At 37.4% G+C, this 72,089-nt stretch overlaps 1 non-coding gene and 1 pseudogene across 1 annotated transcript; one reads left to right on the forward strand and one right to left on the reverse strand.

The window, feature by feature from the left end:
* The first annotated feature begins 40,142 nt into the window (after positions 1-40,142).
* Positions 40,143-41,012, forward strand: LOC109678065 (centromere protein Q pseudogene; annotated as a pseudogene).
* Positions 41,013-58,944: 17,932 nt separating this feature from the next.
* Positions 58,945-59,049, reverse strand: LOC141411152 (U6 spliceosomal RNA). The gene has a single exon (XR_012435993.1). It is a non-coding gene; the product is annotated as a U6 spliceosomal RNA (small nuclear RNA).
* Positions 59,050-72,089: the final 13,040 nt, after the last annotated feature.

A 72,089-nucleotide genomic window follows, 5' to 3' on the forward strand; every position in this document is an offset into this window, starting at 1 on the left:
TGATGATAGCTATTTTAACAGGGGTGAGGTGGAATCTTAGTGTGGTTTTGATATGTATTTCCTTTATGGATAGAGATGATGAGCATTTTTTTCATGTGTTTTTTGGCCATTTGAATTTCTTCTTTTGAGAAAGTTCTGTTTAGTTCACTTGCCCATTTCTTTATTAGTTCATTGATTTTGGGACAGTTCAATTTTTTAAGTTCCCTGTATATTCTGGTTATCATTTCTTTTTCTGATGTATAGCTGTCAAATATTTTCTCCCACTCTGAGGGTGGACTCTTTAGTTTAGAGACCATTTCTTTTGCTGTGCAGAAGCTTTTTAATTTATGAAGTCCCATTTATCCATCCTTTCTCTTAGTTGCTGGCAAGAAAGTCCTTGCCTATACTTATTACTTCCAGGGTAATCCCTGCTCTTTCCTATACTAACTTCAGAGTTTTTAATCTAATATTAAGGTCCTTGATCCATTTTGAGTTGATACTAGTGCTGGGTGATAAACATGGATCTAGTTTTGGTTTTTTGCAGATGGATAACCACTTTTCCCAGTAACATTTGTTGAAGAAGCTGTCTTTTCTCCATTGTGTATTTTTGGCATCTTTGTCAAAAATAAAGTGGGTAGAGTTGTGTGGATTCATATCTGGCTCCTCTATTCTGTTCCACTGTGGTCTTCATGTCTGTTTTTGTGCCAGTACCATGCTGGTTTTATTGCTATTGCTTTGTAATATAGTTTGAAGTAGGGTATTGTGATACCTCCAGAGTTGCTCTTTTTGCTGAGTATTGCCTTGGCTATTTGTGGTCTCTTGTGTTTCCAAATGAACTTTAGGGCAGATTTTTTAATCTCTGTGATGAAAGTCATTGGGATTTTGATGGGAATTGCATTAAACATGTAGATTGCTTTTGGGAATAGAACCATTTTTACTGTGTTTATTCTACCAATCCATGAGCATGGGAATCTCTCCATCTTCTGTAGTCTTCCTCGATCTCTTTCTTCAGAGGTTTGTAGTTCTTCTTGCAGAGGTCATTCACATCCTTTGTTAAGTTTACTCCTAGGTATTTGATTTTTTTGAGGCTATTGTGAATGGAATTGTTTCTATATATTCTTTCTTATTGGTACATAAAAAAGCTAATGACTTTTGTAAGTTGATTTTGTATCCTGCCACCTTGCTGTAGCTATTTATGGTGTCTAAGAGTTTTGGGGTAGAGTTTTTTGGTCTTTACAGCATAGGATCATATCATCTTCAAATAGGGATATTTTGACGGTTTTCTTACCTATTTGCATTCCTTTTATTTGTTCTTCTTGCCTAATTGCTCTCTCTTACGGCCTTCAGTATTCTTTCTCTATTCTCTGTGCTTGTTGTTTTAATGATAATATGTCATGTGGTAGTTCTATTTTGGTCAAGTCTGTTTGGTATCCTGGAGGCTTCCTGTACCTAATGGGCATAGCTGTCTCTAGATTTGAGAAATTTTATGTTATTATTTTGTTGAATATATTATGAATCTCTTTTGCTTGCACCTCTTCTCTTTCTTCCATGCCCATGATTATCAGATTTGGTCTTTTGATGGAGTCAGTGAGTTCTTGCATATATTTATTTCACAGCTCTTGAGTTGTTTGACTAATAGCTCTTCAGTTTTTCCTTTAATTTCCATTTCATCTTCAAGTTCTGAGATTCTGTCTTCTGCTTGTTCCAGTCTGCTGGTGTGGCCTTCCATTGTGTTTTGTATTTCTATTTCATTGTTCTTTCTGAGGTTTTCCATATCATGGGTCTCTTCCTCTTTAATATTGTCAATTTTCATCCTTAATTCATTTATCTCTCTATTTATGGTGATCTCTGTTTCACTTTGGTATTTATTTAGGGATCCTATGAGTTCATTTATTTATTTTTGTGTCTTCTCATATTCTTTATTTTTGTTTTCTTGGTACTTCTTGAGTGCCTCCTGTACATTTTGGTTGACCATGTCTAGTAACATCTCCATGAAATTCTCAGTAATTACTTGCAGGATTTCTTCTTTCAGCATGTTCCTGTAGGCTTCATGGGTTTCCTTGGCATAATTTACCTTTGTTTTCTGGGAGTCTGGAACTTGTTGTCCATTTTTTTCATTTCCTTCTGAATCCTGTATTAAATTATTTTGTGGGGTACAGTGGTTTCCATCCATTTTTTGTCTTCCCATTGCTCTACTTGGTGATGTTTCTGTCCTTGGTTGTGTGTAATTTAGTATTAGCTAACTTACAGTAGTGAAACTGTTGGTTTGCATCTCCAAAGCAGGCTTGAGCCCTCCTGTTTCTCAGTGTAATGTGGTGTTGAGAAGCTTTTGTATGGGCTTGGGGTTCAGAGTATCAGAGTTTTGGTTCTTCTTGGTGGTTTTTTTCTGCCAAGTGTGGCTCCAGCATCTCAGCAAAATTTTTGATTTATGGAGTTCACACTGTCTGCTTCTGCCCTCTAGTCTCCATCTTGGATCCTGTCTGCAAGTGTTATATTTTAAAAAAGAAATCCACATGGCAGCATTGTAGTCCTTTCCAGAAACCATAATACCATCCAGCTATTTCTCCCTCAACAAGTGGTGGTACAGAATGCTCCAGGGGGCTGACTCCAATCTAAGTTGGCAGTCCATGTTACTGCTTTAATTTATTTTATATTGTCACAAGCACATTTTACATAAAACCGTTTTTCTGGATTTGCTGTTTTACTTTATACCATAGACTGGCTTCCTGCAAAACAAAAGATGAACCATTGCTATCAATATACTTGGATCTGCTTTCATTATCTTCTCTACTGGACATGATCTGAGTCTCTCTACTGATAGTTCCAGTTGAAACACTATATTTTGTCTAAATTGGTCCCAGTGACTATACCACATGATAAGTCAGCCATAGCAAGGGGTTAGAATCATAAAACAAAGAAGAGCCTGGGTTGGCCCAGGTGCCACTCACTTGGGACATACCTTTCTTAAATATGATTTAATCCATAGTTTTTTTAATGTAAGAAAAAAATGGAAAAAAATATTTCAAGAAGATTATCAAAGGAGGAGACCCAAGATGGTGGTTAGGGTTAGGAATCAGAAATCCTAAGTTCCATGACTTCAGATACCACCTTGATATATGGGAGCTACACTTAGGTAATTCTGATTGCTTCTAGCCAAAATAATAACTTGACAACACATTGGTGCACATAAAATCCAAAAACTGATTCTTAAAACAGCTTTTAATTGCACCTAACAGCCAACAAAAACCCATGAGGCACAGCCAACAAGGTATGTCCTGCCTTGGGAAAAAAGGCTCCCTCACTGTTTCTCTCTTTTTTTTCTCAACAAGCAGAAAATAGAGCATCAATCAGAATCAAACTCTGCAACATCCTGGACCCCTGACCCATGTAAAGCCTCCTTACACCATGCCATGCTGAGAAAAGTGGCATGCCATTTCTCCCCATCAAACAGTTCCAAAGCTGCTTGTATGAATCTGCAGAATGAACAGGTGAGCAACACGCACCACGCATGACTCTCCTACCCAGTCCCATGAACATAATCCAGTGCAGCCACTGGACAAATTGAACCCTTCACTTCCCCCCAAAATTGAAAAGCATGATCAAAGAATTATAATCTAACACCAACATTGAAGGTAATGGTAGAACCCTGAATCTGCCCGAGAGAATGGAGGTGGGGCAAGGACCTAAATTCTCAGTTCTGAACTCTCCGTGAACAAATGCAGGAAAAGCAACAAAGGCTGAAAGCCTGTGTGGGGTGGCAAGCCAACCTCCCAGAAGAGCCAGACTAGCACAGAGCAGAGGTTGAGAGAAACACAGAGACTGAGAGCAGGGATGGGGCAACAAGCCAACTTCCCAAAGCAGGACAAGTAGAGGATCTGGACCTGGTCTTGTGGGACAAAGGGCATACTCAGAACTGAATTGTCCCACCTTGCTGGGAGAAGAGACAGCCAGAGTTGCGGCTGTAGGGCAACACAGCTGCTGCCTAGTGAAAACAACAAATCTGATCACCTTGCATGAACTGACAGTGAGTTACCTCAGCTCCCAATTGACCAGTGGACAGAAGGAACCAAATACTATTCACAAGCAGGTCATCTGGTGAGACCACATCATAGCACCTGCTTGTGTGCCAATACCAGGATTAGACATCAAAGGAATAACTCTAGAACTTTTACCGAACAAAATGAACTTTTAGTTATTGTGGTACCTGTATTTTTTGTTTATTTGTTTTGTTTTTCTTCTGTATTATTAACATTACCATCCCTATTTTTATCCCTATTCTTACCCCTTTCATTTTCCCTCCTTTGCCTATGCTACAATCCATTGTTTTCCCTTCCAACTACACTTTCTGTCCATTCTCATTCACTCTTGCCCCCTGTCTTCACCTCCCCCTCCTATCCTTCCCCAACCTATCACTACAATACTCCTCCCTCCTACACACTCACCACCTGCTGACTAGCCTACTATACCAACTGTACACACCCCCAGCCCCTGAAATTCCTGACACAAACACCCTCCACTACAACAACAGAAATACACCCAAACACACACAAGGGCCACAAAGCCCAGCACCCGTCATAACTCTCCCCCCTCGTCCTTTCCCATCTCCTCTTTACAGTGCCACCTTTACCAATTACCTAAATTCCTATATTTAGCCTAATAACCATTATGTAACCAACTCCCACTGCTTATAGATATTATTGCCAAGGGGTTTTCTATATAACATGTAAATAACAGGTCTGGCAATGAACCTGTGAATTTGGGTTTTTTTTTGCAGTTCATCTTGTAATTTTTTCTTTATTCACTTATTAAGACGTGCATATATTGTTTGGGCCATTTCTCCCTGCTGTCTCCCACCTCTTCCCTCTGAACCCAAACCCCCTTACTTCCAGGCAGAACCTATTCTGCCCTCTTCTCCAATTTTGTTGAAAAGAAGACATAAGCATAATATGAAAGATATAACATTTTTGCTAGTCTGAGATAAGGATAGCTATACAGAGAGATTCCTAGCAATGCTTCCATGCACATGTGTATTACAACCCAAATCGATTCATTTCTATGAGATCTCTTCACTAATTCCCAGTCACCTTCCCATATTGATCTGTGTCCTTTTAAGGTTACTATATTAGCTTTCTTTGCAGTAGGCACATCAAACACTTTCAAGTTTTGGGTTTCTTACCTCTCCCTATTCCTCCCTTTAGCGTGTGACCCGTGTCTAATAATATTACTGCATTTGTTTCAGATCTAAGTCTGCATATGAGGAAGAACATACAATTTTTTACTTTCCAGCCTGGCTAACTTCACTTAAGATGAACCCATGAATTTATCATTCTAAATTATACCTCTAAGCCAGGGACAGAAAGAACACATCAACCTAGCTTATAACCAAGTCAGTCACACATAAAAAATTAAATCAAGGGAAAGAAAACAAGCAATTAAAACCACCAATTAGCCTATAGTTGCACAATACCAAGTGGAGTGACAGGAAAACTAAGAAGAGATGGAAACTACACTCCTGAAAAAAATAATAATTCAATAGAGGATTCAGTGGGAAATGAAGAAAATGGATACCCAGTTCCTGACCTCAAAAAAACAATGATAAATATATTAAGGAGCCCAGTGACAACCCTACCCCCACCACACCCACACATAAAAAAAACCCTCACAGAGGAAATCTTGGAAGAAATCACTGAGAAACTCATGGAGAAGATACTAGACATGGCTCAGCAAAATGTACAAGATCCACTGAAGATATTTCAAAACACCAAAAATAAACAACATGAGAAGACACAAGACAAATAAATGAACTAGAGAGGACTTCAACAAACACCAAAGTGAAACAAAGGGCACTATAGAAAAAGAGATATAGGAATTAAAGAAGACAACACAAAATATAAAAGAGGAGTTGAACAAAGATATGGAGAACCTTAAAAAACAAGAATCAAACAGAAATCCTGGAAATAAAAAGTCCCTTCAGTCAAAGAAAAAAACACAATAGAAGGCCAATCCAGCAGACAAGAACAAGAGAATGAGTCTCAGTGCTCGAAGATAAAATAGAACTTAAAGAAAAAAACAGAAGAAATCATAGTCAAACAACTTAAGATCTGTGAAAGGAATATACAAGAACTCAGAGACTCCATCAAAAGACCAAACCTGACAATCTTGGGCATTGAAAAAGGGTAAGAGGTACAAGCTAAAGGGACATGTAATATATTCAATAAAATAATAACAGAAAATTACCCAGATCTCAAGAATTTTTGCCCATTCAGGTACAGGAAGCCTCCAGGACACCAAACAGACCTCACAAAAATAGAACCTCCCTATGGCACATTATCATTAAAACAACAAGCAAAGAGAACAGAGAAAGAATATTGAAGGCAGTAAGAGAGAAAAGACAAATAATGTCTAAAGGTAGACAATCAAAATAACAGCAGCTTTCTCAACAGAAACCTTAAAAGCAAGAAGGGTAGCCCTGGGATACTCTACCCAGAAAATTATCATTCAAAATTGATGGATCAAAAAGTTTTCCATGATAAACAGAAACTAAAGCAATATATGACCACCAAACCACCGCTACAAAAGATTTTACAAAGAATTCTGTACACAGAAGATGAAAACAAGCAAAACCATGAGAGGACAGGAAGTATTAAACCACTGGAGAAGAAAAGACAAGTAACCAGAGAGTAGCATTGACTCAACTGTGCACAATCAACTCCTTAAACAACAAAAATAACTAAATGTCAGGAATCACCACATACCTATCAATATTAACACTGAATGTTAATGGATTCAATTCCCCATCAAAAGACACCCTTTGGTAAACTGGAATAAAAAGGAAGATCCCCAATCTGTTGTTTACAAGAGACCCATCTTATTGACAGAAATAAACACTGGCTTAGGGTGAAAGGCTGGAAGAAAAGTTACCAAGCCAGTGGCCCCCCAAAACAGGCAAGAATAGCAATACATATAACAAAGTAGATTTTAAACTTACATTGGTCAAATGAGACAAAGAAGGACACCTCATAGTAATAAAAGTTGGCAATACCTCCAAAGGAAATAACAATTATCAACCTATATGCACCCAATATTAGTGCACCCAATTTCATCAAACATACACTAAAGGACTTAAAAGTACATATAGACTCCAAGGCAGGGGTAGTGGGAAACTTTAATATCCCTCTCCCACCAATTGATAGGTCATCCAAATGAAAAATCAACAATGAAATCCTAGATATAAATGACAGCATAGATCAAAAGGACCTAGCTGATGTGTATAGAATATTTCATCTGACAACAGCACAATATATATTTGTCTCAGAAGCCCATGGAAATTTCTTCAAAAGAGATCATATCTTAGGGCACAAAGCAAGCCTCAGCAAATATAAGAAAACAGAAATAACTACCTGCATTCTATCTGATCACAAAGCAATAAAACTGGAACTCAAACATCAAAAGCAGCAGTGAAACTATGCAAATAATTGCAGGCTGGTTAACACATTGCTCAATGATCAATGTGTCATATAAGAAATAAGAGAGGAAATCAAAAGTTTTCTGGCAGTTAATGACAATGAAAACACCACTTGCCAGAGCCTATCAGACACAGCAAAGGTAGTCCTAAGAGGAAAGTTTATAGCCATGAGTGCATATATTAAAAGGGCAGAAAGATCTCAAATAAATGACCTAATGCTATATCTCAACATCCTAGAAAAACAAGACTAAGCAAAACCCAAAACAAGCAGAAGAGAGAAATAATCAAAATAAGGGCCAAATTTTATGAAGTAGAGACCAAAAAAACCATACCACACATCAGGGGGAAAAAAAGGCTGGTTCATTAAAAAAATAAACAAGATTGACAAGCCTCTGGCAAATCTGACTAAAATGGGGAGGGAAAAGACCTAAATTAGTAAATTCAGAAATGAAAAAGAAGAGATAACAACAAATACCATGGAAATCCAGGGAATCTTCAGAGACTAGTTTGAGAATCTATATTCCAATAAATTGGAAAATCTTGAAGAAATGGACAAATTTCTAGATACTTCTTACCATCCAAAACAGACTGAAGAGGATATTAACCACCTAAACAGAACTATATCACATAATGAAATTGAAATAGTAATAAAGACTCTCCCAAAAAATAAAGTACAGGACCTGACAAATTCTCTGCTGAATTCTACCAGACCTTTAGAGAAGAACTAATACCAAACTTCTTAAACTTTTCCACTAAATAGACAGAGAAGGAATACTGCCCAACTCATTCTATGAAGCCAGTATTACACTCATCCTAAAACTGGACAAGGACACATCCAAACAGAACTACAGTTCAATCTCCTTAATGAGTATGGATGCAAAAAATCCTCAATAAAATAATGGCAAACCGAATTCAACCTCATATCAGAAACATTACTCACCATGACCATAGGATTCAGCTCATCCCAGGGATTCAAGGATGGTTCAACATACATGAATCAATAAATGTAAAACAGTACATTAATAGAAGCAAAGACAAAAACCACTTGATCATCTCAATAGATGCAGAAAAAGACTTTGATAAGATTCAACATCATTTCTTGATAAAAGTTCTAAAAAAATCCAAGGAATATAAGGAATGTACCTCAACATTATATAGGATATATATGAGAAATCTTACTTAATGGAAAAAAACTGAAACCATTTCCCCTAAAATCAGGAATAAGACAATGATGCCCAGTCGCCCATTCCTATTCAATATAGTCCTTGGATTCCTATCCAGACTAATAAGGCAAGAAGAAGAATTAAAAAGAATACAAATAGGGAAACAGTCAAAGTATCCTTATTTGCAGATAACATGATCCTATACCTCAAAGACCCCAAACTTCCTAGACACCATAAATAGCTTCAGCAATGTAGCAGGATACAAAATCAACTCAAAAAATCAATAGCCTTCCTGTACACCAACAATGCACAAATTGGAAAAGAATGTAGGAAAACAATTTTATTTACAATATCCTCAAAAAATTCAAATACTTAGGAATAAACTTAACAAGATTTGTAAATGACCTCTACAAGGAGACCTACAAACCACTGAAGGAAGAAATTGAAAAAGACTACAGAAGGTAGAACGATCTCCCATGCTCATGGGTTGGAAGAATCAGCATAGTAAAAATGGCTATACTAGCAAGAGCAATCTACATGTTCAGTCCAATTTCCATCAAAATTCCAATGACATAAATCATAGAGATTGAAAAATTTATCCTAATGTTCATTTGGAAACACAAAAGAGTGTGAATAGCCAAGATAATACTGAGCAAAAAGAGTAACACTGGAGGTATCATAATACTTGACTTCAAAGTAAACTACAGAGCCATAGGAATAAAAACAGCATGGTACAGACACAAAACAGATATGAAAACCAGTGGAACAGAATAGAGGACTTGGATATGAATCCACACAGCTAGGCCCACCTTATTTTTGACAAAGGTGCCAAAACATATGATGGAGAAAAGATAACCTCTTCAATAAATGTTTTTTGGGAAAAGTTGTTATCTGCTTGCAGAAAACTGAAACTAGGTGCACACTGATCACCCTACACTAGTATCAACTCAAAGTGGATTAAGGACCTTAATGTCAGACCGAAAACCTTACAGTTAGTACAGAAAATAGTAAGGAATACTCTAGAAGCTATAGGTATAGGCAAGGACTTGCTCAGTTGAACTCAAGTGGCCCAAGAACAAAGAGAAAGGATGAACAAATGGGACTACATGAAATTAAAAGTCTTCTACACAGCAAAAGAAATGGTCTCTAAATTGAAGAAGCTGCCCACAGAATGGGAGAAAATCTTTGCTTGCTATACATCAGACAAAAGACTGATAACCAGAATATACAGGGAGCTCAAAAAACGAAACTCTCCAAAAATCAATGAACCAATAAAGAAGTGGGCAACTGAACTAAACAGAACTTTTTCAAAGGAAGAAGTCCAAAGGTCCAAAAAACACATAAAAAATTTTCACCATCCCCGGCCATCAAGGAAATGCAAATCAAAACCATGCTAAGATTCCACCTCACTCCTCTTAGAATAGCCATCATCAAGAACATCACCACCAACAAATGCTGGTGAGGATGTGGGAAAAGGAATTCTCATACACTGCTGGTGGAAATGTGAGCTAGTACTACCACTGGAAAACAATATGGAGGCTTCCTAAATAACTAAATATAGATCTGCCATATGATCCAGCAATACCACTCCTAGGGATACACCCAAAGAAATGCGACTCAGGTTATTACATAGGCACCTGCACACCCATGTTTATTGCAGAACTATGCATAATAGTTAAACTATGGAAACAGCCAAGATGCCCCACTATCAACAAATGAATTAAGAAAATGTAGTACTTATACACAAGAGAATTTTACTCAGCCACAGAGAAAAATGAAATTTTGTCTTTCGAAAGTAAATGGATGGAACTGGGCTCAAAAAAACACATGTTTTCCCTTGAATGCGAATTATAGACCTGCAACAAATGCAGTAATATTATTAGACATGGGTCACACTGAAGGGAGGACATGCACGGGAGGAATAGGGAAAAGAAAGTAAACCTAAAACTTGAATGTGGTTGATGTGCTTACTGTAGAGGAGTAAAGTAGTATTAAACTGGCAGAGGCCACTATGGAAAGGGGATCAGGAAGTAGTAAAGAGGTCTGGTAGAGATGAATGAATGTGGATTGTAACATACATGTGCATGGAAGCAAAGCTAGGAATCTCTGTATAGCTATCTTTATCTCAAACTAGGAAAAACATTATGTTTTTCTTATTATCCCTTATGTTTTCTCTTCAACGAGAAGGTGGAACAGGTTCTGCTTGGAAGTGGAAGGGTGAAGGGAGGAGATGTTCCAAATAGTGTATACACATCTAAGTAAATGTAAAAATGATAAAGTAAAAAAAGTTTTTCAAAGTTGTATTATTATATTCTGTAAATGATTGAAAATCTTTGGATGAACTCCAATTGGCACAGCATGAAAAGTATTGCTTGCTACCCTAGGAGATCTGGAAAGTTCATAATACTGCAAGTTGTGCTTGGCTTTTGGATAAGGTGGAGTTGATCCTTTCCTCAGTCCCACTCTATCTTTTCTTGAAGAATTAAAGTAGCTTGCTTGTTAATGAAACCCTTTTCCACTTTCACAGCCATGTAAAAATTTCTTTCAGGGGAAATTTTAAATTTCTTGGTTCATTTAAAAGAAATACACATCTTTGGTAAAGGGAGCATAAATATCAGTATTGTAATCATCTTAAACTTATAGCTTAGATGACTTTCACAAGAGTAGAATGCAGTAGTAGATTTTGGCATTTTTACCCAAACCAAGATTTTTTTTAGCTGGATAGTCTACTGATTCATATTTATATTAAAATATTTATGTTTAGTTTTAACATTGTCATCTTGATATTTCATTCCTGGTTTTTTATTCTTTCTCTGTATTATCTCATCTTTCAGATTTTACTACATAGATTTTGTTTAATCTGGTCATAGCAGGTATCTGGGAGTTATTTTTGTTTGTTTTGTTTTTATTTCTGCCTTTGGGATTTTACCAGTTAAAATTTGTGTATATGTGTTTTTTTCAATAATAATATTAAAGTTAAAATAATCAGAAGTCAGAAGTCATTTGTCTAAAACTTGACACAATTCTTTGGGTTGAAGTGACAGAAACATGATTCAAATAAATTCAACTTTTTTAAAAAGTGACTTAACTGGTTCACATTACTAAGCTTCATGAAGAGTAAAAGAAAAAATAGTTGTAGTGTTAGTGTAACTATAACCAGGGACCTATACGTGATCAGCACTCTCCCTTTCCTGTTTGCTTTTCTAAATACTGGCTATGCAGTTATCTTTATCTATTTATAATCAAGATTTTTAAGTGGCTATGACTCTAATCCTAATTGTGTCTAAATTTAAAAAAAAAAAGGAATACCAGCCATCAGTTTAGAAAAAATATTAGAGAAATATTCTGACCAGGTCATGTGTCCTTCCCCGCTGCTAGGAACATTCATTTAATAAGATTACAAAGCTATACTTAAATTCGTAGAAAGTGCTTTTGCACATCTAAACTCTAAAGTGCTTGTTAGGAAGCTACATACTTGATTTTTATTTAAAATTCTTCTGGCATTTAACAAAATGTCTTGAATAGTCAAGTGTACATATTTGGAAATGGCTAATAGACCAATGTCATTTTTTTTCTTCTCTGTATCCACTGATCTCCTTATATGAAAATGCAAACACATTGCTTAAAGGGAAGATTAAAAAATAGTGGAATAAATATGCAAAATGTCTAAGATTGGCCAGAGAGTTCTAGAAAACAGTTATGTTTGTGATGCGTATAGCACCATATTAAAATCACGGAGAGTCTTGGAAAATGGGCCTGAGAGACATGGTTATTGGTAAACACACTGTAGCAAGGAGCTTGTGAGGATCATCTTGGACAGGTGTTTTACTCCTGCCAGCAGAGTAACTCATCTTCCTAACCTCTACTTTAGATTTTAATCTTTGAGTTAAAATTATAACAATCTTATAATATTAAAATGATAATATCTTATAATTTTATAATTATATAAAGTTATATAATTTTATATACAAAAATAATTGGTGCTCAATTATTATAAATGAGTGATTCTTTTAACTAAGTGGTTTTGTGTGTTAGACAAATGATTATAAGCTCTGGCTGATTTTATTCAGGCTCTGGTTTGATATTGAGTAGTCATTTGGAGGTAATTCACATACAAAATAGAAATTTCTGAGTTTTTGAAAATGTTTTCTTACAAACATTTTCAAAATCTCTTAGTTTAATCTAAAAAATCTTAGTTTTCTTAGAGAAAATGTTTCTTTTCATACATTTCAAAATCTCTTAGTTTTCAAAAGATTTTGACATTTTTTATATATATACAGTAGGAGAAATTAATTTTCTTACTAATCTAGACATGAATTTAATTTATGGATGCTAGTAAATGAAAGGCATTTCAACTAATCTTGGAAGTGGAAAATTTCCTATTAATATATTTTGATATACAATATGTATACTTACCTAACTAATCCATTGCCTTACCAAATATAGTTATGAGTTACTCCAAATAATATTTGTAGGCATATCACCTCAGTTTGCACTTCTCTGCAATGAATAACACTATTTCTTTGGGATTGCTTTTATTTGAGATGTAGTCATACCTTCATCATGATTGATCAGATTCACAGTTGGCAAACCCCTTTGAAGATATGGCATTCCCTCCGAAGACTCATGTTTGTGGAAGGCTTTGAACTCTTAGCAGTGGTGCTAGAGTCCTTTATTCATATAGGATGTGTGTGTGTATGTGGGGGGAGGGGGTTGCTATGCCAAGCCAGTTGCCAGCTTTTGCACAGCTGTGACACAAAATTTGGAAGTTTGTGTTGGAAAGGTAGCATTAGGCACAGATGTTAGGAAATGATAGCAAGCATTTTCAGTCATCCTATGGAGACAACACACACGCACACACATACACACACACACACTCTTAAATGAGCTTACAGAAGAGGCTGAGATTCTTTTGATGATCCTTGTCCCATGGGGATTGGTTACTTAAGAATTAGAGGAGTCTTTGTTGTTACTGGACTCCTTCCTGCCTTTGCAGGGACTGATGATTTGGAAAATCCAAATTGCTTGCTTTGTATCATCCAAGTCTACAGCTGAGGTTGGGCAGGCTTTCAAGATGAGCTACTTGAACAAATAGAGCTGCAGGCACAGATCCAGCACTTCCCAGGGTGCACTGCAGTCTATTTAACACAGTGAGCTCCTTAGCATACAGAGAATGGCAGGGCATCTTATTTACCTTCACTTGGGTTTGTATGCTCTATGCGCCCAGAATAGACAAAAGGCAATACAATGATGAGTATCTGATTCACATTAATTTCTAGCAGATGGGAGAACCAGTGTTTTTCCAAGATGTTTGTGGTAAAGCAATGCTTACTGTAGGAGAAAAAGAAATATGGTATTCAGCTGTTCGTTAAACTGGTCATTTATATTAATGTATTTTAGAAGCAATTATTTTATTAAGTGATTTTAATATAGTGGACATATGGGATTAGCATGGTTTTATACTGGACCAGCTAAATGAATGCTATATAAAACTATCAAAAATTTGGTATAATTAACAAAACATCTTTTCTCTCCTTTGTATGAGGTTTTGAAAACTACCATGTTTTCAGAGAATTCATCTTGGTTCCAAATGGCCTGGGAAACATACATTTTAGAAGTGTTCATGTTGAAATGTTAGTGCTTATGAAATTGGAAATCTTTTCTCAAGGGTCTCTCTGGTGTCTTTCTACTTTTTCTTTCCTTAGCTATTTGTCATGATATTTGCTTGGCTCCAGAGTCTCAAGGGCATCTGCTTGGCATTGGGCTGCTTACAGATAAACCATGCATAGATAGACTAACAGCATTTTCTACTGAATCTGACTGTAGGGGCACATCATTAAGTCAGTGTGCAAAAACATATACTAATCTTGAACTGTGCTCACCAGACACATATGAGGCTGCTAATTGGTAAAAGCAATGCCTATTAAGTGTTTATTAGCCACAGAGACACTCAACATATTTAGCTATTCCTACTCAATATAGAGGTAATTTTGGTATAAATTATTACTAAAGAGTCATCACTTAGATGCATGTACTTACTCAATGGCATTCACGCATATTAAAGTTTCTTGGGACTGGGATGTAGCTCAATGGCAGAATGTGTGCTTGCATATGTGAGCTCCTGGGCTCAATACCCAGCCCATTCTCTTTTTGAGTAGTGCTACAAATTCTCATGTTTTCTTTTATACCAAACCCAAAGATATTATTTAAACATATAAGTTTGAAAAAAGTCTGTTTATGGAACTCCCAGGTTCTTCTCATTTTTTTTTCACTTTTTATCACATTATTGTTGTATTGGGAATAATTGTGACATTTACAAAAGTTCTTACAATATATCATAGTTGAATTCACCTCCTCCATCATTCTCCTCCCTGCCTCCCTATTTCTGGAATAGTTTCAACATGTGTCATTTTTCCATTTTCATACCTGAGTACATAATATTTCTACTACATTGAGTTTCTGTCACCCTTTCCTTCTATCCTCCCCACTCCCATTGGTACCATCTTACTTGAAGGGTTGTTTATTCCATTTTAAACTATAAAGAAGTAATTTAATAATACTGTTTTTACTATTATTTCTTTGGAAATTTAATACCCTCTCCACAAGTGAACTAATACCACCAATATACACTACTTTGTAATACCAAATGTGCAAAAAGATCTGTAGTAATAATAGTAAATTATTTCTATATCTAGTATCTCATTTATTGGTAAACCACTGTGATGTTGAATATCACATCTACTTTTTCTTCATAAGCCTTCACAGCTATACTCAATTTAGATGACATACACAATAACTTACAGTCCCTGAAAGGTGCTGATTCCTCCCCATTTCTGTGAACATTAAATGTCAGAGTGTTCCAAGACTTAGTACTTTGACCAATTCTCTTTAATGTGCAATCACTCCCTTTGAAGTCTTATGGATTTTCTCAAAATCGTGTGAAATTATTGATTAATCTCTTATTCTTAAAACATATTTTCTTGACTTTAGTAACACTTACTCCTAATGGAGGTTATCCTTTCTCTGTTTACCCCTTCTCAGATTTCTTTTCTTGTACCTCTCCCATCAGGAAAGGGCCTATATTTCTTGTCATTTTTGGGTAATCTACTTGGAATTTTTTTCATAGTTTCAGTTGCCCTTTATATGCTCACGATTCTCAGTTGCATATTGATGGGTTATTGTCTTTTGTCTGAACCATAGCAGTAGTCTACTAATTGATCTATCCAATTCATGAAAGCAATACAACTCCCGTGACAAAACTGACTTTCCAAAATTAAATTCTGATCATGTTAGCTCATGTCTGAAATCCTTAAATGGGTTCTTATTAATCTTAGATAAATACCTAAATTATCTAAGTAGTCTCTGTGAACCTCACAGTCTTAATCCCCAATTCAATCCCTTCTAAAACACATAGTATAGATCATGTTGCTTCTTTCATTTCCTCAAAAGGTGAATTTACCTCCTGGTCTCTGAACATTGTACTTATTCTGCCCTCCCCTGGGACCACCCAATTCTACTTCTTTGCTGAGTAACTCCTAGCTGTTCCTTCAATTTTAGTTTAAATGTCAACTTGAAAATCAGTTCCCTCATCCAAACCATTAAAAGAACTGCATCACACTTTATTTATTGTTTAAATATATATCTTTCCTGTCTCTACAGAGTCCTGGAAAGCAAGAATTATATTTTTAGAACCCACCAGAAGTCTACCATATAATTAATGAACCATTTATATTAGAAATGCAGAGACAAAATTGCCTCTACACAATATAAATTTATATTGGTAAGTCAAATAGAAATGAAAATAAAGAATTTAAAAGGAGTGTAAAGAAGAAATAAAGGGCTTGAAAGAAGCAGGACAGTGCAGTTTGGACTTAAATACAGAACTAGATTTTAATGTGTACCTTCCCAGACCTCTATAGTCTCCATGAAGTAAGAGGTAAATGAGAGAAATACACAAGGTGTAGAAAGGTAGAAGATTTAAAAAGTTATTGGATAGCTACCACTGCAAAAGGAAAAAATGACTTTCCTAGAGATGCATAATTGGACTTTTGGACTTCTGGTGAAGTTGAGAGCCCACCTGAGGTTGCTGGTGGTGTGATTAGTAGTCCGAGTACAGGTGATGAAGATGAAGATGACTTGGATAAGTTTTTGAATATACTGTTATGTTTAACCCTCTGCCTAGAGGCAAAAGAAGGCCAAGTAATCCAGATTCTAAGGATCAAAGAAGTATTCCCAAAACTCTTTTGGGAAGTTTTTCAGCAAAGGAAAGTTTGAAGAAGCAGTGGAATAAGGCATTTCAGCCAGAGAAATGCATCTGTGTTCAGATTCAGGTACATGAAACAGGCATGGCATGTTCAAGGATCTGTAAAGAAGAGATCAGGATGGCTGGAGCACAGGACATACACAGAAAGTAGCAGAAGGAGGTGATTGCAATGTCCAGATCCTAAATGACCTTCGAAAATGTGGGAAGGGGATTGGGGTGACTCTTAAGATACAAAGCAAAATTATAGGATTGTAAGCACAAGAATGACTAACAAAATTGCTCTGGTAGTAGGGTATAAAATTAATTTGAATGTAGGAAGTACGGCAATTGCAGTCATTCAGTTAGGAGGAAATGAGGGGGTGCTGATTTAAGGTGATGGTAGAACTACTATTATTCTTATGTATTGGTGTTGTATGGGAGTATTCCCAGAAAATTAAATGATTTATTTCAGATTCTATAAGATTTCAGAGGTGGAAGCAAATTTAACATCTGTAGCTGGCACCAGATTGAGTTCTCCTTCTGCTGTATTAATGGGAAGCTCTCCAAAGCTAGAGTCCATACCTCAATCTGTCTAAGCCAGATGTGGACACGGTAAGCACTGAAGGCTAGGGGCCTGAATCATCTCATGCTGCCTGGATAGAAGTTACAGAGATGATGCATATATTTCTTAGCAGCTACTTTTCATCCTGAAGGACAAAGGATAAAACTTAAATTTGAAGTCTTAATACAGAAATTTTGGGAAAGGATTTCAGAACTATTTGATTTGACTGAAGACACACACAGGCATTTCATTTTTCTTCCACTTTATGTTCACTTTTTTTTGAAGCTATCATATTTATTGTTTGTTTTGTTTTGCCATGCTGGGGACTGAACACATGGCCTTAACACATGATAGGCAAGCACTTCTACCACTGAGCTACATCCTCAGTCCTAAAGCTGTCATATTGTCACTCACCAGTACACACTTCAAATTTATTTAAAGCATTTGAACCACACATCTGTTTGTTAATATCCTTGTTAGGAACGGGAATCCTATTCCCCCGAGAGACAGAGAGCCAGGCGTGAATGCAATCAACAAAGCAGAGTTTATTGGGCTGGCTAGCCAGGGTCGAGCTCCCACACGGACACGCAGGACCGGTTAGGAAAACACGACCCTGAGCCTCTTTAGGGGAAATCTTATATAGACCACTACCTGCCGTTACAGCAAAAGCCCGCGCAGCACTTAACCAATGATTTTGTAACATCTTCTGCAATTTCAGCCTATTGAGTAAAAGGTCAGCGGTGACGTGCATATTTTCGTTATCAACATTGGGCAAGCAGGCAGAGCACATCTTGCACGTACCTCACATCTTGCACGTACCTCCCGCTCACATTCCTCACATTCTATATGCCCTAACCGAGCCCTGCCGCATTGCTTATCTTATCTACACAGGGTGTTTGGTACTGGTTTCTCCAACAAGGGGGTTGGGGCCTGCTGAGACCTCCTATTCCTTTCATTCCCCCCTTTTCTTATGGCCTAAATTGAGGAATCATTCTCAAGGGGATGAAGAGCCTGATATTGTTGGCGGAGGACCAGAAGTTGGATAGTATTAATTCGACTTTTGACAAAAGTCATAAGTCGGTTTAGAATCCAGGGTCCTATGGTAACAAGTAATAGGAGGATTATTATTGGCCCTGCCAGTGTAGATAGGAGGGTAGCTAACCATGGGGACTGGTTAAACCAAGACTCGAACCAGCTTTCCCCTGCCTCTTTTTCTCGTTTTCTTTGTTCCAGGCTCTTTCGGAGTTTAGACATGGAGTCACGAACAACTCCGGTATGGTCAGCGTAAAAACAACATTCTTCCCCTAGAGCAACGCATAGTCCCCCTTTTTGGAGGAACAACAAGTCCAGACCTCATCAGTTTTGAAGTACTACCTCAGACAGAGAAGTGAGGGATTTTTCTAGGTGGCTAATGGAGGTTTCTATTCTCTCTATATCTTCGTCTATGGCTGCGCGCAGCGAAGACATCCCTTTATGTTGAGTAGCCAGGGAGGCTATGCCGGTCCCTGCCCCAGCCACCCCTAGGCTAAGTAGGGTAGCAATGGTTAGTGTAGAAATAGGCTCTCTCTTCTTTCTCTCACCTGTTCCTATATTCCAGTATGAATATAGACTTTCCTCCGAATGATAGAGGATGCGGGGCAGCACAACCACTATAACACAGAATTCTTTAGAGCTGTTAAACACCTTAGTTGATAGGCATGGGGTGAGTCCGGACCTCGAGCATAGCCACCACCCATTGTCCCTTGGAATTACCCATTTAATTGTATTGTTACAGGCAGGACTGGTGTGAACAATAGTACATAAGTCTCGTCTTTTCCCCACTTTTCCTAAGCAGGTTCCTTGGCCACTTACCTGTTGTATGGTCAGACCTTTCTTACGGTCTCCCCAGGAACACTGAGTGGGGTTGTCACTAGTCGAGACATTGTAGGTGACATTTAGCCCTATTGCCTCATAGAATGGGGGCCTCACATCATAACATAACCAACAGGAGTTAGTCATGTTAGGGTTGGTGTGGTTTAACGTCAGGAATGCAGCGTCCACTAGGTCCCAGAGGGGGTCTTTAGATCTGGTCATGAGACTGGGTCTCACCAAGGGAGGGCTGGTTCCTGATGGTCTTGGAGTTGTCACATTAGCCCGAGCTATGGTTGAGGGAAGGTGGTGAGTTGTGGAAGGTTGGGGAGGTGGCTTTACATAGGGCGGCCTAAGTACCTTATTAGGGCCTACTGCTGTGGATGGTGGCCCTATGGGCTCAATCTTTAATCTGACCACTATGGCCGAGCCAGCATGTCCACCATATTTATAAAACACAAGTCCCCACACCTTACCTTGTATCCACCCAGGGGTGTCCTCCTTGCCAGTTTCAGTGAAAGTGACCTTGATTCTATCTAGATCTGTGGGCTGGCATTTATGGGTGGGTATCGGAATTCTGCACCCCCAGGATATCCCATTTACAAAGGCAAATTCGACTAGGTCCGATTTTGATATCCCCCATTTCCATTCACCATCGTTGGATGTGACACATGCCCATGACCTACAGAAGGAGTATTGTATCCCCCCACATTTCTGGTTCTTTTTGTGGCTGGGGCAAGCATAAAACCCATAACGTCGGGCTGACTCCGGGGAATTAGACTTGTAGGCAGGATTGATGTCTCTGAAGCAGAACTGAAGCTCCGGCCACCAAGTTCCTATGGGAGCAGTGCGAGTAGTCTCATTGAGGGTGGTATGAGTCTCCCCATCGGTGAGTATCCAGGTTTGCTTATAGGGCTGGTGAGGGTTGGTTTCTGCGAGGCTCCCGCTCTGGGCATTGAGCAAGATCAGAGCGATCAGCCACCCCATCCGTGGCTGCCCCTGAAGACTCTGCATGTTCCCGGGGCCACAAAAGCTTTAGCTTTAATGGGTTGTCTGGGTGCTGCCGTACAGTCCACTCCTTGACCCCTTCTTGTTTTTGATGATTGGCTTGACGCACGTGGGAGTAATGGATCCAAGGTCCGATGCCATCAACCTTGAGGGCGGTAGGGGTAGTAAACAATACAACATAAGGTCCTTTCCATCTAGGCTCTAGGGTTTTGGATTGATGCCTTTTAACCCATACCATGTCACCCGGGACTATGCCATGTTCCGGAGCTGGGACCCTCTCAACAGCATGGTATGCTTGAATTAAGGGCCAAATCCGTTGTTGCACCTTAGCTAAAGCCTGCAACATGGTCAGGTAATTTGGGGCCAGATCACCTAGTTCTGGGCTTAAGGTCCTCTGAATGATGGGGGGTGGAGCCCCATACAGGATCTCAAAGGGAGTTAGCCCATGGACATAGGGGGAGTTCCGGACTCGGAAGATGGCCAAGGGTAGGAGCGTCACCCAATCACCGCCAGTCTCCAGGGCCAATTTGGCTAAGGTCTCCTTTAGTGTCCTATTCATCCTTTCTACTTGCCCTGAGCTCTGGGGGTTATATTCACAATGTAGCTTCCAATTGGCCCCCATAGCCTGGGCTAGTCCCTGCAGGACTTTACTAACAAAAGCCGGACCGTTATCTGACCCAATTGCCTCGGGCACCCCATATCTAGGTATGATTTCCTCTAGCAAGGCCTTAGCCACTACCTGACTTGTCTCTTTCTTTGTAGGAAAAGCCTCCACCCAGCCCAAAAAGGTATCTATGAATACCAGCAAATATTTGTACCCAAACTTTCCTGGTTTTACCTCAGTAAAATCCACTTCCCAACTTCTTCCTGGGGCCCTTCCCTGTTCCCGAGTACCTGTATGGTGCCCCTCCCTTCGTCCTGGTTTCATGACTGTGCAGCTGGCACAATCTTCCACAATTTTACGGACTGCCATGGTTCTGGTTCAGAAATCGGAGCTGCGCAGATGTCAACAAGTCTAGTAATTTTCTCCGCCCCAAATGGATGGACTTATGTAAGTTAGCCAACAGGAATCGTCCGAGTTTTTCAGGCAGAATTAACTTGCCTTCCAAGTCGCTTCTCCATCCGTCTTCCCCTTCTCTAATGGGGGAGTGGGCTCTCATCCAAGTGAAATCCTCTGTGGAGTATTCTGGTCGGGTGGGTAGCGGAGGGAGCTCTGGGACAGGCATGTCTATCGCCGCAACCATGGAAGGTTGCCCTGCCACCATGGAAGGACTCACCATTGCTGCTCTCTTTGCTTCTTGATCTGCTCTGTTGTTACCGACAGCTTCCGGCGTCTTGGCAGACTGGTGGCCTGGGACATACATCACTGCCACTGCCTTCGGTTTTTCCACTGCCATTAATAGACGCTGGACTTCGGCTAGGTTCTTTAGATGTTTTCCTTCTGCTGTGCGGAATCCTCTTTTGCGATAGATGGCCCCGTGGACATGGATGGCACCGAAAGCATAGCAGCTATCGGTGTAGATATTGACTCGCTTTCCTTTTGCCCTCTCCAGGGCCTCTGCCAAGGCAATTAATTCCGCTTTTTGGGCTGAGGTTCCGGGTGGGAGGGCGCTGCTCCATACCGTATTTCCTTCTTGGTCGACTACAGCTGCCCCTGCCCTTCGGGCTCCATCTTGGAAAAAACTGCTTCCATCCGTGTACCAGTTTAATTTGCAGCCGGACAGGGGGGTATCCTTTAGGTCAGCCCTTACCTGTGTAACTTCGGAGAGGAATTCTTTGCAGTTATGGACAGGTGTCTGCAGTTCTGGGTTAGGCAACAGGGTGGCAGGGTTCAGGGTTATGGGATCTGTGAATGTAATCCGAGGGGAATCCAACAAGAGCCCCTGGTAGTGGGTGAGCCTGGCATTCGTCATCCATTTCCCAGGGGGTTGTTTAAGGATTCCCTCCACCGGGTGAGGGGCCGTTACCCAGAGGGCCTGTCCAAAGGTTAATTTATCGGCTTCTCTCACCAGCACGGCAATGGCTGCTATGATGCGGAGGCAGGGGGGCCATCCTGCCGCTACTGCATCTAATTTCTTGGAAAGGTATGCCACTGGTCTCTTCCAGGGACCTAGCTGTTGGGTCAAGACTCCTTTGGCTACCCCCTTTTTCTCATCTACAAACAGAGTGAATGGTCTTGTAGGATCTGGCAAGGCTAAGGCAGTGGCCTGCAAAAGAGCATCTTTTAGCTGATCAAAGGCCTGTTGTTCTCTCTCTCCCCAACTCCAATCTGGAGCTTCTTTGGTGGCCTCATATAGGGGTCTGGCTATTTCCGCAAATCCTGGAATCCAGAGTCTACAGAACCCCGCAGAGCCCAGGAATTCTCTCACTCCCCTAGTGGATGTTGGGGATGGGATAGCCAGAATAGTCTGTTTCATGGCATCAGTCAGCCATCTTGCCCCATCTGCAATCCAATAACCCAAATATGTCACTGACCTTTTACAGATGTGAGTTTTCTTGGCACTTGCCCGATATCCCAGCTCACCTAATTCCGTTAGCAGGTGTTCAGTAGCCTCGTTGCATTCCTCTCAGGTTTCTGCCGCTAACAGTAAATCATCAACATACTGTAATAGAGTGACTCGCGGGTGGCTCCGGCGAAAAGGTTCCAGGTCCTGGCTCAGGGCCTCATTAAACAGGGTGGGAGAGTTTTTAAATCCTTGCGGCAGTCTGGTCCAAGTGAGCTGTCCAGATTGGCCCCCATCCTCTTGCCATTCGAAAGCAAATAGCGGCTGACTAATTTCTGATAATGGAATGCTGAAGAAAGCATCTTTCAAATCAAGGGTTGTATACCATACTTGCGAGGGGGGTAGGTGGCTGAGCAAGGTATAGGGATTCGGATTGGTGGGATGAATGTCCTCCGTCCGCTCGTTTACCTTTCGTAGGTCTTGCACAGGCCTATAGTCCCCGCTTCCCGGCTTTCGGACGGGGAGCAGAGGAGTATTCCAGGCAGACTGAAAAGGCTGCAGTACTCCTTCCTTTATTAGCCTGTGGATATGAGGGGCTATGCCTCTTCGGACCTCCTCGGGCATAGGATACTGTTTCACCCGAATGGGGAGAGCAGAAGCCTTCAATTGTATAACTACGGGAGGGAGGTGTTTGGCGAGGCCGGTTCCCGCAGTCTCTGCCCAGGCCGTGGGAAATCTTTTTACCCAATGGGTCATGTCCCCTCCTGGCTCCTGTCAACTCTCAAACAGACGATGCTCGTCAGCCAATGATAGGGACAGGACATGAATTGGGCTCCCTTCTCGATCAGTCACAATTATTCCATCTGGTTCAAAATGGATATGGGCCCTTATTTTGGTGAGTAGGTCCCGTCCGAGCAGGGGAGCGGGGCTCTCAGGGACGACCAGGAAGGAGTGTGTGACCTGGTGTTTTCCTAAGTTCACCTTTCTTTTGGTAGTCCATGTACATAACTGCGTACCGGTGGCCCCCTGAACAACACTTGTTCGTGCCTTGTTCAAAGGTCCATGTGCCTTGTTTAAAACCGAATACTGGGCACTGGTATCCACAATGAACCCCATCGGCTTCCCCTCCACATGTACTGTTACCCAAGACTCGGGGAGGGGTTCCGAGCCCCGTCTCCTTCAGTCCTCTTCTCCGGCTAGGAGGACTCTGGCCTGCTCTACTGCTCGTTCCCTTTCCCTATTATCCCCCGGTCTCCTTCCAAACCCTCTTCTTCCCTTTAACTTAGGACATTCTCTCTTCCAATGCCCAGTTTCCTTACAGTAAAAACAGTGTTCCTTATCCGGGGTCCTGGCGTGGCCCCCTCCCCAGGGTTGGTCCCGGACACCCGCTAAGAAAATACGGGCCATTTCTCTCTGTTGCTTTCGGTTTTCCTTAGCCTGGAACTCCCTGTCCTCCTTTCTCAATTTCTCCTGGGCCTCCCTGTCTTCCTTTCTCCGCCTTTCCTCCCTTTCTTCTGGAGTTTCCCTAGCAGTAAAGACCTTTTCCGCTACCTGTAGCATTTCCCTTATAGTCATCTCCCCTAAGTTTTCCTGTTTATTGAGTTTTCTCCTAATATCTGGAGCTGCCTGATTAATGAATGAGAGTACCACAGCAGACCGGTGGAGGTCCGCCTCAGGGTCAATAGGGGTATATTGACGGTATGCTTCATAGAGGCGTTCTAGGAAACCGGCCAGGCTTTCATTTTCCCCTTGGATGACTGCTTTTACTTTTGCAAAGTTGGTGGGCCTCCTTGCGGCCGCTCGGAGACCGGCCATAAGAGTCTGGCGGTAAATTCGGAGACGCTCCCTACCTTCTGCGGTCCCGAAATCCCAATCAGGGCGGCGTAGGGGGAAGGCCTCGTCTATGGCAGGTTGAAGAGTTGTGGGTCTCCCATTATCCCCCAAGACGTTCTTCCTTGCTTCATTAAGGATTCGCTCTCGTTCCTCCGTCGTAAAAAGAGTATTGAGCAGTTGATGACAGTCATCCCAAGTGGGACGGTGTGTATGCATGATGGACTCCAAGAGATCTATGAGACACTTGGGGTCTTCAGAAAAGGGCGGGTTCTGCTTCCTCCAGTTATATAGATCACTGGAGGAGAAGGGCCAGTACTGAAACTATTGCCCCCCCTCCCGGTCCCCCTTGGCCTACCATCCGGACTGGAAGTATAGGGACAGTTTCCTCTCCCTGTGTTGATGAGGAGGGCCCGTCTTCCCCCTCCCTTTCCCGGATCCCTCGGGGGCGAAGTCTTCGACTCATTCCTCCTCCAGCTGCCAGTCCTATTGAGGTAGATGAGGAAATTTCCTCCTCTGGGGCACTGGCTTGGCCAGGGGGAGTCATATATGGAGGTGGCCGATCTTCCTCTGCCCCTGCGAGGGATGGGTAAAGGGGGGAACTCTCTGGTAAGACCAGAGATGAGGGGGATGCCCTAATTTGAGGACCGGTCAGGGTGGGAAGAGGAAGTTTTTCCTCCTCCTTTATGACTAAGGCGGGCGTGACTGGGGTTTTAGCCCCGGGGGCCGAACTGGAGGGGTGGGTCAGAAAAACTGTTAACCAAGGGGGAGGGTTCCTCACCAGATCCTCCCAAACCAAAATGTAAGGAACTTGGTCTGGATGGCCTCGATTGTCTGGCCGAAAAATGACTGCTTTAACCTTAGTGATCATGTCTAGGGAGAGGGAACCTTGAATGGGCCACCCGACTCCAAAGGTGGGCCACTCTGTAGAACAAAAGGTGTCAAACTTACCTTTCTTGATGACCAGACCCGCATTTAAGGCCCTTTCTTTAACTTCTGAAAAGTGAGAAAGGATCAAAGACTTTGGAGTTGTCTGCCCCTGTCCCATTGTGGAAGGAGAATCAAACACCAGGAGAGAGAGAACAAAAAGGGTGAAGACAACAATAATTCCACACACACAAAACACTCTCCAGCACTCGCTCGGACCGGTCCTTCTCTCACACTGGTGTGCACCCCATTCAACCTCCTCACCGTCCAACTGGGATATCAGGCCGAAAGGCGTCCACTTGACGGGTGGTCGGTCGACTAGTTCAATTAGTTCTTCACCTGGCGCCAGGGTTCCTAAAATGCTCGAGCCCAAATGAGAGGAAAGCCTCTCCCAATAGGACCCTGTGGTCCTCCTAGCGAGATTCCCAGAATGAATCTCCCTGGGGATTGGCCGAATCCCCGCCGTGGCCCAAATGGAACACTCAAGTTCCTCCAAATGAGGGTCTGGGATCCCCTCCCAACGCCTAGGACTTGGGATCGCCCCTGCTTTCTCGCAGGCAAGTTCTGTCTCTCGAGAAAATGGAATCTCGCTGGGGCCTCCAAATGTTAGGAACGGGAATCCTATTCCCCCGAGAGACAGAGAGCCAGGCGTGAATGCAATCAACAAAGCAGAGTTTATTGGGCTGGCTAGCCAGGGTCGAGCTCCCACACGGACACACAGGACCGGTTAGGAAAACACGACCCTGAGCCTCTTTAGGGGAAATCTTATATAGACCACTACCTGCCGTTACAGCAAAAGCCCACGCAGCACTTAACCAATGATTTTGTAACATCTTCTGCAATTTCAGCCTATTGAGTAAAAGGTCAGCGGTGGCGTGCATATTTTTGTTATCAACATTGGGCAAGCAGGCAGAGCACATCTTGCACGTACCTCACATCTTGCACGTACCTCACATCTTGCACGTACCTCCCGCTCACATTCCTCACATTCTATATGCCCTAACCGAGCCCTGCCGCATTGCTTATCTTATCTACACGGGGTGTTAGGTACTGGTTTCTCCAACAAGGGGGTTGGGGCCTGCTGAGACCTCCTATTCCTTTCATCCTGATCTGTGAAACTCCTCAATTCCCCTTTTAATTTTCCCATGAATGTGGTATCCTTCATCTGTCTGCAAAGCAAATGCTCAGTAGCAGGACCTATGTCATCCAAACTTTGAATAAGAACACAGTGCATATAAGGCTATGTGAGACAGCAAACAGTTTCTACTGTATGCGTCCACACTTGTATTTCTTAACCTCAGTGAAATATAAAATCTTAACAGTATAATAAAATTAGGTATATTATTCCCATTTTTATTTACTTGACATTTAAGAGAGCATTAAAATGAAATAAATTAAATTTTGAATCAACAAAGGGAATGAGATGATTGAGAGGAGAGCTGTGAAATCACCAGACAGTTCTAGGGCACTCTGGATGTACAGCTGAACTCCAGGAAACTTAATAACCACACAGCTCAGGACTCAAGACCCTTCTACAAGGACCATAAATATCACAGAAGTTACGGTTTTGAAAACTAGTGGCCAATGGATGTTTGTCATATGGGCTGATAATTTTACTTTACTATTAGAATTTAAGCTATTACTTTAGTACTTTTATGAGAAAATAATTATTGATGAACCAAGTAAATTTCTAAAGGTAACAAGGAAGGTCTATTGTTTAAGGCACAGTAATGATGGTAATAATGACTGCTATTAAGAGAGTAGTAGGTCAGGCTGACCTTGAACTCACTATGTAGCCTGGGTTGGCCTCAAATTTAAACTCATGATCCTCTTGCCCCAGGCTCCCAAGTGCTAAGATTACAACAGCAAGTCACCACACCCAGTAATAGAGTGCTGAATATGTGCTAGACACTAGTTTATGCAACTTTTAAAGAGTTAACTTATTTAATCTTCTATTTCTATAACACAGGTCATATTAAAGTAAGAAGGCTAAATATTAATCCTTTCTGCATGAATCTAAGACTCAAGTTCTTAAAGAGCTCTGTTCTTTCCTCCCCCTTCCCCTCACAAGACACTCAGAATGTTCTCCATTAGTGGACTAGAAGATAAAGCTAGATCTGTCTATCTGCTATCACCATACATCTGATAAATTGTCTGACTATCCTACATTGCAGTTTAGATCTGCAAGTGTTAGGGGATTGTAGTTCTTAAAAGCACTTACTCATATATTCACTCATTTAACAGAAATCTCGACTGAGTCATTATTGCTTTCAAGATACTTTTCTGCTCTATTTGTTGGTAGACAAACATATGAAATGTGTAACTCTCCATTGAATGAATTAGGGGTAAAAGTATTACAATCGTGAAATTTAAAATTAAATCACTACATGTAAATGGGAGGAAAGATCTGTAGCAGGTTCCTATGTTCTGTCCTTTTCCTACTAGTCTTTGCCGTAAATTAATTCATTTACTCATTTGTTAGTTACTGCTAATAATCAAGCACTAATAGATTGAATATATTTAATAGGAAAATAGGCACAAAAGTGTAATTGAGACATTTATTATTTAATTTTTATGATGGTTTTATTTATTCATTTATTATTTTTTACTTTTAAATTAAATTTTTATTAGGATATATTTATGATACAGGAAAGGTTTCATAGTGACAATTCCGATTAGACTTATATTGTACATTAATTGCATTGCCCCCATCCTCTCTCCCCCTCTGCCGCCTCCCCACCCCACTTAAAGCAATTGCAAGAGGTTTCTTAGTTATGTTTCGTATAGGTATATGAAGTCCATCAACCACATACCGTCACCTTAATCTTCCTTCACCTTCTCTCCTCCCACTTGTACCCCACCCATACACTGTATCTATTTTACAGTCCTGGTTTTCATTATTAATATTTAAGTTGATATTCAAAAAAATGTATGGCCAACGTAGGTATATTTTACTTTGGTCTGTTCAACACCTTTCATTACTCTCCCTTACCCTTTTACCTCCCATCCCCCCATTTTTCAACATCTTTCAATACACATCCATATATCTTCTACCTTCACATCTATGGTATGTGGTATTACTGATGCTCTATCATTTTCTTTTCCTTTCCCTAAGTTTCATAGAGTAGTTCCACTTTTACAAACATGTTCTACATCTGTGTTTGTATATATGTATAACTTTGGGTCTATCTTCTACATATGAGATAAAACATGTGGCTTTTATGTTTCTGATCCTGACTCACTTAACATGTTGTCCTCCAATTGCATCCATTTACCTTCAAACCACATGTCACTGTTCTTATGGCTGAATAGCACTCGATTGCGTATATATACCACAATTTTTTTGATCCATTCATCAGTTGTTGTGGTACAGATTACCTTTTTTCTCCCTTCAGCAAGGGGACTGGAGTTCCTGCTTTTTGATGGGGGTGCTGGGGCTCTCCTATGGTTACAGTGGGGAGCCCTGACACTCTGTGAACTGTGGGAGCCAGGCTTCCTAGCTCCAGCAGTGTAACAGATTGCCACTCAGTGAAGGAGCTCGTATTCCAGTTCTTGGACAGGAGAGACAGGACTCTCCTGCAGGAAGGGAGGTGCAGTGTGAAGTGCTAGGTTTCTGTGTACCTTGGGGAAGCAGGGCTTCTGGTGGTGCTTCCTGCAGAGTATCAGGTTACATCTTTCTTCCCCTCAGTCAGGAATCTGGTGTTCTTGCTCTTTAACTGGGGAGTGAGGGCTCTCTCTCTGTCAAGGATAGTGAGGAGAGCTGGGCCTCTGTTCACCTTGGGTGGCTGGCCTCTTGTCAGCTGCACAGTAGCAGATTGCCACTCAGTGGGGTAGCTGGGGTTCCAGCTCTTAAAAAGTGAAGACTGGACTCTTCTGCAGGCATGTGAGGTAGGAAGTGTTGGGCCTCTGTGCACTTTGGGGAAGCAGGCCTGCTGGTGTTGTCCATATAGTAGCAGGTTACAGCTCTCCTCCTTTAAATGGGAGACTTAACATTCTTGTTCTTTGATAAGGGGCAGGAGCTCTCCAGATGTCAAGCACAGTGGCAAGCACTGGGCCTTTATGCACCTCAGGAGGCAGGCCTTCTGGTGCTACTCATTGAGTAGTAGGTTACATCTTTCCTCCTCTCAGTAAGGAATCTGGCATTTTTGCTCTTTAACAAAGAAGCAGGGGCACTCCCATGGTCAGGCACGTTGGGAAGTGCTGGGCCTTTTTGTGCCTTAAGGAAGCATGTCTCCTGGCACCCGCAGTATAGCCTCCTGGTGCTAGCAGAGTAACAAAGCATGGAGCCTGGGGTTTACTTGTGTGTGTGGCAGTGGGTTCTTGGCACTGAGTAGCAAATTGAGATAGCTCATAAGGCAGCAAAGTCAGTGGGTTTGAAATGTCTAGTGCCTGCAAGGCAGCAGAGACCTTGGGGTCTACTTATGTTGGGGCATAGGCTTCCAGGAGCCATGGTACCTGCTGCAAGCACAGGGGACCAAAGCCTGTAGGTAGCAGGAGCCCGGGGGCCTGCTTTCAGGGCATGGGCTCCAGGAGGGCAGTACAGGTAGCTCTGAAGACACAGGGAGAATCAAGCCTGCTGGCAGCAGGAGTTCTGGGGCCTGATTGCCAGCACAGGCTTCCAGGGGCACAGTACAGTGGTGCTGCTACTGGCATGGGGGAACAAAGTCTGATGGCTTGCTCTTTCTGTTACCCATGGAGCAGCAGGAGGCCTGGGTCCTGCTTATACAGAGGTACCAGTTTCCCTGGCATTTCAGGGTGAATGTAGCGGGTTGTGTAGTAGGTGGGAGCATGCAGCTCTGAGTTCTTCTGTGTGCCAGGAGGCAGGACTTACCAAGAGCAGAGTAATGGAGCCTGGGGCCACACAGAGACTTCAGGAGCAGAGTATTGGGAGTGTTGAGCTGCAAATAATTCTTCCCTTTCTTTCTGTGGTTATTTGCTTCTCTATTTATGGATTTGGAGAGGGCTTGGTTGTGACTGGTTATGGGGCCTTGTGGATGCCTTTTAGGATCCCCTGATCTTCCTTTTTCAGGGTAGTTAGACACTGCTGGGCTATAGGGATGTCAACAATCTTCTATCTTGCTCAATTCAATTTATTTTCAATTCAAGGACTATCGGTATATGAGTAAAGCATAATTTAATAACCATTAATGTAGGAGAAACCAGCTCTAAAAGAGAAATTTATGTCATATTTTGGATAGATTTTGAATATTTCAGGCAATAGAGAAATGGTATTTATAAATGGCTACCAAGTAAAGAATATTTGCTATTGATATTATAAAAACCTATGAAATAGTTATTCAATTGCTGTCTATATACTGCAGAATTCCAACTCCGTATTTTGGATGAGAAAACATATGCAGAGGTGTTCCGTACTTACTTAAGATCAAGTGCTTAATAAGTAACTGATCCAGAATTTGAGTATAGTTATTTTTGTTTCCAATTCTATATACTTTCTACAATGTAATGCAAATTCCACCATAACCTGGTATTCATGCACAGAAAATAGCTGAAACAATAATTATAAATTTTCTTTCTGAACATATCAGTTGGGGAATTAATTCTATTCAATTTAGTTACCATTCATTTGGCAAGTAAAAAACTATCATTACATCTGGAGTTTTACTCAGAGGGCAAAAGGAAACAAGGTATTTGATACAGGAGCATCATGTTCAGATATCTCACTTTTAAGCAGCAAAAATAAGTCATAAAGAGTATGTTAAACATTGCACATTTTATTATTGGGCATAGCATCCCCATCAGAAACAAATTTCTTGAAGATATAAAATTATACAAACAAAACATTTGAGAGGGGAAGGGACAAGTTGCTGTAATGTGGACACTTTAATAATTCTGTGAAAGCAGAATGTTTTCATCTTTCTGAAATATTATCTATAATGTATATGTGCAAGTCTGCAGATTGCTAATATAACCCTATCTGATCATTCCATTTAAGAAACATGAGGTTGGAATAGAATTCTGCATGAGATTAATGGGGAAAAAAGATAATGAAAATGTGACTCCTATACAAAAGTCATCTGATCTGGAAAGAAATAGAAATTGATCTTGTAGAGCTGCAGCTTCTCACTGTTTGAACTGTTATTCCCTTTCAGAATAGAAGTAGCTATATCTTAACAAAGGAAGAAAATATTTCTATGAAAAGAGTGTCAAATGTATGAGACCACTTGAATGAGAATTTTCTTGGAAAATAATCCACAACATAATCAAAACCAATGTAAAGGGGTAATAACATTTATTCATTGGGATAGGGAATAATAATTTTAGTTATACTGATTCATTTATAAGAAGTAAATCTTTTCTATGAAATTAGGATATCAATATCAGAAACCCCTGACAAGTTTTTGATCATATAAACTAAATAGTACTTGATAGAGTTTATAAATTTAAACAAAGCAAACTAAGGAACACAAGACCAAAATGGGTGTAACAGGAAATGTAATCAGTTAAATGGTTCATTTGAAAAGCCAAATAACATTGAAAAATTAGATATCCATGAAATGTAACAAATCCTCAAAAAGCATGAAAAATTATACTGGTTTCTATGGTATTTATTGGGTCAAAGTATTTTGCAACCTTGTCATTCACATTAGTTTTTATTTTGAAAAACAAAAAGTAAGGCAAAGAAGAATCCAAATAAAAACCTACCTCATTTTCCATCATTCTGAAACCGCAAAAGCAAACCAATACACCCCATATAACCAACTACAAAACTACTTACAACAATTTATGGTCATGAAAATACCTACATAATTCTAAATGTGCAGCACCAAATTTCCTGAGGGCTGTCAAAAGTCATTCTTCAATTGTTATGGTTTTAAAATAATAGTTTGCCTTACTCATTCAGGGATCTCTTCTATTTTGCAGAGGAGACACATGGAGAAATCTCAGATTTCAAAGAAAATTCATTTTAGAGCTATTTGTGGTTTCCAAAATACTTTAATTGGTTTTGAAGTAGAAAAATAAATATATATATATTTACACCAAGATTTAACTATAATTAAATTGTTCTGCACATGTATATTTTTAGGCCAACTTTGAGTCTGGAGAAATCATAGAATTTTAATTAGTTTAATCACAATTTCTCACAAACTATGCAATTTGATTTTTTTCCTACTGAAGAAGCACTTAAAATACTGAATTTCCCAGTAAATAAATCTCTTAGTCTCTCTCTCTCTCTTTCTCTCTCTCCTTATATTCTGAGGAAGACTGTGATCTTTTAAAGCTGTATCTTCCATAGCAGTATCTGGAAGCAGGGCAAATTACAAACTGCAATAGTAGAAAGAAGCTTGAAAACCAGTTTATCCACTGTTACATGTCTAAAGTTAACCTAGTCCCAGCAAATCACAAGTAAGCACTTTAACATTATTAGCTATATATTGCTACCATTTTAAAGTCTATAAAATTGAATTAAAGATCCTAGAAAAACTCCTAAGTAACCAACTACAGAGAGTTTTAAACATCAGTTGTTAACATGTGTTCCAAACAAACGTTAATTACTCAGAACATTAAAAGGACTAAAATGAAGCAGTCTTTGACAAAATACATTCGAGAAAACTTGTGTTAACCAAATTTAAAAGATTTCTTTCTATTGATCTACACGGAAGAGTTAAGTTGAAGTCCTAATCTTTAAGGAATAGATAAACTATCTTGTTTTTCCAAATTTATTTAAACTCAGATTATACTGCTTCTTTTCTTTCTCCCCAAGATCCTTATAAGCTAGTGTTTTTCAGGACAAATTCTGAGAGAAACTGGACTTGATAGTCCATAATACATGGAAGCACTGGAAAATTAGTCATTAAAATGTGAAAAGTTAAGTCCAGAGATAATTTGAAATCACATATTGGAAGGAAACTATTCATCTAGGACTGGTTTCTGAACTGAAAAAAAAGTTATCCAAAAGTCATGTTAAAGCAACTGGTTTTAACACTGAATATCAGCACTACCCATGCAAAATTTAGCTTTCTTTTCCATATTTTGGCTAAAAGTTGGTGTGAGCAGACATTTCAGTTTGATTGAAAAGTCTTGTTATTCCTGTTGCTGTAGAGTTGTATCCATTTTTACTCTCATAAGAGGAATGGCATAACTGTATGTTCCAATAAACTACATGGTTATCTGAGTTAAACAGAAACACCTTAACCTATTCAGTGCACAAAGAGGCAACACTAACTTTATAGCCTAATTGAATAGGCTTAATAGCTGGCTGTTAGAAATTTGTATTTGATAACTGGACTACTATGGGACTGGCACACTAAAGACTGAGTCAGGTAACTTCAAACTAAAATTGCAGAAACATAAGTGGGTTGAATAATCCAGGTCATGCCTACTCCACCACTTCTATTACATATATTATTTACAATACAAATGGTATTTAAGCAGAAATTCTTTTCCTCTATTTACCTTTCATGTTCACTTAGAGGTACTCTTTATCGAATGCGTTGTTTAGTTTCATTGTTTGCTTGTTTTGATTTGTTTCATATTGCCTCAGGGACATTAATATAGTGACTACTGTTTTTAAGTTTGGAAAATTAAAAGAATGAATTGGAGATTATTTCTGCTTTCAGTTCTGTTATATTTCTCTCAAAAGGAACAAATCCCAAAGGGACTAAATGAAGTAGGAAAGGGGAGCAGTAAGAACACATTGATAAAAAAATACTATTTAAAGAATTATAATTAGAGCACACATTTTTCCATTCCACTTATATCCCTGAGCATAACAAATGGTTAGGGAAGGAAACTGAAATTTAGAAAGTATGATATAAACTCTGTTTAAAGGGAAAAAATGTAGCCATAAGACTATTTTGAATATTGTTAGCAACAAAACTTTTTTTTAAATGAAAAAGGTTATTCTTATCATGCCTTTTCACTAAATGCATCTATAATTAATAGTGTACAATAACTTCATAATTAGTTATGATAAGAGCACATCATGGTTAGGCAGTTAAGATTTGTTTGTTAAAACAAATAAAGAATCTTTAGAAGACTTTCTTTGAAAAAGTAATTTTACTATCGACAATCACTTCACATTTTTTTTTCATTTTTCTTTTATTATTCATATGTGCATACAAGGCTTGGGTCATTTCTCCCCCCTGCCCCCACCCCCTCCCTTACCACCCACTCCGCCCCCTCCCTCTCCCCCCCCCAATACCCAGCAGAAACTATTTTGCCCTTATTTCTAATTTTGTTGTAGAGAGAGTATAAGCAATAATAGGAAGGAACAAGGGTTTTTGCTGGTTGAGATAAGGATAGCTATACAGAGCATTGACTCACATTGATTTCCTGTGCGTGGGTATTACCTTCTAGGTTAATTCTTTTTGATCTAACCTTTTCTCTAGTACCTGTTCCCCTTTTCCTATTGGCCTCAGTTTCTTTAAGGTATCTGCTTTAGTTTCTCTGTGTTAAGGGCAACAAATGCTAGCTAGTTTTTTAGGTGTCTTACCTATCCTCACTCCTTCCTTGTGTGCTCTCGCTTTTATCATGGACTATGAGCACATCACTTCACATTTTAAAATAGCAAAATCAGATCCTACTTCTCCCTCCCAATAATCCTCTTTTCTAGATATTTTATCCTTTAAGATGGGTCACCATACATCTTTTTTGAATTTCTGTAGAATTGTTTTCAATATGTTACACTTTGGAAGATTAAGGACTAATGTAAAAGATAGGTATGTGTAATTTTATAACATGTTGTAATTATTATAGAAAATGTATTATTAAGCCAGACATGGTGTCACACACCTGTAATCCCAGCACTTGCATAGCTAACACAGGAGAATCAAGAGGTCTAGGCCAGCCTGGATTGCATAATGAGACCTTGTCTAAAAAACAAAAAAAAAAATTAAACTTAAAGCTTCTACTTTACACAGTGACGTATTTGGCCTGAACACTAAGAAAAGGTGCTCTATAGGCCAAGTTTCCATTTTAATCCCAAGACTACTTTAAAACTAGTCACAATTTTGTACAGCTGATCACATTTTTTCCTTTGTTTGGTCTATTGGATGTTCATGGGCAAATGCATAGATATGTGTAAGTATGCTTTCTGTCATAGCTTTGTCCTTTGGCTCATTTCATTTTTCTAATTTTCTTTTTCTATTTCCCTTTGTCTTTATTTTTTGTCCTATGTTGTACATTATTCTTTAAACAGCCTCACATTGTTTTTTATTTTATAATTATGAGGATTGAACCCAGGATTTTTCATGTGATAGGTAAGCACTCAGCTACTTGAGCTACACCCTCAACCCTTTTGTTTGTATTTTGTTTTTGATGCGGGGTCTCCTGCTACTTTTTGCCCTGGATGGCCTTGAAGGGCAATCCTTCTGCCTCCACCTCCCAAGTAGCTGGGAATACACATGCATGCCAGACACCCAGCTCAAATTGTTCTTGGAATGAAGTAGTTATAAATAATATTTTACCTTGTCATTTAAAAATACATATTTAATAATTATGGAAAATGATGTTTTCCATTCATTCTTTTCTGATTGGGAGTGTATTTGTAAATGGTTAACTATTCTGAAAAGAACAGGGGGAAAGTACATTGGTTGTGATGTTAACTTTCATATGAGGTCATTTCATAGTCACCTTCTCAGTCTCTTAGCCACTGTACTACAATTGATTTAAAAGAAATAGGAGAGTGGAATTTGACAGAATTACCTTATTCACTGTTTTAACTATGTACCTTCACCAGAGAATATGTATAGCAAAAAGGTTGGTTTTAGTCTTCTTTATGTAGAACTGTAAGAAAGCAATCAATATTGAGACAAATCCAAGAGCAGTCCTGTGCCAGAAAAGCACATACTTCATAACTTTGCCAGCTGAGGGTTAACAAGGGAGAAAAATGCGTGAAATAAAAAACATATATTTCATGTTTACACATCTTTTGCCTTTGGGTTTTATTTATTTATTTATTTTTGGTGGGACTGAGGTTTGAACTCAGGGCTTCATGCTTGCAAAGCAGGTGCTCTACCATTTGAGACACTCCTCCAGCCCTGCCTTTGGATTTTAAGTGAAGGCATTGCTACAACTTCCAGGATAGAATAAAAACAAGCATGACTTACATGGGACTTATTTTGATAATCTGACTTATGTTGTACCGTTTAAAATGCCTTACTTCTTGTTTCCTCATCTCAGTTGGGCTCTCAAAGTGAAACTCTTTAAAAAGACCAACAATTTGATGAGCACAAAGTTGAATTCTCAGTAATTCTAAACAAGTAAGCAGCTTAGAATGAAGGGTGCAATGGTAAGCACCCACTCAATTTAATTTACCAGGTGGGTTTTGAGCATAAGCCAGCAAGGGAGTAATGTGCTGGCCAATTAGGACTTGGAGATTCCTGATTTTTCTACAGAAGGTAAACATGACTTGCTGGGGGAGGTGCATCCACTGGTTTGTTGAAGGAAAGAAGAGAAGAGTCCAATTTTCACTACAGTAGCTAACATTGGTCACATTTTGACCAACAACACATGTTTGAAGTCTGTCTCAGTAAGTAGTGATTCAAAAGAAAAGTCTCATTTGAAGATCAATTCTCAGAAAATCATGTCTTAACAGAAAGACATGATAATCTATTCTTTCTGCAACACAAGTTTCTGAATGTGGTGTTATTCACAAAAAGATTATTGACGAGTTTGATATAGTCATCTGATTGCAATCATCAACAATGACATCATTCTTAAAAAATAAATCAAGACATGGAAGTATATGCACATGCATGCACAGATACATATTTAAATCTCCATCAGTAATCTACATTAATTACCTCCTTAATCTCCTAAATGTTCAGAACAGTCCAGTGAGGATTATGTTATCATTGCCATTATACATGAGGAAACTCACTTCAGCAAGGGTAAGTGAGCAGCACCAAATCCCACAGCTAAAACTTGACAAAGACACACTGGAACCTAACTTCCTGACTTCCTAGTAGGGTCTTGTTTTTCTACCACTTATGTTGCTCAATTGTTATGCCAATTGCTGCAATTCCAGCCCCTCTTTTCTATCTGATTTTTCATAAGTATGTGCACATCTGTTTCGTCATGATTCTGTCTCTTCCTGGGGAGACAGTGTTATATGATCAGGTTAACTTCTCTCTTGTGGTTCTTATCACATTGCCTAAGTGACTTGCTTTCTTATCTGTACCAGCATAACATGAACACCTGCAGGGAAAGTGCTTCATAACATTGCTCTCTGTGTCACCAGTTCAAAGCCTGGACCAAACATTACCATAAAGAATAAATAATGCATTACTATACATACATTATTGATGTATAAAAACTTGATAATTTTGATAATTTGGCTCTAGTAATCTAGAATTCAATAAGAACTGCTTGCAATTTACATGGAGCTTGTAAGAATGAAAGAGAACATTCCTTCTGCTCTTGACCTCCTTCTCCATCTGTGAGTTCTCATCAAGTATTCCTAGAATGGGAGGAAGTAAGGAGTAATCTCCCATGGTGATCAATAGAGGATCTGGATCAATAAAATTCTCTCTAGCAAGAGAGAGCATTTGGCACACTACAGGTGGTTTGTAGTTTCATCTCTTGAGTTGATATGTAGGCAACTCCCACAAGTTCAAGGGAGGAAATTTTCATGTATCAAAAGAATCCCTAAGATCTGGCCTTTCTCTACTGTATGCATTTTCAACAGGGGTGATATCACCTTGAAGGTGATAAATTGTTTGGAGGGAGTCAAACTATCTTATACACATAAGTAGATATACCATATACCTGTCTTATTAAAATTTCATGCTGAGAGACATTTGAAAAACATGACAAGAAAGCTACTTAGTGAACAATAATAAAAACAAGTTAAGAGATACTATTCTGACTCAAAATTTCTAGTTACAATTCTTTTTTGCCATCCTATGAAGTGTGCTTTATCATAGTCCTTGAATAAACAATATTTTTGGTAGTATAAAAAATTTCAGATACAAGTTACACAATTGAGGTGACATATAGATATGATTCATATCAGTTGGTTAAAGTTACATGAACACATATACCATGTGGAACAATCCATTTCATTCATCTTTGCTACAATTTGGTTTTATCTCAAAAGAAAACAACTAAAATTTAAATATATCCAAAGTGGGGAAGATCCTATGTCATGTTGTAGTTACATAGGCAGATCGCATTTTCCACTCATCCATTTTTGTATCTTTGGAATAGTAGATTCTTTTTCCTGTTGAACTCCAAGGTGCAAATACGCTGGCTTCTAGCCAGTATTTCTAGTGACTTATGCCACATCACTCTATTGTCTGTCTGCCATCCCCTTAAATATGAGATTTCTAAAAGCTGTTTGCCATTCTCTCACATTGGAAGATAAGGAAAAGATAGCAAGTATCTGTTTTATATGAAGTGAAACTACTTCACTTTAAAAAAATAGCAAGAAATTGACACACTGTATTAATCAGTGAGACTCCCCTACAAAATGTTTTAATTTTTGGTATTAATAAACTTTGTCTCCTTAGCCAGAATAGATTAGTGAACCAATAACAATAAGGAGGCACTTGCAAGTCACATGTCTGATGTGTAAATAAGCCACCAGCATAAAGTTTCTGTGTCTGAAGTAAGTAACTGGGGGAAGAAGGAAATTTGAGGACATGGTCTTGCTTCTAAACCATTAGAACAAGGGGTGAGAAGGAGAGGGTTGAAAGGGCCCTATTGAAGATCAATCCTTGGTCAAGTCAGACATATTTAAAGGATTCTCTGAGACCCAGATGAATTTTTGATTGTCTCCTGGCCAGAGCTTTGGCACAGCAGCAAAGCCATTGGCTTTGCATAACCTTGATTTGCTACCTCACTGTGCTGAGAGGACGCCCTGGAGAGTTAAATGCTAACTGAGCTGAAAAGGCAGGAGATGATTTGAGTGGGCCTCTGATGTCTCTTGTTTTTTGTCCAAGCGTCTGAAAAATGCATTACTCTTTCTTTATTGAGAGCCACAAGTCATCTTCTTATGTAGCTGAAATTGGTTATTGGTATTTTCTGTCTTACACAAAAGTTCTCCAATAATACTTCTCTTTCTTTCCTGTATCAACAGAGTCCGAGAACTATGGATATTTAGGACTGAATGTATATATAAGATCAGTTAGGTTGCCATGAGCAAGAGCTTCCCTTTGAATCAAAGCTCTTCATTTTACAGATGAGCTCAGAAATATGGTTTTCACAAATATTCTTTAATTCATGGCTCCAGAACAGAACTCAGTTCTTCTGATTCCCAGTGCAGCTCCTTTTGCACACTGAGTATCCTGCATGCTACTTCTGTTCACCAAGGCCCCCCTCATTACCCACATCAATCCTCCATATCCCTTTCCTCAGTGAAGTTACTTCCATATGGCTATATGTTCTCTCTTCTCAACCAACAAGCCAGGGGTGATGGCTCATGCCTGTAATCCCAGCTATGCAGGAAGCATGAGTGGCAGGATGATGGTCCTAGGCCAGTCCCAGAAAAAAGATTCTATTGGAAAAATAACTAAAGCAATAAAAATTTGGGGACATCATTCAAGTTGATAGAGTGCCTCCCTAGCATGTGTGAGACCCTAAATTCAAAACACCAGTACTACCCAGCTTTCTTCCCATCTACCGCCGGTCTCCAGGATTTCAATTGTTTGGGAGCAAATTATTGTAAGCTCAGCTTCCTAAGAGACTGGTGAAGAATATTTCAGTGATCAAGATGCCTGGTAAAGCAAATATTTCCAAGAAAAAGTCCCAACAGTTAAAAAGAAATTCAGACACAAATTTTGATGAGGAAGTGGAGTTGTCAGAGAAAAGGGTTAGAAACACAGCAAAAAGAAAACAAATTCATTCAAAGCATTTGTCTTCTGAAGGAAAATTGGAACATATTAATCTAAAACAGATAAAGATAACATACAACAAGAGAAAAACCTGGTAACCTCTTCCAAAGAGTACCAGAGCCCATTTACAAACTATGGTGGAACTAGTAATAATAACAATTTTAAGCAACAGTATTGAAAAAAAAGAACAAATTCAATACCATCTGAACTCATTGAAGAAAAGATTGCTACAACAGTGTGAAACTCTGAAAGTCCCTCCCAGAAAACTGAACTATTTAACCAATATGTCAAATCTCCTGAACACGGAAAAGGCACAGTCCAGAGCTATGAAGAAGAATCTTCTATGAAGAATCTCTTCCTGATATTATTGCAGGAAGAGATGGATAAAATAGTAGAAAACACAGTTGGTGACTGGAAATATTCGGAGCCCAAAGAATAAAATTCAAATTCTAGCACATGAGGTAGAATAAGAGGAAGAGAAGGCGAAACAGGTGTTTCAAATACATAGTAATGGTTACTCCATCTTCCAAAACTCTCTCAGAAAACTCTCAAAGCCCCCACACCTCAGGAAGAAATTTTGATACTAATTCCAAACCAGAATGCTCTTCTAAAGAACTTGGATGCTTTTTTACAATTCATCCCAGCTGGAGAACATGTCAGGGTTCATTGAAGAAGCCTATAAGAAACTAAATGCCTCAGAAAGAGTTCATTCTGTCTTAGATTGTTCTGTATTAATTTCATGTATATGAATTTGTAAATCTATTAACCTTTGATATTACAAAACTGAAGCTTCTGGATGAGGTATTATCCTCTACTGTGCACTTTTAAATGAGCCTGTGCAAGTCTGTCATTAGCATCTAATGTAGTCCTGAAAACTCTGCTTTCAGCAGTGGCTAAATTTATCTTGCCATATCTGCAGATATCTACCTAAAACTATGAAGTCAGGATAGCCATGATCTAATAGAGTATAATGGCTGAATGGTTGGAGCTCATTTAATGGATAGCCCAGAGAACTGTGATGCTGTAACTTTGTATATGTGTAGTGTTTGTGTATATTACTTAATAAATAAGACTTGAGTGTTCACTATCAAAAAAAAAAAGCGCCAGTACCACAAAAAGGATCGCAATAACTCATTTAATGCTAAAACCAGTGTTTCCTTTGTAATTATTTTTTTCATTGAACTCTGATTTGTGTGCTAATTCTTTCTTTAGTAACATTCATCAAATAGTTTGAGCTCCTATTATTTTTCCCATCCCTGTGATCAACACTGGAGATACAAAAATAAAAAAAAAGACATGGTTCTTACTCATTACAATCCTAATTTTGAAACTTTTTCCAATTGACATGTCTTTCATTGCTTACTTTATTTACAACTTTTTCTCAGACTTCCTCACTGTCTCCTCTTAGTCTTCCCAGCTCTTAAATTCTGCTGATGTCTTCAGTGTCCTGTTTATAAGTTTCTTCTTTTCTGCAAGCGCAATCCTCTGTATTTGTCCTTAACCACACTCTTAGCCTATCACTCTGTATGTCCAGCCATCCATTGGCTAGCTCTACCTGAAGTTTTTGTTATGTACTCACATTCCCATGTCTAAAAATGACTTCACCATCTTGCTGCCCTCTTTCCCCCAGTGACTTCTCCTATCTGTTCTATGACTATAATATTTTCCAAATCACTGTGACAAGAACTGAATATCCTTAATTTCCCCTTTCCCTTCTCTTATGTCCTATATGCAAATGGTCAGTAGAAAGCCCTATACAGGATGTTTCCTGAAAGTTTCTCAAATGTATTCCTTCCACCCAAGTCTCTGTCCTGACCTAATTTCAGTTATTCATTGTCTCTCATTGAACCATGACCTTAGCATCCCAAATGTTTCCTATCTGTTTTTTCTAATCCACATGCCTCAATCCTGCCAAAATTATCTTCCTAAAACAGATTCAATTTCATGCATTTTGCACTTAATAATCCCTCATATATTTTAAGTCTTGATTTGTTGCTTTGAGTCAGAGAGTATGTAAGACATCTCATAAAGGCATGTAAAAACATTAAGAAGCAAATAATTTGAGCTGGACACAGTAGCTCAAGCCTGTAATCCTAGATAGTTGAGAAACAGAGATCAAGATGATTGCAGTTCAAGGCCAGCCTGGGGAAAAAGTTCACAAAACCCAATTTCAACCCCATGTCAACTGCTGGGTACAGTGCCACACGTCTGTCATCTCAGCTACTGGAAGAAGCACAAATGGGAGGATCACTGTCCAGGCTGGTCTGGCCATAAAGCAGACTATCTCAAAAATGACCAACACAAAAAGGACTAGTAGAGTGCCTGGCAAGTGTGAATCCTTGTGTTCAACCTCAAGTACTACCAAAAAAAAAAAAAAAACTCAAAACTTAAAGTAGAAGAAAAATAAGATTAAGCCAGAAGTGAATGTTATGCCTTTCACAAGTTTTGAATATTTTCTAGTGACACAGATTTAGCTCTGAATTACAGTGCTGAAGTGGAAAGAAGGCTTCGTTTTTTTAGTGGGTTGTTGTTTATAAATGTAAAAAGGTATAACTAGTAAATTTTTCCAGTAGACAAATGAATTATGATTTCATCATGCAGCATAATTTTACAAACCAATAAAAGTGATACAGAAGATTATGCATGGACTGGGAAAGATGTTCACAATATACCATTAAGTGAATAAAACAGAAAACAAAATAGTACACACAATATGAGCCCATTTTTATTAAAACATACATATTTAGAAAGTAAAAGGAAAAATAATATTTATGAAAATATTGACATTGGCTAATTGAACATAGCCAAATAACTATTGACTTTCTTAGCTAGTGTCTTTCTTTTTTCCCAGTGTGCATTTTGTTTTTGGTTATTGGGGGTTGGACTCAGGGCTTCAAGCACTGTACCACCTGAGCCATACCCCCAGTCCTTTTGTTTTAGGTTCTTTTTGAGGTACATTCTCACTAATTTTTCCCTGGCTGGGAAAAGATAGAACCTCGATCCCCCTATCTCTGCCTCCTGAGTAGCTGGGATTACAGCTGTGAGCTAACATGCCCACGGTACATTTTCTAAAATAAAGATTATTATTTTTTGTCTTTTTTTTCCTTTATTGTTGTGCTGGGTGGGGGTACATTGTGGTATTTACAGAAGTTCTTACAATGTCCAAATATATCATATTTGAATTTACCACCTCCATTGCTCTCCTTTATCCCATGTCTGATTCCTGGAATAGTTTCATTTTTGCATTTGCCAACCCTCCCCTCTTGGGCAGGACCTGTTCTCCAATTTTGTAGAAGAAAAAAGTTAAAGATAAAAGAAAAATGTGACATTTTTGCTTGTTTGAGATAAAGGTAGCTACATGGGAGTTTCCTTGTGATATTTCCATGTTCGTATGTACTATAATGCCAGTTGGTTTCTCCTCTAATTCTCTTCATTCTACCTTAGTCCTTTTCTTATGGTGGTTTCAGCTGGGTTATGCTTTCTATAGTCATTCTTGTATAGAAAGTGTATCAACCATATTCAAGTTCTTAGTTTCCTTCTTTCACCCTACCCCTCCCATACATAACTTCCCCTTAGTGTGACCAGTGTTTTGTAGTATTGCTGCATATGTTTTGGGTCTGTAATCCACATATGAGGAAGGATATACAATTTTTGGCCTTCTGAGTCTGGATAGCTTTACTTAAGATGATGTTCTCCAATTCCATCCATTTACTTGAGAATCACAAAATTTCATTCTTTACTGCTGAGTAAAATTCCATTGTATTTAAATACCACATTTTTCTTAATCCATTCATCAGTAGTGGGGCATCTTGGCTCTTTCCATAGCTTAGTTGTTGTGAATAAAGATTATTTTGAAAAGAAGGGCAGGAGGTGAAGGAGATCAACTTCCAAATAGCCCACATGTGCTCCCAAAGACTCCTTGAAAGATGACTTCTAAAATCTATTTCTACATGCTTGCATCTAATAATAGATAGCAAGTTCCTTGACGATAGTTATGCTTGCTTTTTATTTGTTGAATTTTTGTGTCCACCAGAGCTTAGTATAGTGCATCATTGATATGAATACAAGTACTGTCTTCAACTAAATGAATCTGCCTTTTTAATATCTTGACTTTCATACTCTTCCTTTTTTTATTGGTCTTTGCATAAATACTATAAATTAGTAAATGCTAACTATAATATATAAAAAACTCTGCAGAATACTCACACACACAGAAATACATAGTTCAAAACTTTGATCAGAATCAATGCCCTGTATAGCTATCCTTATCTCAACCAGCAAAACCCCTTGTTCCTTCCTATTATTGCTTATACTCTCTCTCTACAACAAAATTAGAGATAAGGGCAAAATAGTTTCTGCTGGGTATTGAGGGGGGGAGCGGGAGGGGGCGGAGTGGGTGGTAAGGGAGGGGGCGGGGGCAGGGGGGAGAAATGAACCAAGCCTTGTATGCACATATGAATAATAAAAGAAAAATGAAAAAAAAAAAGAAATCAGTGTTTTCCTTGAATTTCCAAATTCAGTTTTACACATCAGTTATTTTTTTCCACAAATGAAAAAGTGACCAGTGCAACATTACTATGCAACATAACCTTTTCTCAGTGCTACATGATTTATTGAGAAAGCTAGTCACAACTGCCAATCAGGTAAGAGCTCCTAACTAGGCAAGCTCTCTTTAGAACAGAAGAACATGTTCCTAAAACTACCACTGTGCAATTAGGGTATGTGCATTTGGGAACGGAATTGGGAGGGTGCATCTGGTATTCATTTGGAAAATAAATTAAAGGAAAGCTATTATTAGAGATTATAGTTTGTCTTCTTAAAATTTATAATCTTTCTATAATGATTCTAGTTTTGGGAGTGAAGGGGCATCCATCTTGTTATTTTGAATAAAGGAACTGTAAGCAGTTCTGTTATGGGTTTCAATGTGTATACACTATTTATGTTTGTTGTGAAAGTTGATGTCTGGTTAGGCAAAAGTGACATTTCATGTGTGTGTGTTGATGGATCTGGAAAGGGAAGAAACAAACATTTTCATGCTCAAGAATTGATTGTAGCCATGTGACCTTTATGACATTAATGTGATTAACAAGCCAGCACTGCTCCTTTTTAATAAAGAAGATATTCCATTAAAAGCATGAGCTTGGGCATCCATCACGCACAGCATCAGGTACTAATCACAGACACATACTTCACAGGTTCTGGTGTTTCTGTTTAAAGGCTGCCATAGCATCGCACAATCACCACCTCGACGTATTGTTGACAAGAACTGCCAAGCACCTTGAATTCATTTCTCACACAAGAAAGCAACAGAGTTGGAAATGATCTCCAACATGACACCAATTTTACTTTTTTCAGCTGGAGCACAGATACCCTTCTATTTGTGCCCGCTTAGCTAACTCACAGATTTTTTTCAACATTCTTTTGAATGTTCTAGGAAATGCAAATAAAAGAAGAAATCTGCTGCTGTGACACCATGTTGAACATGTGTCATCCATTCCACACTAAAACTCATGCTTTTGTTATAGTTCTGGGTATCAATTTTTTTTCTTCTTTAGCAACTTGGGGCATAAAACATGAGGGTGGACTTGTATAAACAAGGCAAAAATTGCTTATATAAGCAATAAGTAAGTTTGATTCACAACAATAAAGAAATAAGTTTCACTACATTTGTACTATATGGTTTATTTATGAATTTGTAATTCTAGTTATTCTTTAGTAGTTTTGGATTTAGCCTATTCATCCTCATTTTATTGGAAAAGTGAGTCTCTCCCAGCCTCAAAACATCCTCTTCCTTTCCCAAGAAGGAGAGTATTCTTACTATTTAGTAGACTTGCTCTCTGGGGCTTTGTAACTTATAGTTTTTAATCCCTAATACTCAGGTACTATATGATATATAGTCTGCATCTTTTAATCCCAAACATCATTTGCTTACTCCATTTGTTGATGACATTTTCATTTTAAAACAATCAGTAGAACAATAAAATACTCCAATACACAACAGCCTTGTGGAATTCATGTAATAACATTTTTGTTCCTGTCTTTTAAATGACAGTTAATATAACACAAATTTCTAATGACTAGATCTTTCTAAAATCAACTATTGTGGAAACATCACTATTTCAAATTATCTAAATGTATTAAATAATTACTCAAATCCAAAGATGCGGTCATAGTGAGTAGAAAGAATTATTTGAACAGGAGGTTCCTGTTTTCTCCCTAACCTGGACCAGACTGAAGATTTCTGTTTCCTGTACTTCCAAGTAAAGGCAAGATGGTATAAGATCAGCTGGATGGCTGGGTTCAAATAAAATCAGTTCACAAAATTAGTGAACACTCACAGAAGAATCTAAGTAGTTCAGTCACAAGATACCAAATAACAGGACTGAAAACATATAACTGACATTATTCTATTTTGTGTTCTTTTAATTTGTAGGAACAAGTCGGTTTTCAACAAATTTAGAAATGAATTTAAGCAGCTAATTGTGTAGTTGAAACCTGGCATGTGACAGTTTTTTCCCTCTTCGTTTCCTTTTTCTTGAAAGCCAGTCACAGGCCATGGAGCATATAGAAAAATTTCTTCAAAATCAATGGCTTGTGTTTAACATAAGATATAACATGTATGTTTCAGAGAGAACGTTTTGGAATTTGATGCTTTCCTTTTTGAATGACTGCTTTCTCCCCTAGTAGATCTTGCTGATATATCCTCACTCTCTATCCTTAGCTCATTTTAGACTAAAAAATAACTGTTCTTCAAAAATTGATTTGTCCTTAATATGCATTAGTCTTAGAATGCTGCTTCAATTTCCACCCTGTGTTGGTTATACAAATATACAGAAGAGCTGTTCTTGAAGCCACCCACATCCTGGTACACACTAAACAAAAATCAAGCATCCATAATGAAACAGGAATCAAATCCACATCCTCTGTGAACACATTGAAATTCTTGCCTTTTTTTAGCTAGTATGTATGTCAGCTTTTTCTTTTTTATTTTCTTCTTGTGAACTTGCGGCCTTAGATGTTAGTTAAGTTTTACTATTCTTCAAAAGCATTTATTTGAAAAACATGTGAATGGAAAATGAACATGCTAAACTAATTAGGATATGCAAATGTGGTTCAGTGGGACTTCTTTTTAAGTGAATCATACTTATTTGAATATACAAATAAAAGAAAATTTGTTTCAGTAACAATCTGGAAGTTAGTTCATGTGGAACAAATAAGGGCTTAAATTATAAGGATTAACTTTTCAGAATCTACTTTGCAGTTCACCTTTTTAATAGAAGGAAATGTAGACTTGAGCCAGAGGCCCATGTTAGCATTCATGGAGATTTGGTGAGCCACAAATACTTACCAAGTTCTTGTCCTCATTTAGAGAGAATGAAGAGACTAAGGAGAGGGCCTTGTCAGGACTTACTGATTTCCTCCATAGAAGTCTCAGGACAGACAGGTGCAAAATTAAAACTACAAAACAAGCACTTAAAATGATTTTCTTTTAAAAAAAAAAGTTTAAAGCATGAAATGGAAAATATTTATTTCCAATACTTCATTTTTGATGCAGAACCACAAATGACTCTAAAAAGAGAAAGGGAAGCATTAAAAAGAAATGAATTTTACATTTGTTTCAGACTGAGACTATATCCTCCTAGGGCAAATGTTATGTTTATTATTTAGGATTCCTTTTATGTAGATAAGAGGGATTGGGATTTATTCAGTCATGATTAAATCATAGAATGGACTGGGATGACTGAAAATGTCCTCCTCGGTCACCTACCACTCAATCAACATATGTGCAGGAGTAGCACGTGTAGTTATTTACAAAACTGTTTAGCTCAAAACATTGCTTTATTTCTATGAAACAATTCAATGATTTACCTGAAATAAACTACTCTTAAAATTTTCAGTCTTATTTCATTTATTCTTCATTCAAGTAATAAAATATGTTGAGTCCTAAGTATGTACTTTTCACTGTTTGAAGTGGCTTAAGGCATAAAGGGTGGAAGTTTTGTGGTTATTCCTATACCTCATCTGCAGGAGACAAGTGTGCAAAATACTCATTCTCCAACAGAAGTATCATCAGCTACAATGTTCCAGGCAATTATCTATGTGAGTTTGATATGCTGATATGAGTTGAGGACTTTATTTTTTATCAGGGAGATAAAAGTTAAAAAATAATAGCTACAAAAATAACAAAAACAACAAGAAAAAACAGTAATACATAAATGCCTGGAAAATATAGGAAAATGAAGCAATAGAAAATAGCTCATCTGTATTTTCCATTGATACCAGTGATTTATTTGGAGTCCTTCTGAGAGATACAAGAAGTTAAAGGAAATATATTCCTGGAAGATCTGGGAAGTTTTGATACAGTAATGCTGTCTGGGCACAGCTAGAAGTTTCTTCCACTCTTCTTTTTCGTGTTGGAATACTTCATACTACTGTGTGTTTTCTGTGAACCAAAGGCAGGTAGGTACATATAGTAGGGAAGTTCTGGACATGGTTCTCATAGAGAAAATTTACTACAGGCCTAATTAGCAAACCACCATGCCACGTTCAATGCAGAAACTGAGTGGAAGAACAGGAAAGTGTGAAGATGTGGATGTATTATGGGGCACACAGATACCCTGCCACAAACTCTCAGCAATAAGTAGAGACTTTGTAGAAAGGAAGTGACTTGAAGCCCTGACACATGAGTCAGTGAAATGTAGGCACTGATGCTATCATGAATTTCAACTTTACAGTTATTTAGTTTTACCATAAAAATATTATCTGATAAATGATCTTAGTGGAATAAACTATCAGTTGTCTGATCTCAAAACTCAGTCTTTCCAGAATGATCCCTCACTTGTAAAATGAGGTGCAGACCAAGTAACTTTCAGAACAGTCTCCTACAGATATGTAGCTCTAAACTTAGCACAAAAGAGAGTGATTAATTATAAAATCAGGAAGAAATTCATAAGGATTTCATTGAATAACATCCATTTAGTGAATTTTGACATACAGACAAGGGAAGAAAGTAATAGACTAGGAAGGAGCAAGTACCAAAGTGAAGAGACAGAACAGTGTTGTTTGTCTTTAGGCATCTTGGAAGGCTTTCTTTTGGTAAGTGAGATGTAAGTGGTTGTGCCAGAAGCCATCCCATTAGAGTTAAAACTACAATGTGCTACCCTACCCCAGGCACCAGGGGAGGGGCAAACAGGAGTTCTAGGGTGATTCACAGTCTTCAGAAAGTTGTGAAGTTAAAGCTGATGAGCTCAAAGAATTCAGTCTCAAAGAGGACACAAGCAAGAGAGAGATGTAACCAAGTGAGAAGAGCATCACAGAGAAGTCTGAGCACGTTTTCTGGCAACAACTCTGAGTGAAGATGGGGTATTTGTAGCTTTTGGCTATGCTTTTATTTAGAGCAAGGACTAGGGTAACATACATGTTTAAATGTGGAGCATTAAGGCAAAAATTTAGAAAACAGAGATATCACTGGAATTTAAAGTTTTTGAAGCTCAGGAGATCATCCTACGTTAGAGATTTTTCAATAACTATTCATAAGGAAATCCCAACAGTGAAATAAAAACATGCATGCAAAATAAAAGAGTAAAATTTAGGACTTCTCGTGCATTTAGGAACCACACATGGATGGCAACTGAAAAAGAGAAAAGAGTAATAAATGATGCTGAGTGACAAGAAAAAGATATGTTTTATTTCTGTCCAATAGAATGTGGATTATATATTATATTTTAATGATGTGTCCTAGTACAGCTGAAAAACAAATCCCTAATACTTGATGTGGTGATTAGAATGTAGCTGCAGCTACATTTATATTGGATGAGTATAAATAATCCACAGTCCAGTGTGCTTAAATAATAGAGATGGGAAACAGGCATATGCCAAACCTTAAACCCTACCTTCAAAATTTGGTGCTAAGTGGGTATTTAGAGTTTCTTTTAATATATTAAAGCATGGAACATGACCAGAAAAGAACAACAGTCTACTTCCACTGTGTTCCAGACCAATAGATGAGCTCAAGATGTATTCCCGAGTGGCAAACTCAGGATTTTCAGAGCATCATAAAAGCTTTTCATTGTACACTCCAATGCTGTCATCCACAGTTAGCTAACAAATATGATAGGTTTTTAATATAATCCACTCCGTCCTTGCCAGGGCTCCTTGTATGTTACATCATCTTCATGTGGGCCAAGAGTTTGTTTTCCCCAGATGGCCTTTGTGAAGCTGCTGACAGCCCTTCTGACTGAGAAACTGTAGAACAGCAATCTTCCAACTCGTTTAGCACTACTGACAAAGAGAGAGCTGTTGATATCCTTATGCAAAACCACTCTATCAAGCATTACATAGTGCTGTGTTCTCGGCATGTTTCAGGCGTGATAAGTCATAGCACATGCTTTTTGACATCTTTCTGCATTTCACTGCTGTGTAGTTTCCTGGAGTTGAAATCAGGGTGACAGAATGTAAAAAAAGCCAAGTGTGACATCATCAGCAACTGGTAGCAGTAACTGTATCATAAATAATATTTTGCAGACGTACAAAAAATTAAGCTATGAAAAGTTCACCATAATTCCTTTCAAAAAGTTTAAAACCAACAGTTTCACTAATTTCCTCACACTGATTTTACCCCAGTAATGAGCAGGACATAAATATCTGTTATGTTTTATAGTGATAGGAACATGATATTTGGTGAGTCTGTTAAGTGAAAGGGCTGGAGTTTTTTGGGTTTTTTTGTATTTTTTTAGCAAATTGGAAAAGTTGTTTTTTGTTTTTTTTTTTAAATAGTCTTTCTCTTTAAAGCAGGATCACGTATCAGCAATGGTCGGTCCCACAAAGCAATGGGTGGCACTATGCAGGAGGTGGCTCTGCAGCGGGTGGAATGTCTCCTGATTGTGATTACCCTTTGGTATTAATAAGGACGGCAGCTGCAGCAATCTGTTCAATTTTATGCAAATTAGCCCTGGCCCTCGGGCTTCTGGCTAGTGGCCAAGGCAGCCTTCGGCTGGGTAAAGTTTGGATTTATGCTTTATTCTACTGCTGCAAAGGTTTATTTAATTATCTGTATTTATTTAAAGCAGAACAGTACAAAGCAATTCTGCATCATGGTCAACTTTGTGATGGCTGAATCATGTGGTAATTCCCCCACCCACAAAATAGTTTGAATCATTGAATCATTGACTATTCCCTAAAGCATAAGTTGCGTTGGCTCTTCTCCTTGCTTTCTTGGTAATAAAGGGCTCAAGGTGATTTCCACTCCTTGTACTCCTTGAGGCCTGTGAAATCAAATAACGCAGGATAGTTGCTACAGTAAAACTTTACCAGCTGAGATTAAGTAGGGGAGACCATCTCAGTCAGAGAATTCAATTTACATAATATTTTAAAAGAAATGCACATTTCCAAGTATATATACCTAGCTACCCCAAATAATCTGATAACATAAGGTCAGAGGTATGTTCACTTAAGCCTGTGTTCGTGTAATAATTTGCTTATGGTCATCTCAATGGTATACACTTGCTATGTAAAATTAATTTAGCTGGTGTGAATTAAAGATTGTCTTAACAGACTAGATTACAGTAAAGTTAACTAGCATAGCAAATAAGAGAACAGGATCTCAGTTTTTGTCTTCAAATCTCAAACATCAGAATTAATTCTAGTAAAATTGTTGCTGGCCATCTGTCATTCATCAATTTCCTACACAAAGAAGGAAATATGACATGACTTGTCACCATTTCTGAACTTGTTTTACACATTTTATTGCAATTGCACTGATAATGCTTTTAGGTTTTTCATAAATTCATTGTTTTCACAAACACGTAAATATTTTGTAGGACACTTGGGGTGTGAGAATGATATTTTATCAGCTAAATTATATGCAGCCATATTTAAAGCCTCAAAAAGCGTAGAGATGGCACCCACCATTTTCAACTCCTTGTACTAAGATTTCAGCATTAGATTGTTCCTTCTTTCTGTTAATCTGGGCTCTTAGGGGCCTTCTTTTATTTTAAGCACAGATTCAGCTGACAGCCAGCACTTGTTCTGGTTTTTGAATCAAATGCTGGCAGTGTTCCCAGAATATGAACCAGTTGTTTCTTTTGCACACTCTCTCATTGTCCCTCACCATCCCAACTGCTTTCAGAGCAATGTGCCATAACCCAACTTACACTTGCTTTAATGAGAATTAAAGTGCATAAATCAAAGAAATGCTTCTCCCACAGCCATTCACTATCTCTAGATAAATTAGGACAGTTGAAACACAAAGTAGTAAAAGAAAAAAAGAGAAAGAGCATACAAAAGCCATCTCCACTTTCTAAATGAAGCATCGAATTTGTGGATGTACAAATAAGTTTTCCTTCAATTATCAATTTCCTCCTTATTTTAGCTATTAGAAGCTTAATCTACTAATTGTCCTAATTTTTCTCTCAGGCACTGATAGTGAATCTGCTTTTGTCTTTACACAAAACTCCTAGTCTTTCACTACTACTGCTATTTTTTGAAATAAAGACCAGCATCTTACTTTCATCTTCCTAGATGGCTCTTTATTGCTAAAATATGTCTCTAGTGCAGCAAGGCTTCTACGGGCATGATGAAGTAGACAATAATCCATGTCGGTGCTGGACCCTGTCCAATGTGTCTACTTTCTAAAGTTCTGAGAGGATGTTTTCATTTAAGTTATTCCTGGGCAAGCACTTGGAGGACAATGTAATGGTGGGGCCCTGTGGAAATTTGTATTTATATCACAATGTTAAAATAGTAATCATTATTTTAAGTACTGAGGGCTTTCACATTGTTGACACACCTCCACTTAATTTTGCTTTTGAAAAAGGCTGATTTAAAAACAGGTACATCTACAAAACAAAGACAAATAATTTAAACATATAATAAAAGAAGATTCATGAAATAAGTTGTGGTGCATTTAGTATACTACTTACAAACACAAAAGCTATTAATGTGGAAAGCTTGTGGGATTTTATAAATTAAAATAGTAAGTTATATTAGTTTCTATCATACACACACAGATGACTAAGAAATGCAAATACATGCTGTAGGGTTACATATTTATACTCTGCACCACAGATGGGAAATGATTTTATTCTCTATCTATAACTGGTCTGTTGTCCGCAGTATTTCTTTCTGCTTTTGAGCTGAGGGGTCAGACAGAGAGGGATAAGTTAAATTGCCAATAGCAGTATTTCATTTTTTCCAAATTAGTGGCCCCCATCCAAAGGATCTAATGTCTTTTGGGTAAATGCTTAACATTTGGAATGTCCTTATACTCTTTCCCATGCCCGTATCTCCTGATTTTCTCTGGGTGACTACTGAGTGGGTAGGAGATTTATATGATTTTCTGGTTATTGAGGGGAAAGTCCTCATGGTCTCATACTGGCCTTTGATTTGTGTGAATTTCTGCAGCTGAGTTGTTTAGGTTCTTTTTGGTGGGGGGGGAGTGGTACTGGAGTTTGAACTCAGGGTCTCATGCTTGCTGGGCAGGCTCTCTGTCACTAAAACTACACCATCAGACCTTTTTTGCATTGAGTATTTTTCCTCCCACACCCCCCTTTATTTATTTATTTATTTATTTATTTATTTATTTATTTATTTTGCTTTGGCTGACCTCTAACCATCCTCTTTATTTCTGCATCCTGAGTACCTGGTATTATAGGCACATAGGCATGAGCCATGGGAGCACAGCTAGCTCAGTACATTTGGTCCTTGTTCTAATGATAAAGAGGGACTAATCCCTTCTCTCTTAGGACCTCCTGCTCGTACCAATCATTGAACTTCATGACACTGGTCACTCACATCTGGTTTCAATAAATTACTCAATAATTTTTTCCCTGATTACTGTGACCTGTTTGTTCATATCCATTGCCTCTGTTGGTCCCACAGACAAGATAACAATTCTGTGTCCTTCAGGGAAGCTCACTGGAATAGCTGTATTCTGTTAGCCTTCCAAAGTCATGGGAAGCCAGAAGTCCTATGTTAGGATCACCTCCTTCTACCAACTCCATGCTACTTACTAATTACTTACCTTCTTGGTTTTGGAGCCAAACTGGAGGTGAGTTTCTCCTAGTAGCTTGCACCTAGTCCCTATAATTGCATAGGGAATTACAGGCTAGCTCCAATGTTCTTAAATGTGCCACATACATATTTGGAAGGTTTAATGGCACTTCCTTCAATACTAGTCTAACTGGGATGGGAATAAAATGCCATTACCCCCCAAATTCCTTTTACCTCTTCAGTTATTCTTTCCACACCATTCTAGGCCAGAAGAAGAAGTGGTGAGGTGGGCTTTACAACCTGTCTTCCTCTCTAGCAGGACATTTCCTATTCCTGGGATCATTGAAGCTTACAGGTTGGTCTTAAAGATGGCAAGACTACCATACTACCTATAAAGATGGGTGATACTCTTGATCAGAGCAGCAATACAACTAGTGTCTTTGTCCATTTTGTGCTTCTGAAATAGAATGCCACAGACTATCTAATTCATAATGAACAGAAATTAGTAACTCACAGTTCTGGAGTCTGGGAAGTAGAAGATCAAGGGATGGAATGTAGTGAAGCCTTTTTCTATGTCATCAGTTGGTGAAAGGACAAACAGATGAGAAAGAGTGAGTGTGTGTGTGTGTGTGTGTGTGTGTGTGTGTGTGTGTATGTGTGTGTGTACGGAAGAGAGAGAAAGAGAGAGAGAGAAAAGGGAGAGGGTTTTATTTTTATAAGAAACGTACTCCCAACTCACTACCACCGTAATGGCATTAATCCATTCATAAGGGTAGAGCCCTCATAGCCTAATCACCTCTTAAAGGTCCTACCTGTAGCAATAGGGATTAAGTTTCCAACACCTCTTTTGGGGGAAATACATCCAAACCATACCAAGTAAGAATTAGGGAGTCCTAAGAACCAAAAAGTGTAGATCACATTAAAAGCTCATTAAGCCTGTTATGTGTAGGAGCTCTTATACATATATTTATACACACACTTACATGCATATATACACACAATATATTACATGTTAGTATATTATCAAATACACAATACAAAATAATTGTGTTTTATATTTACACAAGTTTTATATTTTAGCGTATCAAAACATTATCATTGCTTATTCTGGGTGATAGAATTATAAGGAACTTATTTCTTCTTTGTGTTTTTCTATATATTCTAAATTTTCTAAAATAAGTACACATTACTTTGTAATAGAAATAATTTATTGAGTAAGAAAATGTATACCCAAAAATCATCAGCACATAAATTTCAGAATTTGGCCTAATTTAAGTAAAATGTTTCATAATATTTAAAATATTCCTAGCAAAAGCATCAACAGGAGGAAATTTCTGCAAAGTCTAATTTAAAAATTACTGTGGGCTCGAATGTTTAGGCTATTCCTCAGAATGTGTCTGCTAAGTTGGTTTTGATATTTTGCATTTTAGATTTAGTGAAGACAGCCATATCATATTAGCATGCAGTTCTCTATATGGAGACTAAAGCTTTGGAGTAGTTACTTATAGAAAATGCTAAGCAATTCCTCTGTCCTTCAGACATTGTATGTCTACAGGGATTATTAGAGAGTCACATGGACTCAGTATTAATGGGTCACTGTCAAGAATGTTAAATGGTGCCTACCAAGCTACTAACAGCTGATCTGCATGTGAAGTTCTGGACGTGTTCAGCTTCTCCAGACTAAAAATCACAACACATCTTGTCATCTTCTCTCCTTAGACACGCACATATACACATACACACTTAATTGGATCAAGACCTCTAAGTACTTCAGTCCTGAAACCAAATAGCCTCCATATAAATGTTTCCTGTTCCATTTATTTCTTTTGGTTTGATGGCTTGAATTCCATAAATGAATTTGCAGACTACTTCAGCAAACTTATGCTGGGTATAAATTGTACATAAGAAGGCTTTTTTTTTTAATAGAGCTCTCAAAACTTGAAACTAAGGCTAATTGTGCATATTAAAATTTAAACTTGGCTTTCCATGTTTACTTGTTATTTAATTTTAAAAGTAAGAGCTGAAGCTAATTTTAAACTTACAAGTCTTATGAAAAAAGTCCTTGAAGTCAGTGTGAGAGATGTATTTATATATATTAAGTGACAGTACAGTGCTATGTTGGAAATAATGAATACTTTTATTCTCTGATTTCAGGATACATTAAAATATATAGTGGTCTGTCCTACAGCCATCTATAGAATATTATACTAGTCCATTTTGGTGAAAAATTATTGATTTCAAAACAATAGTTTCAGCAATTATTTGAAAATTCATCTTACTTAAGTGCAGTTTATGAAAAATCAGAGCTTGACTTTAAAATATTGGTTATTTGGCATTTCAAGCACTGTATTAGGAGGAACTATACCAGCTGGAATTGAATATTTGCGCTATTATTTGGACAAGGTTTTTTGTTCCTTGAAATGCAATCTCGAAAATAAGTCTATTATTCCTGGGTGGTCACTGTAGAGATAGTTTCAAGCATACAAAATATAAAAAGCATGCATGAAATATTCCAGCATATTAAATTAACATCTTGCAAAAAACCCCACACCAAAATCTAGATACTTATATTGCTTTTGACAGACTGTAGGCCATAAAGTTTTAACTTTAAAGAAGGGGCTTTCTGTTTCTGTTTTCAAGTTAAAAATAATGAAAGGAAAACACACTGAAATTCCCACATTATTAAATAAAACATTTAAGTGGCCAAAGGCCAATCATTGTCACGCCATGAACAAATGCCTTACGGTAATATGTTCCATAACTGTTTGCTAAAAACTACCAATTTTAACACATTTGCACATGATTAGACACCATAAAAAGTTGCTTATTGAAGCCAGTGTCATAACACTGTTACTCGTGCCCAAGGGGAGGAAAGCTTCGATGCAAACCTGAACAGAAAGGTGGTGTGAAATAAGTTCCACGTTGTGAAAACAGATCCTAAGTAGATTTTCCAAATAGCTGACTCCATTCAGTGGTCAGAAGTTCAGAACACCACCATCACAAGAATGTACAGTGCCAAAAAAGTATGCTAACTGAAAAGCATTCTAAGCAATTAAAATATGCAAAGATGGATGGTTCAAATAAAACTTTTGAAAATCTATCTGGCCTTAAAATCTTGGCATTTGGAAAATAAACTCTTTAAAGAATGGGAAAATTTGGTTTTGCAAAGCTAGGCTCTTCCCCAAATAACAAAAAAAACCCCTAAATTTCTGCTTTTTCTAACTATTGGTATGCTAAGAGACAAAACAGGAAACATTTTTAAAGTTCAAGTATGATCAAAACTTATGATTTCATAAAAACCAAATAGAAAAGTGAAAAGTAAATATCTACCGTGTCTAAATAATATTCTGAAGGAAATTTGACTTTTCATTGGCTGACTATCCTTTTATGCTGATAAAACCCAAAAATGTTTTCAAGTTTGAAAAAAATCTCATCCCAAATTGACGAGGGGACATTTATGATCTTTAATTATATAATATAACATACATTTTTCTATAGAAATATTTATGTATTTAATTAAGGAATTCTGCCCTGACTTCACTGGGAATATTACGTAAACTAAAAGATTTGACCTGTGTTGTTTTTTAAAATGTCAAGCAATTCTGAATATAGAAGCCTACAGAGAGGCCTGGCTTTTTGTATGTGCACACGTCCACACTATACATATAACCAGATATTTGCACAGCAACACCACAAGTAGAGACAACACATTGATATTAGGTGGAATGTTAAGGAAGTAAAATTACATTTAAAATTAAACAATGGAACTCATTTGTCAGATGTTGAGGTTGTGGACAAAAGTGGCACAAATAACCCAATTTTATGTATCCTTGGGAAACAGTATCATGGGCTCTAAAATCAGTTTCTTCATTTCCTTTTAAGAGTTTTTTTGAACGATATCATCCTATGTTCCTTTCTTTGGTGTAGAGAAGCACTGCCCAGTAAAAATATATCAGCTACATACGTAATTTAAGTTTTTCTAGGAGCAATATTAGTCATTATGATAAAGTATGTCAATGAATCTAACATATCAAAATATTATTATTTCAAAATGCAATCCATATAAAAATTTATGGTCTATTTACATTTTCTTTTTATATTCAAAATCCAGTCTGTATTTTACATTGACACCATGGCTGATGTTGGACTAGCACATTTTTAGTGCTAAACAGGGATAAGTGGCAAAATGGCGACCATGTTAGATAGTGCATTTCTAGAGACTAAAATTAGGAAAACTTACAATACTCTTGTGTAAAGAAAGCAACTACCTTGAAAAAATTAAGTAGAATGGCATGTCCGCCATCATTGCAATACCTATTAATAGTTATTACTATCAATATAATACAGGTTGGAATCCTTGAATACCCATATTCTCAGGATTAAGGCAAGATTTACTCATGGTATATATGTTAGTTTTCTAGAGCTGCCAAAACAAAGTGCTATAAACTGAGAGGCTTACAACAATAAAAACATAGGACTCTGAAGTAAGAGGGTGGCAGGGCCATTCTGCCCATGAAATCTGCTGAGGAATCAATCCTTCTTCACTTCTTCCTGGTTTCTAGTGTGTTTCTGGAAATCTTTTGCATTCCTTAATTTTTAGCAGCATAACTACAATCTGTGTCATTGTTACATGGTATTCCCTGTATGTGTCTTTAGCATAATATGGCTTTCTTCTCTTTGGCCCTCAGTGTATAAAATATGGAATGCTACATGAGTTTGTGTGCCTTCCTAGTTCAGGCGCCATGCTAATCTTCTCTGTATCATTTTAATTGTAGTATATGTACCACCAAAGTGAGCATGGCTATCTTCTTACAAGAACACCAGTCTTATTGGCTTGGACTCCCTCTTGTCTAGCATGACCTCATCTTAACTAACTACATCTGCAACTATTCTGTTTTTCAAAGGCCACATTCTGAAGTACTTGGGTAGAGGGTATCACATATCTTGTTTTTGGGGAATAATTCAATCCATGTCAGCATACATTTGATAGTCAAACATATACAAAAGTTAGTGATAACTAACTAACAGGATGATGTCTTATAAAGAAGAAATATTTATTTATGCTTTGGAAAGAGGGATTTGTTATGGCTTTTTTTTTACTAATATTTAATTGCATTTTAATTGTTCTTGATTGTAAAAGCTCTTTATATATTCCAAACAAAAGTAATTTGTTAAATATGAACACTGAGACTCTTTCCCCAAATCTGTGGTTTGCCATACCGTTGCCTATAGCTGTGATTTTCAGAGCTTAGAATTTTAATTTTAACACAGTATAATGTATCCATTTTTAAGTGATTAGTGCTTTTGTATCTTAAGAAATATTTATTCCAAGCTTGTTAAAATGTTCTCTGTTTTCTTCTATAAATTTTATGTTTAATTTTCAGGCTTAATTTTCTGATCTACCTCAAATTATTTTTAATGTGGAGCAATAATTGTGAGTTTTTTTTTCCCCAGTGGAGATATTTAGGGGTCTCGGCAGCATTTGATAAAAATATAGTCTTTTTCCCACTGAATTATTTTGGGTGAAAGTCAACTGATGACGTGTGTTGGTCTGTGTCTACACAATTATTTTTGTATTTTTGTGGTTTATTGATCTGCCTGTATCTGCTTAGGCTAATGCTGTCTTCTCTGGTTTATTTTGATTTTAAAGTAAGAGCTTTACTTTGAAATTTTTCCAGTTTTGTTCTTTGTTAAAAATTGCTTGCATTGGTTTATGTCCATTAGCATTTCTATGTAAATTTTAGAGTCAGTTTGTAATTTTTTAACAAAAAATTATTTTACTTTTGATTGACAAATTGCTGGTTTTACAGTCAATATTTAGAAAGATTAACATCTTAATAATATGGTATATTTCAACTAATTAGCTTGCTAGATTTCTTAATTAATTTGGATATTTTTACTTTTTTTTTCAAAATTTTTATTGTTCCAAACAAAAGGCCATGCACATTTGTATTTACTATAACCATAAGCATTTTATGTTAATAATGCCAGTATACATGGATTGTTTAAAACTTCATTTTATAATTGTTTGTGCTAATATACAGAAATAAATATACTCTTGCCCTTATATCCTGCCAGGTCTATAAATTACATATTATTTGTAGTAGACTTTTTTTTAGCTACCTGAGGATTGCCTACATAATCAATCTATAGACAACATTTTTTCTTCCTTTCTGATGTTTATGCCTCCTCCACAGAATTTCTGGGAACCAGGGATGGCAGAGTATGACTGCAATCCGACCCGTGGGAGGCTGAAGGAGAATGGTGAGTTTGAGGTCAGTCTGGGCTACATAATAAGTCCAAGGCCAGCCTTGTCACATAGTAAAAACCTGTCTCCTTAAGACATAATTGTTTTTTCTTGCCTATGGCACCATTTAGTATCTCTAGTAAAATGTTGAATTAAAAGAGGTAAGCATGACATCCTTTCTTACCTCTTGATTAGTAGTCTAACATTGAGTAGAATGTTAACTGTAGGACTTTTATACGTGACATTTTTCACATTTAAGAAGCTCTTTTCTTTGTTTTTCTTTTTTTGGTTTGTTTGTTTGCCTTTGAGTTAGAGTTTACCTTTATAGCCCTGGCTGGTCTTAAACTCCAGATCCTTCTGCCTGAGGTTCCCAACAATTGACATTATGGGTGTGCACCACCATGCCCTGTACTAAGAAGCTTCTTTCTATATCTACTATATTAAACAACTTTATTGTACATGTTATTTTTGCAAATGCTTTTGCTGTATCTATGAAAATTATTACATGATTCCCCTTTATTAATGCTGTTGACTCTTTTTGAATGCTGAATTTGTTTTTCTTGAAGAAGTTCATCTTGGTGATGTATTCGTGTTTGTATGTATTGCTTGATTTGATTTGTCAGTAGTTTTTTGACTTTTTGCCCCTCTATATATGAATGCAGTATTTGAATAATACTCATCTATGTTTTTCTTATAATGTTCTTACAAAGTTAGAGGTAGTTTTTATGATGTTTTCATAAATGCTTTGGGGATTGTTCCAATATTTTCTGAATGAGTTTGTAAAGACAGGTGCTTTCACTTGGTTAAACATTTGATGCAATTCATTAATAGAGCCATCAGAAATGGTGCTTTGTTAGTAGGTTATTACTTTCAATGGGCTGCTATACTTTGCTCTTCTTCTACAAAATACTTCCAAGGACAGAAGTCTGAGATCAAGACATCGGCAGACTCTGCTCTCTCCAAAGTCTCTAGGGCAGGATCCTTCCTAGAGTTCAACAATCACTCCTAACCTCTGATTTCCACAGCATGCAGCTATCATCTCTGCCTCCATCTTCACTTGCTGGCTTCTTCTCTGTCTTTTGTTGTGCATTCACTTTCCTTCTTCCTGTAAGGTCATCATACATATCAGACTAAGGGTCCATTCTATTCCAGTACGTGTTCATCTTAGTTTATCTAATTTATACTTGTGATGACTCTATTTCCAAGCAAGGTCACATTCTGAGGAATGAAGGGTTAGGAATATAATATATACTTTTGGAGGAAAATAATTCAATCCATAACATGAGACATTTTAAAATTTGTATCAGTGGATTATAGTTTGGATTTTCATATAAAGATACTGTGAGATGCCATTTGCTCCAAGTATTCAGTAAAGAAAGTTTCAACAATTAGACACACTTATAAACCATACAAAGTAAAGACATAGGATAATTCTGTGACCCCAGAATGTCAACTACCATCTAGTCCAACCTCCTCATATATATGTTAGTATTTAGTTTCTTAGGTTAAATATAAATGGAAAGATATGGTACATAATATAGTTCTGGCACTTTTCAGTTAACATGACATTGCTAAGCCTGCTGATCTTGTTAGTTGTTTCATTTTCCTTGCTAACTTGAAGGCCACCAAATGAAATTGTTACACTACTCCACCAGTAGCACTATTGATAAGAGTTTTGGCTTATTACAGGTTCACATGCTTATAACTAATGCTTCCATAAACATTTATACAGTTATTTTTAACATAAAGTATATGTCACAAAGTACTAGTTAATTTTTTTCAAATTTTCTATGTATTTTACTGATTAAAAATCACTACAATCACTAAATATCATTGGTGAGAAGAATTAAAATTGCTAAATATTGTGAATTTGTGAGGGTTTTTTTGTTATTCTGTTTGCTTTATGTTCTTTGAAACATTGTTAGGTATGTGTTTAGAATATGGTCCTATTGAACAATTCATTATTCAATCATTATAAAATGATTTTCTTGAGTAATAAATCCCTTGTTGAAGATGACCTATACTTTTACGAATGCAGGAAAATCATGTTCCATTAATTTATTGTTGCCATGGTATAATTTTCACATTGTCTTAATTTGTTCTTGGTTTCCTTAAATTCAAAGTACCTCTATAGTAAACCACCTTCATATTCCTTTTCTAAGTGTTCTTTTTCTTTTTTCTTTTCTTTTTCTATCCTCTTCTGGATTCATCAATTACTTTATAATATCCCATGTGTCAGATATTTAACCATAAATCAAAAGTGGATTTATTATTCTCCTGTAAAATACACCCTAAATCCATAACTTATCATGGTCTACATTATAATAATATTATAGCACTTAATATTCGATATAAGAAGCTTACAGAAGTACTTTTACCCTTTCATAGTCATCCATTTTTATGTTATTGCTACCATTTATTTTACTTTTCTACCCTATATGTTTTATTTTACATTTGCTTTATGTATGTCATTGAGGTTTCTCTCAAACAATTAAGCAAGTGGGATATGCTGGTGTTCACCTGCAGTCCCAGTAGTTAGGGGCTGAGGTAGTGGGATCACGAGTTAGATGCGAGACTAAATTACATAGAGGGTTTGAGATGAGCTTGAGCTACATACTGAGACCCTATCTAAAAAAATCCCATATTAAGTAAAAAGTATTTATTGTTATTCCCAGTGATTCTCCTTTTAAAAATAAGTTTAATTTTCCATCATTGCCATTTTCTCTACCTGAAGAATATCCATGAGCATTTTTTGTAATATTTGTGTATTGCTGAGAGTTTCATGGATAAAAGTTTCAGTTTTTGTTAATCTGATCTTTCATTTTGTCTTCTTCTTCTTTTTTATTTTGCTGTACTGGAGTTTGAACTCAGGGACTCACATTTGCTAGGCAGATACTCTATCATTTGACCCACTCTGCCAGCACTTATTTTTAATTCTTTTCTGAAAGTAGTTTTACAAGGTATATAATTGCATGTTGATGATTTCAATTCTGAATTTTAAGCATGCCATTTCAATTTCTTATGGTCTTTATTGTTCCTGATGAGAGGTAAACAGCAATTCTCTTCTTTCTTCTTTTAATGTAATTTGTCCTTTTTTTCTGGTAGCTTTTAAGACTTGTTTCTTTATCTTTTATTTTTAGTAACCTCACTAAAATGTATAGCATGTTTTTTATTATCCTACAAGTCATTGAAACTATGCTCTAATAATCTTTTATCTCTCTATGCTTTGGTTCTCATGAATTTTGTTAATCTGTCTTCAACTTTATTGGTCCCTTTTTTCTGTTCTTTTGTTTCAATTTACTGTAAGTACTATACCATGACATTTTTATTTTATACATTGTATTTTTCAGTTTGATAACTTTCATTTGGTTCATATCAAATATTGGTTCATGCCCAATAATTCTATCTCTGACTTTTACAAATTTTATCTATTCTTTCCTGTAGATTTTATAGAATATTCATCAAAAAATTCTTAAATGTTTATGTTAATTCTGACATTTGGAATGTTTGGGAGATTATGTCTATTAACTGATATTTTTCTTGACTATAGCTCAAGAAAATCATCGATATTTCTGATTCTTCAAATATGTTGCAATTTTATTTTTAGGATCGGCAAGTGTATTCATTAGGTCATGTTGACACTTTTATTGTCTAGAAAAAAAGGAAAGAAGACAACACTTGTTTGCATTAGAGGAAGTGGGTTTTGCTGACTGTACCATCTTTGTTGATGAGAGTCAATGTGCTTGAACGTCACGGATCTACCAGACTGGCCACATAAATATGACCAGTCTTAGGGTCATAAGCATCTTCATATTTAGTAGTTTTCAGTAATGTAGAGAACATTGTGAGGCTCTTCTAGAGATTCTTGATTATGTCCTCTTTCCTAAAGAATTTTGTTCTAGAAGTCATTAAATTTACTGGTACATAGCCTTGAACTTGTGATACTGGTTTTGGGGGGGTAGGTTAGCACAGGTCTTTTTTTTTTTTTTGGTCATTTTCCTAGGAAGAGTCCCCATTTATAAGGCATAGTCTACTTCAAAGTCATGACCCTTATGAGATTTCAACAGAACACAATAGTCTTACCAAGCTCCTCTAACTTTGCAGAATTCAATCTTTAAAGTCTGTCTCCTCTTCTAGAAAGTTCCTGAAACATCTGATTGGTTCTGCTGGACTTCCTGGATTCCTGCCCAAGTGTGCTTAATATAGTCAGCCATGAATTTGAGAGAAATAGGTTTCTTATATTTTGGGGCTCTCTCCACTCCAACTCTCTCCTTTCCAGAATCTCCTTCCTCATTTTCTAACTGTTTTTGCAATTCCAAATATCTCCTCTCACTTCCAAATCCAATAAAACTGAGTTTCTGCTCAACTTCTAGCTGCTTCCTGTTGTGTGCATTGTGAAGGGCCCTCAGAGGAAGAGCCATGTACATCCTGTATCTCATCCACTATGTTTTCCTTCTCTTAAGGGCTAAGAAGAACAGTTTCTGCTTGATTTTGATAACTTCAAAGACTTGTTTTTTTATACTATTCCCAGAGTTTATAATTATTATTTGCAGGAGGATTAGTCCAATAAAAGCTTTTCTACCAGAAATAGAACTCTAGGCTGGTGATTTATAAGCCTGTTCCTTGAATCATAGGTACAGAAAGTTTATGTCACTGTCTGAGAAGAGGATGTTCCACTTTCCTCCGCTTATATCTGCATAGCTTTAAACGAGTCCATTTTTTTTTTAATTCTTCGTTTCAGCTTGATATTCTTTTTTTTTTTATTCATATGTGCATACAAGGCTTGGGTCATTTCTCCCCCCTACCCCCACCCCCTCCCTTACCACCCACTCCGCCCCCTCCCTTTCCCCCCTACCCCCTCATTACCCAGCAGAAACTATTTTGCCCTTATTTCTAATTTTGTTGTAGAGAGAGTATAAGCCATAATAGGAAGGAAGAAGGGTTTTTGCTAGTTGAGATAAGGATAGCTATACAGGGAGTTGACTCACATTAATTTCCTGTGCGTGTGTGTTACCTTCTAGGTTAATTCTTTTTGATCTCACCTTTTCTCTAGTTCCTGATCCCCTTTTTCTATTGGCCTCAGTTGCTTTTAAGGTATCTGCTTTAGTTTCTCTGCGTTAAGGGCAACAAATGCTAGCTAATTTTTTAGGTGTCTTACCTATCCTCACCCCTCCCTTGTGTGCTCTCGCTTTTATCATGTGCTCAAAGTCCAATCCCCTTGTTGTGTTTGCCCTTGATCTAATGTCCACATATGAGGGAGAACATACGATTTTTGCTTGAGGAGAATATATTTTCTATTTGGAAGTTATATTTCCAGTCTTAGGAGTAATTCCAATTTGGGGAATAAATTATTTAAAAGCCCAAATCTCTTAATTAAGTATGTCCAAACCTGTGGAAGCATTGCTCATTGCTTGTTGCGGGGGGATACAAACATCCAGACTGCAGAACATGGCCTCAGTTATTATTTGCATATAAAGATAGAGAATAAAATATTTTTAGACTCATTTTCTAATATTCCTAAAATAGGAGTCACCTTAGTCATGGAAAATAAAAATAAATACAAAATCCAATTTAAATATCTACTTATTCATTTACAGATATGACTGTAAAATGCATGAAGTCATGTCATACCATCAGAAAGTCAGCATAATGATATGGATGTAGATATCTTTCACTACATCTCCAACATTTAGCATTGTTAGACTTTTAAATTAGTAGGCATATCATGTTCTTTAAAATTGAATTTCCTATTTACCAATAAGACTGGTTAATACATTTATTAACAACTTAGAATTCTTCTTAAGGAATTTCATGTTAACACATCTTGCCCATTTAAAATAAATATGTGCATGTTTGTTTTTGAGTCATAGGATCATGTACAGTTTGGATATTAACCCTTTGTTGATTATATGTAAAAATATCATCTCTCAATCATTGATAGTTTGGATTTTAACTTCATGATTTTTTTCCAAGGGAAAATTTAAATCTTAATTAGTCAAATTTATCAGTATTTGTTTCCCATTATGCATATACTTTATCTTATTTTAGAAATCATTTTGTAAATGAATATCATAAATATATCACTTGTTTTTGCTTATAAATAGTTTAAAGTTTTGGGGGTTTTTGTATTTTATTTCTTCTATCAATCTGGATTTTGTTTTTGTAATGTAATGTAGGAAGTTACTTTTATACTTCTATAATTGCTGAATCATGTTTTCCTTTCATTTAATTTTTCAAAGGGAAAAATCAAAAAATAACTAGGATGGCACCTAGTGGCTCTATTCTTTAAAATAACAGCCTTTTTTCATGTCTTTTTCTCACTAAGTAATTCCCAGTGGTGATTTGGGGTGTTTATGGGCTTAATTGAAAAGAAGAGGTATATTGCCTTTAGAAAGTACTTGAAATGACTTTAACTTGAGTGCTTGAATTAACAGGAGTAAATCACTTTGTATATAAAAAGTTGATAGTATTTCTGGTTATGATACTGGGCTCTTCTCTGGCTGCAACCTAGAATTCTGTAAAGCTTTGTGGGAGCCTAATGGGTGCTGAAATCATGGCACTTGTGCTGGGCGGTGGTTCTATAACAGTGTTCTGGCTGTCTCTTTTGCATGTCTCATAAGTCTCTCTCAACATCAACACTGAGCAATTGATAACACATGTAGAAAACTGCACTCAAAACAGTTTTCTGTGGAACATGTGTAGGTTGTCAGAACTTCACTTATTCTTCTTCAATTTCAAGTGAAATTGCACATGTGCACTGACATTGGAGAAAGTAGGTGTATTTATAGAAAACAGGAAATTAGTTCATTTAGTACACAAAAGATCTATCGAGGAAACAAATGCATTTCCCAACGTATAAGACACAGAGCAAGCAAGAGGAAGTTCCTACAGCTTCAAGGTTGACAGACCTAGACAGAATTCTGAAGTTATTACTTTGTCTTTGTTGCCCATACATCTTTGTCTGCCCTCTGCAGTTTGGAGTCTTCACAGATCTCATATTTTCTGCTTTATGAAGAGTCAGTTCTCTGGGTATGGCCTTAGTTCTCCACTTCAGTCAGCATTGAGATGTTTCTCTGTTAGGTGTCAAGAAGAAAGCAATGTGATTTATCCCAGTGGGATCTTACTGATTACATTCTGAGGTTGACACTTTCTCTCTCTTTCTTACTAGTGTGTATTAATCATACAAAGGGGTTCCACTGTGATAGTTGTATGTATGTATATAATGTACTTTGATCAAATTCACTCCTTTCATTACTCTTTCTTATCCCACATCCCCTTTTTACACAACTTAGTGGGTTTCGTCACTCTGTTTTCAAACATGCATATGAAGTACTTCAAACATGTTCAACCCCCTTCACTCTTTCCTCTCACCCACCTCCCACTACTTCCCACCCTCAAATAATCCTCTTGTCTTACACCTATGTCATTTAGTCTTTTTGGGATCTATATTCTACATATGAGAGAACACATGTGATATTTGTCTTCTCAGTCTGGCTTTTTTCACTTAACATGATGATCCCTGGTTCTATATATTTTCCTGTATAAAACATAGTTTCATTCTTCTTTATGTTTGAATAATACCCCATTATGTATATACACATTTTTTATCTATTCATCAGTTGATGGATGCCTGGGCTAATTCTAGAGTTTTGCTGTTGTTAATACTGCTGCTAAAAACATGGATGTACAGGTGTCTCTAATGTATGCTGACTTACATTCTTTCAGATACGTGCCAAAAAGTGAAATAGCTGGATCACATGGCGGTTCTATTTTTGTTTCATTGAGGAACCTCCATACTGATTTCCATGGTCATTGTACTAATTTGCATTCAACATTGCATTAGGGTTCTTTTCTTGGTTATTGTTGTTCTGACTAGAGTGAAATGGACTTTTAGTGTTGTTTTGATTTGTATTTCCTTTATGGTACAGATGTTTTACATTTCTTCATGTATTATTGGTCATTTGTACTTCTTTTGAGAACTGTCTGTTCAATTTATTTGCCCATTTATTAAATGGATTGCTTATCATTGGTGTTTGAAAAGATCACTTCAGGACCAGGGTGGAGAATCATTTTAAGAGATTTAAATAAACACAAGATGAAGCTGAGAATGATTGTATCAAGTGATTAGAGCAGGAAGAGAGATAAGGTAATTAATCCAGGAGATATTCCAATTGTAAAATCAACACCATTTGAGTACAAACTCGGCATAGAAAGTAAAACAAAGACGAAGTTGTCAAAGATGACCTTTAGGTCTTAGGCTTTTGAAATTGGATTTCATATAAGTGCTATTACCTATGGTAGAACATACTTTAAAATGACTGGGTTTGGAGGTGATGCCACCAAATTTAACAAAATGTTGAATTTGGCTTTACTTGAAGGAAGCTTTCTAGAAAATGTTTTGTTCTGGAGGTCACTGTAGGAGTAGTTAAAGATTCTAAATGTCCGTCCACGCATGGTGGGGCATGCTGCAATTTCAGCACTTATGAGGCTGAGATAGGAGGATCACTAGTTAGTGTCCTGACTCATCTCTGTAGCAACATACTGTTTCAAAAAAAAAAACCACAAATAAAACAAAAGAACAAGAAAACAATGACATGATTCTGTATATCTGATCTAGCAATTTTTTTTCTTCACCTGTCAAAATTGTATATAAAGATAGGAAGTCATAAACAGAAACATCAATGGCATATGACTATTGATTAATTTGTACTAAACCTTATGCAAGTTAAATGCATTTTGGAGAAGTTTGAAGATTGAGTAGCATAGATTTTTTTTTTAAGTCAATACTTTGGAATTTTTTTATCACAATGTTCACATGTGAGCTGATTACAAAGAGAATCCTCTAACCAGTATCAGTCTAATATAGCTGTCAAGTCAGAAATAAAAGCAACCTCCTGTCAATATGCTATATGTTTCACCTAGAGTAATTAAAGAAGAGTACATTTGCAGCCAAACCACATTTAATGCATTCCTAACGTAGAATGAAGCTATGTAATTACCATCCTTCTAAAATTCCTATTTCATACAATCAGAGGATTTTTCAAATGAAGACAAGTATTAAAATGGTACATGTAGAGGAAAACCTGAAAGTACATGAGATTTGGCCATGTTGAAAGCCATTTGGTCTATTCCTTCAATAATACATAAGAGGCAAAGTGAGTTGTGTAACATGATACTTCGACACTGTGAACAAACTTAATTGCAGTTAATAAGACATTGGTTGCATTAATTATGATGATGGCATGAAGTTAACTGTTTAAAGTGATTTATTTACATGCATGTCTGTGTATATTGATTGACATGAAAAGCAGTCCATAAAATACTGAAATTTAAGTGAAAAGGAATGGGTATAAAAAGTACAACTCCATTTTGACAAACAAAATAGGTAAAATGCAAATATGTGGCATAAATGTGCATAAGAATAACTACTCAGTGATTTGATACAAGTATGAAGAAAACTATTTTTCCTTTGCATATCCTGTTGAATTCACTATGTTGATAATGCTTCTCAGACCTGAATTGAATTTCAAGCAGGTCTCATTGCCTTTAACCTCACTCTTAAACAACTTTTAGAAGTCCTGGGAAGTGTACTCCTGCAGGTCAACAGAAGAAAAGGGAAAGAAAAGAAACCAGAACGGAAAAGTACCAAATTTTGGTCAGCATCAGGAACGCTCAGCCACTGCTGGTGGAAAGGCAAAATGCCACAGCACTTCATAAGACAGTTTGGTGGTAACTTACAAAACCAAACACACTCTTTCCATACCAGTCAGCAATTGTACTCCTTGGTATTTATCCAAAGCTTGCATCCACACAAAAACCTACACCCCATTTTTCCAAATTACTTTTATTAGAATATATTAATTGTATAAAACGAGGGATTTTATTGTGATATTTTCACATATACATATATTGTACTTTGATCTCACTTACCCCTTCTATTTTTTCTATCTCCTCTCCCTTTTTAAATCTTTCTTACAAAAATTTTCGTTGTGTTCTTTCTTTTACATTTTTATTAGCATGTATTAGTTGTACAGAGGGGGTCTAATTGTGACATAGGTGCTTATTGTGTAACTTAATTAGATTCACCCCCTCTATCATTCTCCCTCATCCCTTATCAACCCCTTCTTAGAACAATTTCAACAGATTTTGCGTACCTCATGTTTCTACCAGCTTATTCATACTGCCCAGACTTGAAAGTAACCTATATCTCCTTCAACGGATGGATGGATAAGTAAATTGTGGCACATCCAGATAATGAAATATTTAGCACTAAAATGAATTAAGCTATTAAACCAATGAAAGACCCAGAAGAATCTTATATGCAAATTGCTTAATGAAAGAAGCTAATCTGAAAAGGATACATACTGTATTCCAACTATGAGACATTCTGGAAAAGACAAAATGGTGGAGATAGTAAAAAGATCAGTGGTTCCTAGCAGTTGGGTGTGAGACACGGATGACTAGGTAGAGCACAAAGGATTTTTACAGCAGTGAAACTACCCTGTATGGTACTGCAATGATAAACTCATGTCATTACATATTTATAAAATTCATGGGATGTACAGCACCAAGAATAAAGCCTAATATAAACTATGGGCTCTGTCAATACAAGTTATCAATTATAACAAGTACACCACTATGGTGGGGAAGTGATAGTAGGGGAGGCAAGGAGACTAAGGGAAATCTCTGTACCTTCTCTCAATTTTTCTGTTCAAAAATAAAGAAAATAAAGAGTTTCCACAATAAATCTTATTAACAAAATAGATTGTTTTTCAAATTAATTTTTTTGGAACTTGTCAATGTATTTTACAAAGTCAGATGATAACCAGTCTTCATTTGCCTTACTTATAAAATGCTCACTATATTTTCCAATTTGTACTAGTAGTTTAAAAGTAAACAATGGCAAACCAGTATGTTGAACCATAATTTACGTTGTCTTGTTTCTGGACATTAAGATTATGTTGAAATCTTCCTATGTTAAGGAACACTTCAAAAATAGCATATTTCAGTTTTGGTGAGTTTTGTCAAATTAGTGAGTTTAGTTGGTCAAAAAAAAGAAAAAGTTATTTGTTTTTATAACATATCCATGTTGGTTTTCAAACAAGTTGCATAAATTCATAATAAGCAGCAATGTGAAGATCAGTTTATTGCTTGTTTGGCAGTATTGATTCCTTTTTATGTGCCCATTTATTTGAAAATTATTTTTTATAAATTTAAATAAAGACTTTTTATTATGGCCTTTTGACACAGGCAATGTAAATATCTTTCCTTATCTACTATTTTTCCTTTTATTTTTTCACTGTGCTGAAATCCAAAATTTTATATTTGGTAATCTGTTAATCTACATGATTATCTCACAGATCAGAAACTTGCCATTTAACAAAATATCTGATAACTACCTTTTGTCACTTAAATCATTCTGTATTTACCAAGGTTAGCATTTTCTAGTTTGTGTATTGTATTTTAAGAACCAGGAAACCTCACCTGCTTTGAGATTTCTAAGAACTCTTTGAGGGTTCTATGATCAAGTGGCTCTGTTTTAACAGTGTTACAGAAGAAATGTTGAGGCAAATTAGTGACTATTTGGGTC

The sequence above is a fragment of the Castor canadensis genome, chromosome 9 (assembly GCF_047511655.1).
Source record: "Castor canadensis chromosome 9, mCasCan1.hap1v2, whole genome shotgun sequence".
In the NCBI taxonomy this organism is placed as follows: Eukaryota; Metazoa; Chordata; class Mammalia; order Rodentia; family Castoridae; genus Castor; species Castor canadensis.